General features: G+C 39.2%; 2 protein-coding genes across 2 annotated transcripts; one reads left to right on the top strand and one right to left on the bottom strand.

The window, feature by feature from the left end:
- Nucleotides 1-30,346: 30,346 nt before the first annotated feature.
- LOC104605966 (S-adenosyl-L-methionine-dependent methyltransferases superfamily protein) lies at nt 30,347-50,453 on the bottom strand. The gene is made up of 8 exons (XM_010270932.3): nt 50,150-50,453; nt 34,897-35,000; nt 34,595-34,735; nt 34,107-34,191; nt 31,985-32,178; nt 31,683-31,794; nt 30,979-31,086; nt 30,347-30,658 (listed from the first exon to the last, which is right to left on the bottom strand). The coding sequence occupies exons 1-8, from the start codon at nt 50,312-50,314 to the stop codon at nt 30,518-30,520; spliced, it is 1,050 nt and encodes a 349-aa protein (XP_010269234.1). The 5' UTR covers nt 50,315-50,453; the 3' UTR covers nt 30,347-30,517.
- A 140-nt stretch (nt 50,454-50,593) lies between these two features.
- Nucleotides 50,594-56,644, top strand: LOC104605964 (Pentatricopeptide repeat (PPR) superfamily protein). The gene is made up of 4 exons (XM_010270929.3): nt 50,594-53,100; nt 54,746-55,207; nt 55,344-55,397; nt 56,362-56,644. The coding sequence occupies exons 1-2, from the start codon at nt 50,594-50,596 to the stop codon at nt 54,870-54,872; spliced, it is 2,634 nt and encodes an 877-aa protein (XP_010269231.1). The 3' UTR covers nt 54,873-55,207; nt 55,344-55,397; nt 56,362-56,644.
- Nucleotides 56,645-72,089: the final 15,445 nt, after the last annotated feature.

Here is a 72,089-nt window from a genome sequence, read left to right as displayed (position 1 = left end):
CAGAAGGTGTTCTACCCAATTTGCGCAGATAAGTGTTTTTGGGAATTTGCTCCCAAAATTATGGGCGAATAATCTGAAATTAAATTTTATATAAATTTGATTTTTGTTTAGAATAGTTCTTTATGATTTTCTTGATTTATGGGCTGTTCGTACAAAAGGAGATCGAATTCTTGGTTTGCGCAGGGAACCTGCAAGATTTGCAGTTTCTTGATTTACTCATTACATTTGGTCTGTAAATAATTTTTTGTATTTTTAGTCTCAATGTATTAGGTATTCGATCTGATGTAATTATAATAGAAATTAGGTTTTCTATTTATTTATTTATTTTTTGGATCGAAGATGGCGCAAGGAAGGAGATTTCGCAGATGGGACATTCGCTACCTGTGATTTGCAGTTTGTGAAACTGCATTCTGTGATCTAACCTCTGTTTTGCAGGATGGATTGTACGAACAACCCTGGATTGACTGATTCTTGTTTTGTTTCATCAGTTCTTTAATTTCAGATTATTTTCTTGAATTAAAGATTAAACCCTAGACCCATTCGAACCAAGATTGGTTCAAATTGTTTGGACCGAATCTAGGGTTCAATCAAGGCTGAATATCAGTTCTATTTTTTTTAATGGGCCTAAGGATTGATAATTAGTTGGATATTTAATTCGGCCCAACCTGTAAGGCCTAGTTTTAAATTGTTAAAACTGCCAAAAGCCCACTTCAAAGGATAAAGCTATATGGGCCGAATTGGGTAACCCTAATTCAACCCATATACCTAGATGATATTAATTGTTAATATTATGGATTAAAATGGGCTTCAAATGGGTTTTTACAGATAATCAATTGATTGGATCAATTCCTCCCTGCATGTGATGTATGGATGTGTGATGTGCTACGTTCATGGGCCATAGGTACTTGGCCCATGCAGATTCGATAAGTGGCTCTTGCGCACACTATGGCTAAATGCACATCATTGCCATGGTGTCCCTCCTGGTCATTGGATGACCTCCCTCAGTGGTGGGCCCCACACCTCATCAAGAGGTTACGTGTAGAACCCTAGCCGATTTAGGCCCACCGAAATCTGACTTTATGAAAGTCAGTGGGAGCCACTTTGGTTTGACTTAGATCAAACTAGGGCGTAATTAACTGTTCCCTCCAGTTAATATGAGTGCATGTGATAGGGAGATTCATATGATGAACTCTCTAAAGGCCTTCCATCATTAGCATGAGGATGGGTCCTTCAGTAATGAGGAAACACACTAGAAAATGGGCTATCCATTTGCTGTTGGGCTTGTCTGAGTGTTTCATAAGATGATAGGGGCGTCATAGACCGATGTGGGAGGGGTTTCACCAGAAAATGGGAACTCTCTCATGGTACCTTGGCGTTCACGAATATGATGGGTAAGCACTTACTGGACAGAAAGGTTTACCTGAACCTTGTCTGACAGAGGCCAAAGGGAAAACTCATATGATGAGTGGATATGATCATTCACAGAAAGGTGGTGGGGTTATGCAGCTGAAACAGTTGGCTCCATGCACCCTATGTGATTTCCCACATTTTCAAAGACAACCCGTTGTCTTCGTCACTGAGAAAGGAGGGAAATCTCAGAGATGAATAAATGGAAATGGTACGTAGATTAAAATCCATATCTATGAAATGGACATGAATCAAATAAGGTTGTGGACTGATATTTTCTGTTTTATCAGAAAATGGCAAACGGACAATTTGCAAAGCTTCTTGACGACAATAAGCTTAAGGGCCCAAACTATGCCGACTGGTACCGTAACCTAATGCTGGTTTTAACATCTGAAAAATTGGACAAGGTAGTCAAGTCTCCTGCCCCGGAGCGTCCAGGTGATAGGGCCCCGTAGGAGAGAATTCCAAGATTGGGAAGATAAAAACTCCCTAGCCCGTTGCTATGTCGTTGCTTCTTTGGACAACTCAATACAGAGGCAGTTCGATCAGATCGAACTCGCTAAGGACATATTGGACAGTCTGAAAACAATGTACGAAGAGCAGAACCGTTCTACTCAGCAGAAGGTCTTGAAAATGTTCATGACCGCTCAGATGTCAAAGGGGCAGAAAGTTCACGACCATTGTCTTCGGATGATGGGATACATTAACGAGCTGGAAGCCCTTGGATCCGGGCTAGATCTTGGCACTCAAGTGGATGCCATTCTGAACTCCTTGCCCTCTTCTTTCAATGGGTTCATATTAAACTACAATATAAACAAGCTGAATGTCAGCGTCCAAGAGCTCAACAATATGTTGCAAAGGGCCGATGACTTACTTAAGAAGGATGAGCCTGTGGTGATGCTTGTTGAAGCTAACAAAACGGGCAAGAAAAAGAGGAAGGCAAAGAAGCCTCAAAAGAAGACTACCAAGCCCAAGAAGCAGAAGGACAGGACAGCAGATGCATGCCACTTCTGCAAACAAACCGGTCACTAGAAGAGGAACTGTCCTCAGTACCTGGAATCCAAGAAAGGTAATTTTGAATCTTGTGTCATAGAAACCAACTTATTGGTGGCTTCTGCGTCCTGGTGTATTGACTCCGGGGGGCTTCAACTCATGCGTGTAACTCACTATAGGGGTTCAAGGTAAGCAGAAGGCTGAATGATGGAGAAATGATACTCTACTTGGGGACTTCTGCAAGCGTTGCAGCTACGACAATAGACACCGTAGAATTAAAATTTAGAGAATGAAATATTGTACTTAAAGATTGTCTTTTTGTGCAAAATCTAAGAAGAATTTTGATTTCTGTCTCAAAACTGTGTGCGGATGGATATTTTGTCCTTTTTAGTAATACGATTAATATTAAAAGAAACAATAAATTCATCGCATATGGGGAACTGGAGAACGGTCTCTATGTTCTACATCATTCTCTAGAAACTAACATAGCCGAAACTACGTCGGCTGAAAACCCCAAGAAAAGATCACGTGATACAGTTAATCCCACGTGCCTGTGGCATTACCGACTTGGCCATATCGGTATTGACTGAATCACAAGACTGGTAAATGATGGTCCTTTAAATTTTCTAACTGTAAAAGATCTTCCCACTTGTGAGCCTTGCCTTTAGGGTAAGATGACAAAGAGGCCATTTAACGGTAAGCCTGAAAGATGTACAAGCACGCTTGACCTTATACATACTGATGTATGTGGTCCCCTGAGTGTTAGGACCCATAACCAACACGTGTATTTCATTACATTCACCGATGACTATTCTCGGTATGGTTACGTGTACCTAATGAGACATAAGTTTGAATCCTTTAAAAAGTTCAAAGAGTTCAGACAAGAGGTCGAGAAACAGTTAGGAAGAAAAATTAAGTCCCTTCGATCAGATCGAGGTGGCGAATATCTCTTTGACGAATTCAGGGACTACTTAAAGGTAAACGGGATAGTATCACAGTTAGCTCATCCTGCTATACCACAACTTAACGGTGTTTCAGAGATGAGGAATAGGACCCTATTAGATATGGTTTGGTCACTTCTCATCCATTCAGAGTTACCCACATCTTTTTGGGGATACGCATTAGAGACTGCGATATACGTGCTGAACCGGGTTCCAACCAAATCGGTTCCTAAAACTCCCTATGAGCTTTGGACCGGAAAGAAACCAAGTGTACGACACTTGAAGATTTGGGGTTGTCTGGATCACGTTAAAAGAACGAATCCGGACAAATTGGAATCCAAAACCAGCCGTTTCCTATTCGTAGGCTACCCAAAGGGATCAGTGGGCTACCTATTCTATGATCCAAGTGAGCAGAAGGTGTTCTGCAGTCGGAATGCACAATTCTTGGAAAATGACTACATCCTGGACAATCTTCGTTAGGAAATTGTTCTTGATGAGGAGAGCTCAGATGCAGTGGGAGGTGTCCCACAAGTTCCAGGTAGTGACCAACCTAGAAGATCTACCCAGGTGTCCAGGCCACCGGTCCGTTTTGGTTACGATCAGGATAGTTACCTGGTCGAAACCTTGACTAGTGAAGAGGATCCCGTAACTTATACGAAAGCTATGTTGGACATAGACTCCCTTAAATTGGTAGATGCCATGAGAGCTGAGATGGACTCAATGGAGACCAATGGAGTCTGGACTCTAGTGGATCCGCCCTCCGGGGTAAAAGCAATTGGTTGCAAATGGATCTACAAGAGGAAGAAGGGCCCCGATGGCAGGGTTGAGACCTACAAAGCTCGTATAGTGGCGAAAGGATACACTCAGAAAGAAGGCATCGATTATGAGGAAACCTTTTCGCCCGTGGCCATGCTTAAATCCATTAGGATCCTGCTAGCTGTAGCAGCTTACTATGACTATGAGATTTGGCAGATGGATGTCAAAACTGCGTTCCAAAATGGAGATCTTGCTGAAAATATCTATATGCAGCAACCGCAAGGTTTTGTAGCTGCGGGTCAGGAACACATGGTCTGTAAGTTGAATAGATCCATATATGGACTCAAGCAAGCTTCTAGAAGTTGGAACATCCGATTTGACTCTACAGTCAAAAAGTTTGACTTTGAGCAGAATTCGGATAAACCCTGTGTTTACAGGAAGACCAGTGGTGACAAGGTTACGTTTTTGGTTCTGTATGTAGATGACATTCTACTCATTGGGAATGATGTAGGAATGTTAACTACGATAAAAGTATGGCTATCACAGTAATTCTCCATGAAAGACCTTGGAGAAGCCTCTTATATACTAGGTCTTCGACTCTATAGAGATAGATCGAAGCGGATAATAGGATTATCCTAATCTGCTTATATTGACAAAACTCCAAGAAAGGAAATGTTCCTTTCAGGCATGGAGTCAATCTCTCCAAGAAGATGTCTCCAAAGACCTCTAAGGAGATCGAGAGGATGAGAGACGTTCCCTATGCCTCAGCCGTAGGGAGCATCATGTATTCCATGCTATGCACTCGTCCTGACATCGCCCAGACAGTGAGTGTAGTAAGCAGATTCCAGGCCAACCCAGGGCAGGAGCATTGGACTGTTGTGAAATGCATACTTAAGTACCTTCGAAGGACAAAAGAGTTTTGTCTAGTATTCGATGGTAGTTCACTACAGATCCAAGGGTATACAGATGTGGATTTCCAGTCGGATCCGGATGATAGAAAGTCTACATCTGGATATGATTTCACGATAGGATCGTGTGTGGTTTGCTGGAAAAGCAGCAAACAGGGGTCCACAGCAGACTCCACAACCGAGGCCGAGTGTAACAGACCCATTGACTAAGCCACTGACACAGAAAGTGTTCGAGAAACACGTGGAAAGTATGGGACTCCGGTTTATACCAGATTGGACCTAAGTGCAAGTGGGAGCTGTTAGACAGTTGTATGCCCTTAGCTTCAATCAGAAATATGTACATTATGAATTTATTGTAAATGAATAAAGTACACATTTGATTCATGTTCCTGTGGTGTGTTTCTGTGTAATACCCTTAAACTGAACACTTAATGAGACTTGTGTTAGTTTAGAATGTTCACAGCCATTGGGTAAGTCTGGGGAGATTTATCCTGCCAAGGCTGACACTAGTGTGCTGCCAACTGTTGGGGTGGTTGTCTCAGCTACCAGGGTGAGACCCGAAGCACATGCAGTGTAGGATTAATAGAACCTTTGAACCGGACCAGATTTCCAGTATTGCCTTGGACCTTGGAGATAGATGGGCAAAACTGGAAAGTTACACCAAACCCCTAGACTCGATTATGATACTACACTACATGTCGGATTGGGCTGTCTTTGATTTACCAATCAGTGAGATCCTTAGCGGGGGTCAAAACCTGGGTATGTTGGGACAGTCCGAGAATTCATCTGAGTGGGTGATCATAGTGATAGGATCAGCCCCTTTGTCGGACAAAGGTAATGATCGGGGATGCACTCTCTGATGGAAACCAAGACTGTCGGCAGCCGATTTCAACTGTTGAGATTTTGTTTTGCAAAATAAATTTATATATATATATATATATATGTTATGGTTTCAAAATGATTTGCAAAAGGTTTTAATTCCCGGGATCCATGTAAGCAGAGAGTGCAACACTGTTCCTTGTAGCCGATGGAGAGGTCCTCTCTTGTCGGGCAGTGTGTGATCATTATGGGCTGAGAAGTTAAGTGTAAGACCATTGAGGATAATACCTAATGGGCTAATCTTGCATCTGCCCACAGTCCCTGGGTGTTACAAGGTGGTTTCGCCTAGGGACCACTTAGGGTAAGTGTTGGGCCCATTAAGCCTATAAGATGGGTTTCAGGGGGTGCACTGTCCATAACAGTGTATTCGACCAGGCCTTGTAACAAAGGCTGGGCTGAACCCATGTGACTGATGTATAGATCAATGTTTGGGTCCCACGCCATACAAGGAAGCCCAACTGGGCAGCAGTTTGGAAGGCTAAGTGAGTACATAACCTTAAATGGGCCTTAAGCCCATTTCGAACTGGGCTGATTTGATCAGTCAATTAAAGGGGGCGAATTCTGAGATAGATCAGCTGATAGGGTTGGGCCTAGACCCTATCCACTTAGAGAGTCCAAGATCTAAATGAGTCTGCAAGCCTCCTAATTGGATTAGGAGATGGCTGATCTGATCTGCAGATAAAATAAGGGTTATCCCTTATCACTTAAAGCGACTTCTAATCCAAATATGATTTGGATCAACAACTCCTAATAGGATTAGGAGCTGATCCCTTTAAGATTATGAAAGGAGAAAGGGGCGGCAGCTATTATTGATTGATGTTCAATTCTCTTCAGAGCTGAAATCACAAGAAGAGAGAATTTTGCACCCTGCGAATACTCTCTTGCCGCCTCATTACTGCCGCCACCATTGCCTTCAGTTCGATCTCCAGTACTTTGGAGAAATCAAGATCTGATCTTGATACCAATCTTTTGGGAAAAGATTGATTGGAGTTGTACTCACAAGCCATCCAGTTGATTCTTGCGAAGGGTCAAGTTCTTTTGAAGAACATTGCTGATTCTGCTCCATCCTGCACTGCGCCATTTTCAGTGGGAGCAGTTTTTGGATCCTTCCTTGGGCGTGAACACCTCCATTGGGAGATACTAATTCTCCGTATCAGGTACATCATCCCTCCTACTCCTTTTGGTTCAGATCTGATTTGGTTCATGGTTCAAGATTGATCATTGAAAAATATGTTTTTTCTAAAATAGGGAATTCGATTCCCTGCAAAGATGGGAGAAATTTTTGAAATTCGCCCAATCCCTTCCGCAAGACTTAGGCGTCCATGTGATGAATATCCCATCCCTTCACTTCTTACAGGTGCTATATATATGGTCATATGTACTTGTGACAAACCATTCTAATCTACTTTCTCTAATTTTATCACCCATTGGAGTTATTCTTAGGTTCCTTGAAATGAATTCTTTTGTTTATAACACACTTGTAGACTAATTTTCTATTGACAAAGATGTATGACACAAAACCCTGTTAGAGTATCAATCCCCAGCACGATTTAATTAGTTGTATTGCTGTAGCATGAACCGATTCCTCAATGCACTTGTTAAGAAAACAATCAATTCTCTTTACAATATCTGTATGATACATAGCTATGGCGCATTATATACCAAGCAAATTAAATGAACCTCATTCAAAATCTGTGGGGCATTAAAAACTGAAGTTATTTTAGTTGTTGCAATTATAGTTTACGTGTTGAAAACTTGAAATACTCTGGCAGTGGTTGTCAGAATTGTTAAGGCCACTATGTCCGTCATTTAATCTCAAAAAGTGATCTATTACAAGTTAAAATAAGAAAAGAGTAAGCCAAAAGGGCAATAGTTCTAAACTTCAAATGAAATGCCCAAGACAAAGAAATAATTCATTAATCAAGTATTTTTAGATACAAATCACCGATTAACACTCTTAATGCCACTTATGTTGACATTCTTACTAACTAACCACATTTGATATACATAATTTGGCACGTGTAATATTCTCCCTCAAGTTAGAGCAAGAGGTGTAACAACGCCCAACTTGGGTAGAAGGGACTGAAGGTGATCCTATCCAACAGCTTTAGTAAAAATATCTGTAGGATGTAGTTTAGAAGAAAGATGGGCAGTACTAAAGGTGTTGGACTATAGATGCTCCGGGATACTCAATGTGCTTTGTGCGCTCGTGTAACACAGGCTTAGCAGCAATGTAGAGAATTGTTTTATTGTCCCAAAATAGACGCATAGGTTGAGGGTGAGCTAAGCCCAAGTCTGAGAAAAGTCGTTTCAGCCAGAGCAGCTCGTAGGTGGCTACAGCCATGGAGCGGTACTTTGCCTTTGCGGAAGATCGTACTACGGTGGTTTGCTTTTTTGTTTTCCATGACAAGGGAGAAGCACCAAGAGTCACAAAATACCTATAGGTAGATTTGTGAGTGGTTGTGCACCCAGCCCAATCAGAATCACTATAAGCTCGTATTGAAATATCACTCACTGTAGGTAGAAGAGTCCCATGATCTGGTGAAGATTTCAAGTAACGCAATACATGCATTGCTGCATTAAGGTGTTCTTGTCGTGGATCATTAAGAAATTGGCTGAGAACATGAATTGAATATGTAATCTCGGGGCGAGTGATTGTGAGGTAAACAAGACGACCTACGAGGCGTCTGTACTGTTCTGGATGGGCTATGGGAGGCCTAGCATCAGGTGTGAGATGGTGTTATTGTGTCATTGGAAATGAGGCTAGCTTGCAGCCTAGCATACTAGAAGTTTAAGAAATTTTAATGCCCAAGAAATAACGTAATGGGCCAAGGTCCTTTATAGGAAAACATGAACTGAGGTATTCCTTAAGAGCATGTATCTGTGTTGAGTTGTCACCAGCAATGAGCAAGTCATCCACATAAAACAAGAACAAGAAATCCACTAGTTCTTCATCAAGTGAAGAGGGTGCGATTAGCAACACTTTGAGTAAAACCGCGACAGCTAGTGCCTCAAACCAATTACGTGAGACTTGTTTGAGATCATAAATGGATTTGTTCAATCGACAAACTCATCTACCATTAGCAGGAAGAAGTTCATGTGGTAGCAACATGTAGACTTCCTCATGGAGGATGCCATGAAGAGAAGCACTATTGACATCCATTTGTTGCAAATCCCAATTGCGCACTGCTGCAAGAGCTAAGAGACATCTGATAGTCATAGGTTTGGCAACAGGGACAAATGTTTCAATGTAATTCACCCCTTCGGTTTGGGTGAACCCTTTTGCCACGAGATGGGCCTTGTATCGATCTATGTTACCATTGGTTTGTACTTGTTGCGATACACCCACTTACAGCCATAGCTTGATGCTACTAAGGAAGTTGCTGGGCTTGAAAATATGAAGCTGGTTCAGATGGTCCTTGAGTAACGAAATTGAGGGTAATGTAATTGCTGATAGGATAAAGTACGGTGGAGGCCCATGGTTCATTGGGAGGTAAGATAGGACAAATGGAATCCTCTAAATGAGCTGGAGGATGTCTTAACCGAATGGGTCATGTAGGTGGGTCAAGATTAGTGGATGCTGAATTCTTAGGTTGATGGGCCTAAGATAGTGAAGATTGTAGTTCAGCTGAGACTGTGGGCTGAAGCATGGGAGTAGGAATGCTAAGACTGTGGTCTGCTTCATCATCCAAAATAGGTAACGGGACTACAGTTGAAATGAGCTCAGATGATGACCTGATTTTGAAAGGAAATTGTGTTTCAAAGAATGCCACATCTCTTGAGACCAAAAATTGCTTGGTTTTCAAATTATATAACCTATACCCTTTCTACCCATGTGGGTACCCGATAAATATACATTGGTTGGCATGAGAAGCAAACTTGTCACGGCCTTACTGTGAAGTACTAGCATAACACAAGCAACTAAAAACCCGCAAGTGCTGATAGGAAGGCTTACCAAACAACATCCCATAATGTTTTACCATTTAAGATAGGAGCTGGCAAATAGTTAACTAATTATATAGTTGTCAAAATGCTTTCACCCCAAAAACTAATAGGCAAGCCAACTTGAAAGCGTAGAGAACAAGCCACTTCGAAGAGATGTCGGTGCTTGCATTCGACAACTCCGTTTTGTTGGGGAGTGTCAATGCAAGAGCACTGATGTATAATACCATGTTCTAACAAATAATGTTGCATAGGACCAAATGTAAACTCAGACCCATTATCTAAGTGTATGCATTTTACATTGTATGAAATTGGTTTTGAACCATGCCACAAAAGAAGACAAAGTACATATGAGCCTCGGATTTATGCTTTAATAGGTATATCCAAGTGGCTCGGGAATAGTCATCCACAAGACTAAGAAAGTATCTGGAACTAGTGTGGGACGGGGTACGATAGCCTCTCATATGTCACAATGTACAATTTCAAACAATTTTGTAGATCGTGTAGTACTGATGGGGAAAGGTGATCTTGTGTGCTTGGCACGAAAACAAGTGTCACAACAAACATTGCAAGGAACGTAAATGTTTCAATTTGAAATGAGAGACAATATATGATAAGAAGTATGACCTAAATGGGAGTGTCAAAGCTTGGGTGTGATGGTTGAGGTAGCATGTGAAGCAAATGATGGCTGAATGGGTTGAAAGTAGTAAAGCCCATCACACATAGTGCCCAGCCCAATTAGGGTCTTGGGGGTTAGGTCCTGAAATACACAAAAGGATGGAAAGAAATGCACAACACAATTTAAGGTGGCAGTAAGTTTGCTGATGGAGAGAAGATTGCATTTAGGGGGCGTTCTTTTTTTGTATTTTTTGTGGGAGAAAGTTGGTCAATGGGATTTTGGTTCCTATTGACCAAGAATCCTATGTTTTTTTTTTTTCAGTTTTATGTAGAGACCAGGGAAAGTTTATTTTCCTAGGTACCACTTACCCAAGAAAGTGATACCCATCTCCTAGATGTAAATAACTTTCCCACATAGAGGGAAAGCTGCCAACGCTTGAATAGGACAAAAATGCCCATTTTAATTAATAATGGATTTCTATGACTAAAATCGTCATTTCCTTATTTACCTGATGATATCGGGATCGATCTTTGGAGTCGTTAGAATTCTTGGAATTCCCTTTGGAAGAACTAGTGGCTACATGAAGTGCAGCTGCTTCAATAGCTGGTGCACGATGACTGGCAACAATTTGATGCTTTTCTTCTTGCAAGATCAAGGCATAAATCTTGGCCACACTTGATAAGGGATCCATTCCAAGGATGTTAGAATGGATCATGTTAAACCTTTCACCCAGCCCCATTAAAAATTGATAAGCACGTTCTTCTGCCTCTCGATAGCCATATCCTTTGCTGCACCACCACAAGAGAATGTCGGGATCATTGTGTAAACTAAGAGCTCATCCCACAGGCCCTTTAGTTTGGTATAGTAGATGGAAACTAAAAGGCCTTCTTGTTGCAGCAAAGCGATTTCACGCTTCAGGTGGAACACTCTTGGTGCGTTGCCTTGAGAAAAACGTTCTTCCAAGTCTCGCCAAATTTCTTGCACTGTGTCAATGTGTGCTATGCTATCGTGCATATCATGAGCTAGAGCATTGAATATCCATGATATAACTATAGAATTACATTTTTTCCATGCAAGCAGCTCTGAAATCAGATTTGACGATTGTTCCATCAATGAAACCCATCTTGTTCTTTGCACAAAGAGCGATCATTGCTCTCCTCCAAGTCTGATAATTGTCACCATTTATCAAACAAGAAACCAAAACAATTCCAGGGCTATCTGAGGGGTGAAGATAGTAAGGTGAGGAAGGATCGGTGAAGTTATCAATATTTTCTTTAGTAGAGATGATGAGTTGGTTAAGGACAGGTAACTAATTGTTGCTGGTAAAAAAAGCAGAGTACTGATCTTGAAGAAACAAGGTGCAGAAATTCAAGAAAATCTGAAAGAAAATTTGTTGTCGTTCTTGTGGACGAGATGTTTCTTAGATCAATCAATTGATTGGATTTGAGAATGCGAGTAACTGAACTGATTCACCAAAAAAAACAAGATTGTCGGAAAAATTAGAACATATGTTATCGGAGCTAAAAGACCAGTAGCTCTGATACCATCTAAATGAAATGCCCAAGACAAAGAAATAATTCTTTAACCAGGTATTTATAGATACGGGTCACCGACTAACACTCTCGATGCCACTTGTGTTTACATTGTAGCTAACTAACCACATTTGATATACATATATATATTTTGACATGTGTAATAATTGTTGAAGTAGTGAAAAATGATTCGAGGGCCCATAATTTAACTATCAAATATTACACTGAACATGGTGCAATGACAGAAATAGTTCCCGTGTAGCAGAACCGATCAGATTAGCTGAAAAGAATGGCTATGTAGCGGGCTATTGGACCAATTATAACAGTCTATGCAGCCAATCATTAATGCATGTGGGTCACAGCCACTCACTCTCTCCCTTGGCATTTATTACTGGTTCACAGCCACTCACTCTCTCCCTGGGGCATTGTCACTTGGCATTTATGGCTGATGAGGCTTAGTTCAGAATTGCATAAGAAGAAACAAAGTATAGGCAAAGATGCATGTTTAGATGGACGAAAGCAATAGATTATTGAAAATGTTGGTCTTCATAAAAAAGATTTATCTTGCAAAGTGCCAACTAACTGATTGGTTGGTAAGGTATCCTGTTAGTCGTACCGGAGAATTCAGATTCAATCCTGCCTATATTTGAATTAGGGGTTATGGGTTGGGGAATGGGTTACCCCGTTGTGTAGCCCTTAAAATGATAAAAAAAAAAGAAAAAGAAAATGTTGGTCTTCATGATCAATCTATCATTTTTCCATTAGTTTTTAAAATTCAGAATTTGTAAATCATTTGGATGTGGTTTAATTACTTAGAAGACTCTCTATTTGCTTATAATGAAGTTCTTTAAGGCTGTTCGAAGGTTCCTTGGAAATGCAAGTGGTTGATAGAAGATTGTCATCAGAAAGCCAGTCAACTATCAGGGCGGATTGTCTAGAACGGAAGGAAATTGGGGGGGGGGGGCAAACTGGTTAGCAAACATCGAGAGGAGTGCTCTCTTTAGGTTTACCCCGGGGCCTTAGTTCTATTGTTTTTTTCTTTTCTTTTTTTTTTTTATGCAATTGGCAGGGCTTGCCCTTGCTGGTATTGACTATCTTCCAAATTATCAAAAATAAAAAAAAAAAATCTTAATTTTAGTTTTATTCCTCTGAGGTTAAAAATATATTTCTTCAAACTGTGAAACCTGATGGTGCGCGACCTAACTATTCCTAGCTGGAGGATGATCTGGATTCTAGGTGGACGGCGAGCTGGATCGGTGGTCTGCAAAACAATCTATCAGAGAATCCGGGGCGGCTAACCCGGCGAGGTCGCTCCGATGCTTAAGTTAGTATGCTGTAAATGCGAGCTGAGTGTTTGAGAGCTTGAGTGCTAGAGAGTAGAGTAATCACGCGTACCTTTACCTTGAGGTTCCTATCTTTATATAATGGAGTAGTCGTGGGTCTCACGAAAGAGCTCCAGGATCTCCGGGGTGTGGAGATAGGGTTTGTTCCGCTTCCGAAGGAGTAGTACATAGATAAGGCTTTATCGTTTCACTTCTGATTCTGGCGGAGCCAGGATGAGTCCTCATCGTGATTTCGGAAAAGTCGGGATTTGTTAGCTCATCGTGATCTCGAGAGATTCGGGATCTATTAGCTCATCGTGATCTCGAATAACTTGGGATCCGTTGGAGAGACCTATGGAGTCGGTTACGACGCTTCGACTTGTTAGCCCCGAGCTAGAACTTTGATGCCTCAGTCTCGAACTGGACTGGATACCCGAGGTGCCTCTACACCGAGGCGGGTCTGAGCCGAGGTGGCTGGATACCCGAACTTCGAATGTTGCGAACTAGAATTGCCAGGCTGAGTTGTCATCCCTTGATTAGATCATGCCCACGTGTCCCCTTCTTGCTAGGTTGGGCCAATTGCCCCCCACTCCCCGAGCCAGGGGTCTCAACCCGGTGCGAGGAGTTCATGACGGTCCAGGTGGATTTGGCACGAGGTCTAGGCGGCTTGACGGGTGAATCGTTGGTCGGATCTGTTCGACCACCCGACTCAACCCAGGAATAACCCAAGTTGCGGCCGAGTTATGCGCGGACGTCACACCATTTTATAAACTCCGCGGACATCAAAACACGCACTAAATCGATTTCAACCTCGGGGCTCATGCAACCGGTTTCCCTAGGAGCCATTGGATCATGTTGATCTCGACCGTTGATCCCCAGATATACTGGCTATAAATAGGGGGCAAGGGGCTCATTTTCCTCACCACAAGTCCGCAAATCCGCAATCTTTGAGGTCACGTTCAAGTCTTTCGAGGTCGCTTTCCTTTCTTCAGTCTTCCTTTTGATGAGTCTTCCTTTGCTTTTTCTTTTCGATTCCGTGTCTTTTTAGTATGTCTACCTTTAGCTTTGGTAGTCTCTTAGATGGGAGCGGTGAATCCACTGGAGCCGAGGTGGGTACCTCAGCTCAGACCGTGGATCCTCATCCTACCAAGGAGGTTACTTTGGGCCAGGATGCGGTCCACGGTCCTCCCGAGGTGAACTCACCTCGGCGGGAGCGAGAGGCCTCAGGTAACCAGGCTTCCACCTCACATCGAGGTCGGCTTCTAGACAACTTCGGCCCGTCAACAATGATGGTGGACAGGCTCCTAACCCTAGTAGCTCGGTACAGACTTCCCAACGACTTTGTGTATAGCATTCCCTTAGGCAACTTTCCTTGGGATCACGGTCACGATGAGATCATGATCTTCGAGGAGCAGCTTGCAACTGGTCTTCGCCTTCCACTTCACCCTCTCAGTCGAGATCGTAAAATTTTTTAACATCACCATATATCAGTTACACCTGAACTCTATCTGCAATATCATAGGGACCATTTCAGTTTTCCATGATTACAATCTTTCCCTTGACCTCGACATTTTTTCTTCTATTATTTCCATAAAGAAGAATCCGTCTTGTGTTCTGCCCGAGCACAAGCGAACTTACTATCTGTCACCTCGCCTTGGTTTCAAACTTTTGCACGAGCTCCCTAACAAGGTCCTGGCCTGGTAGAGGTGCTATTTCGTCGTTTGCAACACTGAGGGTGGCCTTTACCAACTCATTAGAGGGCAGACATCTAGGACCTCGGTGTTAGATTGGACCTGAAGACAAGGAAGGCGCTTCGATCTTGGGCGGAGCTCGGCCTAAAGTTCAAAGACTTCGTAACCGAGGAGAAGCTTGTGTAGGCCGGTCTGAGTCCTGGTAGGTCACTGTTTGATGTACTTTCCCCATTAGTTTTACTTCGGTACTGTATTTAACAGCTCATTTTTTGTCACAGCTGTCATGGACATCCCCGCCAACGAACTCTTCGGGAGCATGAAGAAGGGGAAGAAGAAGAGAGCCACCAAGAAGGCTCGCGTTGAGCACCCACCAGCTGCCGTTCCTGAGCCCAAGCAACCATCAACTACCGATCAACCTTCTGTTATAGATCATCTGGTTGAAGAGGACTCGGGCAAGCCCTCCCCACCCCGCATGCTCGAGGAGGCTACGTCTTTGGAGCCCGTCCCGGTAGCTGCCGCTTCTTCGGGCAGCGACGACGCAATTCGGAGTATTTTGACTCCAAAATTTGGCCTTCTCAAGATCAATGGTGCGGTATTTGCTGAGGAGGTCGCTTGTTGGGCCGAGTTGCCAGTTGCTCAGCTCGGGGTCTGAGCAACTACTCACTACATGGTGGTAAGTTCTCAGACTTGTCTTTTCAAACTTTCTTTACTTGGATTTTTGCATACTGATGCTTGTTTTCTTCTCTTGGCAAGTGAATTCCACCATCCACGCCTTGGCTTATCAGTCCGAGGTGAACTTGAAGCGGGCCCTCGGAGCCGAGGAGTCTTCCCGGAAAGCCCACGCTGAACTAAACTTAGCTCGCAACGAAAATAAACAGCTGAAGAACGATGCGCGGGCTAAGAGGGAGTTACTTACTTTGTTAATGTCGGAGAAGAAGGAGCTCGAGGAGCGTGAGGCGGCATTGAAGAGGGAGGTGGAGAACCTCGAGGCCCATGTGAAGGAACGAACTGAGCTACTTCTTCAGGCGATGGAGGAGGCCAAGGTTAAGGCTGTCAAGGAGTACAAGTCCTCAACAGAGTTTCAAAAAGAGATGGTCGAGGTAGGGATGGCGAGTTACCGCAAAGAATTCAAATTTAGCAAGTGGTTAACCCGACGTGAATTCCCCAACTCGACCTTAGTGCCATAACCACTTCGAGAATCACGAAGGAGATGGCCGTCGAAGTTGCCCAAGATCCGGACTCCGAAGCAGAAAGTGACGGTTACCTGCTCGACGAAGATGAGACCGGTGTTGGCGAGAGCCGCATGGAGACAGATCCTCCCGCCGAAGCCTCCAGTAAGGATGAGGAGCCTCGAAGTGAATAGATGCTTATTTTCTTGGACCCCCTTCTGCAATACTCCGAGCTCGGTCTGATTTCTTTATAGCTAGGGCTGTGGAAAGCCTAACCATGACATTGAATATATTTTTATTATGATTTATCCAAGATTGTCATTTTCATATAGTCTATGAGTTATTATGCTTAATGCGATTAGGAGTGGCCATCTCTTAATTGATTGGGTTTATGTGAATGAATCAGGAGAGGAATTCATATAATGGACTGAATAATTCATAGTGTGAATTGAATTGTATATAGGGATATATATGCATGATTCATCTAAATGTATAAGTTTTTCTTTGAACTTAATGCATTTCTATCTTGAGAACTCTAGTCGAGGGATCGAGGGGTTACTTGATAGAAATAGATTTGATATATCATGGGAAAGAGAATTAAATAAATTTGGAAAAACTTCAGCTTATGGAAATGATAAATTATCTTGGTTAATCTCATCCATTAATATTCATTGGAATGGTTAGGCGGACCAACGGTTCTAGTGATTTCAATTAGTCGTTGCATATTCAGTTCTTGATTACCCTTGCTTTTATTTTCTTTCTCTATTTTTAATTTTCAGTAGTTCTTATTGTTGGATCTGAATTTCGGTTGTCCAAATAATTAAGGAAGACTGTAATTCTAATACTTATTTTGTTAAATCCTCGTGGGAACGATATTTTTATACTACTTGATAACTAGTGCACTTGCTAGGATTATAGTTTTAGCTATCAAGTTTTTGGCGCCACTGCCGGGGATTTAATCCTAAAATAATATTAGAACTTGTTAACCTTGGTTAATTTGGATTTTGCTCTTTATTTAAAGAGATGCTTAGGAAGTGTCCTCACCATGGAATACCAGTTTGGCATCAAATTCAAACTTTTTATAATGGTATTACTCCATCTAATCGCTCCATTATTGATGCAGCTGCAGGAGGCACAATCATGAGGAAAACTCCAAAAGAAGCCTATGATCTAGTGGAAGAAATGGTATCAAACACCAATGGAATAATGACCGAGCTGATCGAAGGGGAATGCATCATATAGATTCTTTTTCAGCTTTATCTGCTCAGCTTGCTAGTTTGAATAAAAAATTAGACAATCTTAGTGTTGCTTCAATAAATGTGTCATCTTATAATCCATGTGATCTTTATGGCCAAATGGGACATATAAATTCTGATTGTCCAATAGGTAATCCTTTTGCTTCACATGAAAGTGCTAATTTCGTTTCTCATGGTGGCAGGCCAAATTTCAACCCTTATTCGAATACATACAATCCAGGGTGGAGGAGTCATCTGAATTTTTCATGGAATAACAACCAACAACAAGCACCCATGAGATTTCAACAACAACCGCCCCCACAAGAAAAGAAGGGAAATTTAGAGGATTTGATTTCTAAGTTCATTAATACTGCTGAAGCAAAGTTCCAAGATCACGAAAAGAGATTCTTAAATCAAGAAGCAGCTATTAAGAACTTAGAAGTTCAAGTGGGGCAGATTGTGAGCATGCTGTTAGAAAGAAGAGAGGGACGATTGCCTAGCAATATAGAGAAGAACCCAAGGGAGCAAGTGAATGACATTGCCTTAAGAAGCGGAAAGACTATTGGCGAGATCAAGGATGATGATCAAAAAGTTGAGGTAACCAATTCTCAAATGGAGATCGAAGGGAGTACACCTAAACTGAATTTAGATGCTATTAAACTTCTTCTCCCCTACCCTAAAAGAGTTTTGAAAGCTAACTTGGATGAGGAAGTTAAGGAGGTTTTGAACTATTTGGAGGCCGGTCAAGAAGAGTTCAAGCCAAGACAAGAAAAATTTTTTGGACCGATCTCTACCAAGCAATTGCGACCTTCCATTGAAACACCTCCAGCTCACACAAAACTCCTCTAATCTATTGTGCAGGCCCCTATTCCAGATTTAAACCCACCCATGATGGATGAGAGGGGAAAACATCGGAAGTTGCAACTACAAAGCCTGGAGGATCCAGTTTATGATTAAAAACAGGGAAGCTTGTTTTTCTTTTTTTTCTCTTCTTGTTTTTATAGTTAAGTTATTTCCACCTTTTCTTTTTACCTTACATTGAAGACAATACGTAGACTAAGTGTGGGGGGGGGGGGGGGGGGGAGAGTATAGGATTTTATTTCAGTTAAAAAAAAATCAAAACCTCAACTCTTTTGAAATCAATTGAAACAATGTTCTAGGAAAATTCTTGTGAACCTAGTAATGAGGTACGATCAAGGAGTACATGACTTATCTGAAGCCATTTCCAATTAAGCTAGTCCTAAATTCAAGTTTAAGTAAATGGGGTAGTTGTTTTACCATTGCTACAATTGGTAGGATGGAGCATAAAATGCACATACCAACCAAATAATTCAATAGTAGGATGAAGCATAAAATGCACCTACTAGCCAGCAAATTCAACAGTAGGATGGAGCATAAAATGCACCTACTGGCCGAGTGATCCAAAAGTGAGACGAAGCATAAAATGCACTCAATCCCGATAAAAAGAAAAAAAAAGAGAAAATAAAAGAGAGGTTTTCCCTGATTTACTACCTAGTTTGCAGTAGCAAAAATTGGATTGACTGATGAATGAGTCGTGTATGATTTGGTTGTGTTAATTTAACGATTTGCAATAGTTAACCTAGAATATTTGTGGAGAAAGATGAAGGAGAGTTGAGTTTAAAAATTAGTAGGATAGTTTGTTCTTGCTTTATTTTTGCTTGAATTTTGTCTTGCCCGAGGACGGACAAAGTTTAAGTGTGGGGGGTTGATGTGAATAAAAATTATCATATTCTTATCTATGAATATTCAGTCTTTATACACTTAATTAACACTTAATTGGACTCATTACGCTGGTATTTTGATTCAGGGCAAGGAAAGAAGTCGTCAAAAGGAAGACAAGGCTATTCGGATGGTTTTTCACAGTTTCGGCACCGTTTAGTAATCTGGTCCTAACTCTTATATCCGGGCTCTGATTGGCTGATTCAAGATGCACTGGAAAGATAAGAGCGAAATCTAGAACTTTCATGTTTTGGGTTTTGACAGATTCGGCCTACACCGAAGTCAAAATCGGGCCCGACGTCAAAGCGGATCCGTAGTAAAGCCCATCTCACAACTGAAGCCCAATTCGCAGAAAAGCCTTGTAGCAGTCCAACTTATTAAAGCAGCCCACTCGAATTCAAGAATCCAGAGTCCTCTTAGATTCGAATTCTAAATGTAATTCTAGAAAGTTAAAGAAGAATGAGATCATTAGATAAGAGATAAGATAAGATAGGATAGGATCAGTGTAAAACTAACCTGGATTATCCATTCTTGAGATAACTCTAAGTAGTTGTAACAACCCCTTCCCAAAAACTATGTAAAGGGTGGGCGTACCAGCACCTGGTATCAATCAATTACTGAAGCTCTCTCTGAAGCAATCAAGAACACCATCAAGAAAGCTTCAAGAAAGAGATCAACAAAGGCAAGAAAGCTTCAAGAAGGAGGTGGCAGCAAGAAGAAGAGAGGATCTCAGCTCCAAGGGCGATATCATGAGTTCTTTATTTCCTCTTGTTTGTTTTATTTCCTTTATCATGAATTGATTTCTTTATAGCTAGGGCTATGGAAAGCCTAACCATGACAATGAATATATTTTTATTCTAATTTATCAAAGATTGTGATTTCCATATAGTCTATGAGTTATTATGCTTAATGCGATTAGGAGTGGCCATCTCTTAATTGATTGGGTTTATGTGAATGAATCGGGAGAGGAATTCATATAGTGGACCGAATAATTCATGGTGTGAATTGAATGGTATATAGGGATATATACACATGATTCATCTGAACGTCTAAGCTTTTCTTTGAACTTAATGCATTTCTATCTTAAGAACTCTAGTCGAGGGATCGAAGGGTTACTTGATAGAAGTAGATTTGATATATCTTGGGAAAGAATATTAAATAAAATTGGAGAAATTTCAGCTTATGGAAATGACAAATTATCTTGGTTAAACTCATCCATTAATATTCATTGGAATGGTTAGGCGGACCAATTGGATCCAAAATTCAGATCCAATTTGTCATTTCCATAATATGAAGTTTCTCCAATTTTATTTAATATTCTTTCCCAAGATATATCAAATCTACTTCTATCAAGTAACCCTTCGATCCCTCGACTAGAGTTCTCAAGAAAGATATGCATTAAGTTCAAAAAAAAAACTTATACATTCAGATGAATCATGTGTATATATCCCTATATACCATTCAATTCACACCATGAATTATTCGGTCCACTATATGAATTCCTCTCCCGATTAATCGCATTAAGCATAATAACTCATAGACTATATGGAAATCACAATCTTGGATAAATTAGAATAAAAATATATTCATTGTCATGGTTAGGCTTTCCACAGCCCTAGCTATAAAGAAATCAATTCATGATAAAGGAAATAAAACAAACAAGAGGAAATAAAGAACTCATGATGTCGCCCTTAGAGCTGAGATCCTCTCTTCTTCTTGCCGCCACCTCCTTCTTGAAGCTTTCTTGCCTTTGTTGATCTCTTTCTTGAAGCTTTCTTGATGGTGTTCTTGATTGCTTCAAAGAGAGCTTCAGTAATTGATTGATACCAGGTGCTGGTACGCCCACCCTTTACATAGTTTTTGGGGAGGGGCTGTTACAACTACTTGGAGTTATCTCAATAATGGATAATCCAGGTTAGTTTTACACTGATCCTATCCTATCCTATCTTATCTCTTATCTAATGATCTCAATCTCCTTTAACTTTTTAGAATTACATTTAGAATTCAAATCTAAGAGGACTCTGGATTCTTGAATTCGAGTGGGCTGCTTTAATAAGTTGGGTACTTGGGTTGCTACAAGGCTTTTCTGCGAATTGGGCTTCAGCTGTGAACTGGGCTTTACTACGGATCCACTTCGACTTTGGGCCCGATTTCGACTTCGGTTTAGGCCGAATCTGTCAAAACCCAAAACACAAAAGTTCTAGATTTCGCTCTTATCTTTCCAGTGCATCTTGAATTAGCCCAATCGAAGCCCGGATATGAGAGTTAGGCCTAGATTACTGAACCGTGCCGAAACTATGAAAAACCATCCGATTTGCCTTGTCTTCCTTCTGACGACTTCTTTCCTTGCCCTGAATCAAAATACCAGCTTAATGAGTTCAATTAAGTGTTAATTAAGTGTAGAAAGACTGAATATTCATAGATAAAAATATGATAATTTTTATTCACATCACGATCCATTGTAAATTTTTTTTTTGTACCCGAAATTCCATATCAATGAAATACAAGTGTTTTTGCAATCTTTGTATGCAAATTTTTTTTTCTAAGTGTAGATAACTCCCGAACTAGCAAACTAAACCAAATAGGAGTGAATTTTTTCTAAGTGTAGATTACCCCGAATTGTCGAGCTAACGAGCTGGACTCCAAGGAGGGATAGCTTCGTATCGTTGTATGCCGAGGTGGGCGGACACTGTAGGGTATATACCCGACCTGTCTACACACAGACTACTCGCTTAGTTGTTGGTTATCCCTTAGTGCCGAGCCAACGGGCCTGACTTCAAATGGGATTAACTTATTGTTATACACCGAGGTGGGCTAGATGTCGTAGGGTTTGTATCTGAACTGTCTCTGTCTTAGGCATTGAAACTGGTATCCCTATGCCAAAGAGGCAAATAGGACTTGTCTGCCTATGCCGAAGAGGCGACTAGGACTTGTCTGCCTATGCCGAAGAGGCAACTAGGACTTGTCGTAGTGCCGAGGTCTAATGTCAGCTCGGCACCATGGCCCTTACGCTTTTGGGAGTGACTTGCAGTCCTCTCTCCAGTTCGGTGATCCTTTTTGACCCGTTTAGTGGTCACAAGTAGTACCTGCTCATTTTGTCGATATTCCATGCTCGAGGTACCTGCTTCCCTTCCAAAGTCTCGAGCTCGTACATGTCTTCCCCGAACACCCATCTTACTCGGTACGAACCTTCCCAATTTGGTCTGAGCTTACCAACGCCAGGCTCAAGTACCATAACCTTCTGAAGAACTAGGTCACCGATGCGGAAGTGTCGTTTTCTGACCCGAGCGTTATAGTATTGAGCTACTCTTTGTTGGTAAGCTATAGTCCGAATGTAAGCAAGGTTTCATACCTCTTCTATTAGGTCTAGGTTGGTATGGAGCTCATCATCATTCATCTCCTTATCATAAGCCTCCAACCGTAGTGTGGGCACCTCGATTTCCGCTAGGATCACCGCTTATGTGTCATAAGTGAGGTTGAAAGTGGTTTCACCTGTGGCGGTCTTAATGGTAGTTTGATAAGCCCAAAAGACATTGGGTAGTTCGTCCACCCACAACCCCTTGGCTCGAGCTAAGCGAGCTTTCAGTCTATGAAGTATCGCTCTATTAGTGACTTCTATTTGCCCGTCCGCTTGGGGTGTGCCACCAAGGTGAAATTTTGTTGAATTCCCATTTCAGCACACTAGTTTTGAAACTTGATATCCTCAAACTGCTTCCCATTGTCGGAGATAAGTACCCGAGGTAGCTCGAAGCAACATACTATGTTTTTCTAGAAGAAATTATGTATGTTGCGGGCTGTGATCGTTACCAAAGATTCGGCTTCCACCCACTTCGTAAAGTAGTCTACTGCTACGACCAGGAACCTCCTCTATCATGTCTCTGGCGGGAAAGGGCTAAGGATGTTGATTGCCCACTGTGCGAAGGGCCATGGGCTAGTGAGGTATTTCAGATCAGCAACAGGTCTATGGTGAATGTTGGCATGCCTCTGACACCTGTCACACTTCTTAACGAGCTCGAGTGCATCTGTCTTCATCGTGGGCCAGTAATAGCCTTGTTGCAACGCTTTCTGTGTGAGAGCTCTGCCCCCCAAGTGTCTACCACACAAGCCTTCATGGGTGTCGCAGAGTACATGCTCGGCCTCTGAGGGTCGCAAGCAGCGCAGGTAGGGGAGCATGAAAGATCTTCTGTACAGCTGTCTGTATATAAGGACGTACTTAGTTGACTAGCGCACTACCCTTCGGGTTGCATTGCGTTCTGTAGGTAGGGTCCCATGAAGCAGATAACTTGCGAGTTGGTCGATCCAGCTCGGTTCCGCTTGTGATATAGGAGAGACCTCTTCTTTGCCCCCGAGAATGCTAGGTCGAGGTAAATCCCCAATGTACACGGTCCGGTCCGCATGGTGTTGCTGCTTGTACTGGCTAGTCGAGACAAGGCGTCGGCCCCAGTGTTCTCGAACCTTGGGATTTGTCTGATGAAGTTGGAGATGAAGCTGCGTAGGATCTCTCTGACTTTGGCCAAATAAGCTGCCGTAGTGGAGTCACGCGCTTCGTACTCCCTAGTAACTTGGTTGACCACTAGTTGCGAGTTGCTGCATATGACAAGGTGTTTTGCCTTCATTTTCCCGCGATAATGGACCCACCGGTAATCATGTTAATTACCCCGCGAATCGGTCTCTCTTTTGGCAACTGTCGTGGCGGTTGCTCGTTTTGCCTGCTGGCTTCTGGGGCATTCCTCTTATCTCCTTGTCGGTCTGCTTGCCGATATGTCTGTCTTCTTTCTTTGTTGAAGATGAAATTCTTCAAGTGTCCACATCGGATGAGTTCCTCGATCTCATCACGGAGGTTCCTGCAGTTCTCTGTACTATGCCCATGATCTCGATGAAAGTGGCAATACATGTTCGGGTTTCTTGCTGTTGGTCTCCTCTTAACCTGGGAGGCCATTTGACGAAAGGGGAATCCATAATGGCCATTAGGATCTCTCCTCTTTTAGCATTCAGGGGTGTGTAGTTCGTTCTCTCCACAGGAGGGGTCTTGGAGCGCTGACCTGATTGACGAGATCGTGAAGGGGACCGACTTCTGGAGTTGTTTCTTCCCCTAGTTGGTGACTTGCTTTTCTTCTTCTTCTGTCCACCACTGCTCATTCCTTCACTTTCTCTCTTCCTCTTCTTTGAGGGTGAGTTTTTGACCTTCTGATTGATCTCCTCCTCGGTGCCAATGAACTGGTTTGCGAGCTTTAGGAACTCAGTAATGTCCTTCAGTTTGTTTGCTACAACATGCCATTTGAACTCCTTGTGGGTAATTCCCTTCTTGGCTGCAGTGAGCCTCACTGCCGGGTCGAGATCCGGTATCTGCAGGCAGGTGTCATTGAAGCGTTTGATGTAGCTCCTAATCGATTCTCCTTCCCTCTGAACCACATTGAGAAGGCTTCCCTGGGACTTTGGACTTTGCTGGTGATGAAATGTGCAGTGAACAAGTCAGCAAACTGTGACCAGCTTTTGATCAATCTCGGCGCGAGGTTCCAATACCAGGTTCGAACTACCCCTTTAAAGGTAGTAGAGAAGGCTACACACATGCAAGACTCATCAGCCCCAACTAGGTGCATCTAGGACTGGAAAGAGTCCACATGGTCATTAGGATCGAAGGATCCGTCGTACTTGTCTAATGGGGGCATCTTGAAGTCTTTTGGCATCGGGGCCGCTAAGAGCTCGAGAGACGGGGGAGACGACCTGCAAAGTAGTGGAGGACCGGCCTTTGTAGCCACCGAACTCGCTTCTTCCTTCCCTTTGGTTTGCCCTTCTCGTTGGCTTGGCTTTGCTAGCAGGCTGTTCTTCCTTCCCTTTGGTGCTACTGACTTCAGTTCGATCTAGTAATACGGCTCTGTTGCAAGGCAGATCCTGGTTTCTCAAGGGATTCTGAGGCTGACTATCACGGGGGATGGAGAGGTCCTGTCTCGAGTTCGCACCCCGAACTCCGAACTGGTTATCTACTCGCGAGCCATCATTCTCTTGCTGTGAGTGTCGAGGCGGATTCAATTGACTATCCCCGGACCTATTCCTGAGACTTCCTTGTGAGGCCGGTGGAGTGTGTTGATCGTCTCTCCTCCCTCGGGGTGAGACCTGACTCCTGAGAGGAATCAGTGCTTGTAAGGTCTCTTCGCCCCGATGGGGGGATCGGTTGATGTTCTGGTTAACTCCGAGGCGATTCAAGTTCTGACCATGATGGGGCCCTAGGTGCCGAGGTGGAACCGATTGCTGGTTTGGCTGTCGTGGAGGGAACTAGTGTTGATATTGCTGGTAGAGGTAATAATGTTGGTACTATTGAAACTGCTAGACCTGCTACATCTGGATCTGAATGGCCCGGACGCACTGAACGAGGTTGTGAAACTGGGACTCCCCACTCCGGGAGGAACCACGGAGGGCTCAAAGAAAGTTACGCCTACCACCGGGGGAAGCGGGGCGCTCACTTGTGCGGTGCTCGGTAGTGCAGTTAATGATGGGACTGTAGACGCTGTGAGCGGAATGGTGAACTGTACAATGAACACCGTAGGAGCTTGGGGAAAGGTTGGCTACTGGGCTTGCCCCCGGTGGTGTTCATCTCGGCGCTTTTCCCAATGTGGCTGGAGGATGCCATTGAAGTTGAAGTTGCAAAGAGGTAGGAATGACCTTTCGATCGTTTTCCCACAGACAGCGCCAATTGATGGTGCGCAATCTGACTACTCCTAGCTGGAGGATGATCCAGACTCCAAGTGGATGGTGAGCTAGATCGGTGGTCTGCAAAACAATCTATCGGAGAACCCGGGGTGACTAACCCGGCGAGGTCACTCCGATGCTTAAGTTAGTATGCTGTAAATGCAAGCTGAGTGCTAGAGAGTAGAGTAATCACGCGTACCTTTGCCATGAGGTTCTTGTATTTATATACTGGAGTAGACATGGGTCTCACGAAAGAGCTCCGGGATCTCCGGGGTGTGGAGATAGGGTTCAATCCGCTTTCGAAGGAGCAGTACATAGATAAGGCTTTATCGTTTCACTTCCGATTCTGGCGGAGCCGGGATGAGTCCTCATCGTGATCTCAAGTAACTTGGGATCCATTGGAGAGACCTCTGGAGTCGGTTACGATGCTTCGGCTTGTTAGCCCCGAGCTGAAACTTCGATTCCTCAGTCCCAAACTGGATTGGATACCCGAGGTGCCTCTACACCGAGGCGGGTCTAAGCCAAGGTGGCTGGACACCCAAACTGCAAATGTTGCAAACTAGGCTTGCCCGGCTGAGCTATCATCCCTTGATTAGATCGTGCCCACGTGTCCCCTTCTTGCTAGGTCGGGCCAAATCACCCTTCATCAAAACCCAAACCTCAATTCATGGCTGATTGCCCCTCCTCTTCTATTGTCTCTTTTTCTCTTCTTCTTCTTCTTCTTCTTCTTTATATAATATCTGCAACCATAGTTTTCCTATAAAATTTCAGGCCAATTAGTAGTCTTAGACAAAGTACCAATACTGCCCAAAATGCATTCAACCTCCTCTTCCCTTCTAAATTCCTCTACATTAAACCAACGGTTGAAGAATGTGATGGGCCATGGCACGTTTCGAGGTTTGGGGACCAAAGAGAGACTAGGTCCAAAGTACATGATACTAATATGCAATTTTCCCTAATTATAATTGTTATTAATAACTTATAAGATGTAACCAAAGAATAAGAATAAACCTAGCTAGGACTCTATCTTAATCCAATTTTTTTTTTTTTTTTTGTAACTTCAAATTTAAAACTTAAACTCTCAACTATTGTAATCTTATCTCAATGTAATCTATCTATATCTATCTATCTATCTAAAGAATTTGAGGCAAAAGGAGCTAGGGGTGTATCTTGGGTTGGGTGGGCCTAACTCGAGCCCAATCCAGTTCAACCCAAGCTTTTGCACAAGTTAGGCTTAGGTTTCGAACTTCAAGCTGGGTTTTGGCCAAAAAACTTAAGGCTAACCTAAACTCAAGTTGGTTTTGGGTTGAGGCCTTGGGTAGCTTAAGATTAAGAATGGAAATGGGGTGGGGCACCCCCTCCCCATCCCCGATCCATAGCCAAAATCCCTTGCCCCATCCCCAATGGCGGGGAGGGGCACCTCCTCCTTATCGGAGGTGGGGAATCCCCGAATTTTCCCTGCCCCGAGACGACACCTAAAAATACATCATATTTGGGGTATTTTGGAAATTATATTATAGGAATTTAGAGATATTTTAAACATTAAATTACGGAAATTTAGGGGTATTTTAAACATTAAATTATTGGATCCTAAAGGTTTTAGGAATTTGGGGAAAATTTATAGACATTTTAGAAATGAATGTTAAACCTAGGCATATTTTAATAATCTACCACCAGGTTCAGGGAATTATATGCAAAACCCGTCCTCGCCCTGTCCCCAATTCGGGGCAAAATTATTTTCCTTGTCCTTGCCCCATCCCCGTTTAAGATAAGAGAAAACCTGCCTAATTTGGGGTAGGACCCCAGTTTTACGGGGAAAGTTGCCATCCCTACTTAAGCTCGTCCTAACCCAATTTGAACCTGTGCCAACATTTTATGATATACATATATACATATTATCAATATGTTCTACATAGAAATTGGGCTATAAAGCTCAATATGCCCAAGCCCAAGTCCAACCCAAGATGTTAGGTTCAGTTCGGGTTGGGCCTAAGTTGGTAAACTTGGGCTTGGGTTAGTAAATTATTAGTCATTACTGTTATTAGTAATTATTGAAAATACCACTAATTTTTCTCTTACCAACCTAGGCCTAACCCAAACTTTAACCCAACATCTTGAGCTAGGCTTGGGATTGGACGTGTTGAGCTTTGTAGCTCAATTTCTAGGTATAATATATTGATAATATGTAGATATATATATTACAAAATGTTGGGCGAGCTCAAATTAGTTGAATTGGGCTCGGGCTAGCCAAGCCTAACTTATACAAAATCTTTGGTTGAGTTGGGTTGGGCTCAGGTTAGGCTTACTCAAGCATGTCACCATGCCTCTCCTTGCTCCAAACCCCCTTCCTAATTTCCTATTTTTTTGAATTTCTTATTTTTTAATTCCACATAATTAATATTTCAATAAGTAAATATCTTAAATAAAAAACATTAAAAATAGATAAATAATTATATAACAAAATATTTAATATTACGTAATAACATTAAAATAAATAAAATTCAAATAATGAAAACTTTTAAATATTTTACATATTATTTAATAAAATATTTAACATTACTAAATTTTAAATAGTTAAAATAATGAAATATGTAATAAATTTAAAAAATTTCTTAAAAGTAGAAAAATAATTATAATAGATTTCATAATATTCATATTAATAATAATTTAATATTTTACAAAATTAATAAAAGATTATGCAATAATAGTACTAAATATAATTTTATGGATTATTAAATTCAATAAATAATTAATATTTAAAAAATTTAGATAACAATATTATTTAAATAACTAAATAATACTGTAAATAACTAATTTCACTTATATCAATTAATAATTATAGAAAATAAATTTCAAAAAATTAATATTTATTAGTAATAATTTTACAATAATAGTGTATATTCGTTATATATATATATATACTAAAATTAATATTTATTGTATTTTTATGAATAATTTATTTTATTTTTGTAATTATCGTATTTTTATTATATATCTATTGTATTTTCATTATAATTTTTTTCAATAATTGTGTATTTTGATATAATTTTTTAATAATTATTGGAGATTAAACTATTGTTATTTATAGATTAGACTATTAGATTAGCTAAAATTAGGAGTGTTCAAGGATCGGTTGCAGGTTGTTTCGAAAACCAAATCGACCTGGTCAAGTTGGGAGTTTGTCACCCGAAACCGACTGACCATTAGTGAAAACCCACCAATTTGTATCGGTTTGGTTTTTTTGTTCAAAAGATTAAAAATTAAAAATTTAATAAATTATAGTCGTAATTTTAAAAAACAAATTAAAAAAAATTAAATTTATGATATAAAATATTTTAGGCTAAGAAATATAAGAATTTTTCCACTTTTTCATATTAAAAAATTATATTTAAAATATAAAATGTTAAGATATATCTATGGTTGAGTCGGTTCAGTTTTGGTCGATTTACAAATGGCCAAACTAAAACTGACCTAACTTGATCGGGTTGGAAAATTGTTGAACAAAAACTGATCAGAAATACTAAAAAACCAATCAACTTGGACCAAGTTCGATCAGATTAGCTATTAAAAAGTTAAAATATAAAATAATTATATACTCTTATGTATGTCTATTGTTTAGGTTAACAAAACCCGTGCATCGCACAGACCCCACTAGTTAGATATATAGACTCAATAGAAATCAAATACGAGTATACGACAAGTCTTTCGATTGAAACATGGCTCGTATCAATAATCCATGTATAAAGAATTAGATATCAAGCATATCGCCTTATTTCCACAGCGATGTGGTTTCTCCGAAATAGAAGACAGGGACCTGGGGCCAATCAAATCAGTCTCCCTTAAGCTCGAAAGTCAACAATTTTATAGAAAAATCGAGGTTCCTAAAAGCCATTCAACTAGAAATGATTTCTTGCGATACCATGGTGAATTCAGAAAATATCAAGACTCCTCAAGCTGTCCTACTGCAGTCATTTCTTTAACCGACTGTGGTTTAGTGTTTTTATGCAACTCTTCAAGCATTTCACCTGCTGGACTCCTTTTTTTGGCAATGGTTAATCAGCTGCAGAGAGTGCTTTAAATGCAGAAAATTCTACACAGAAGACCAACGCAAAGAGAGCTTTAGTAGCCAAGGGCGCACAGAGGAAGAGCCAATAAGCACGGCAAGCCATCATACAGTCAAGTACATATTTTAAAAAATAGTCGAGAATTTTTGTCTTCAAATTTTTTCTATCAATCTTAAGGGTTAAATGCTTTAAAAAGAAATGTTTTAAGTAGTTTAGTGGTATATTTAAAGTAATTAGCCCTTTGGATGTTTCTGTTATTATATAATTTGCACTTAGTCTATCTGCATCTATGAGATAAAAAGATGAAGTGACCATTATTGACATTTGACAAGAAGGCGGAAATGGGCCATGGAGAGCTGGCTCCTTTGTGCCCTTTGTTGCCCATCTCTGCTTTTAATGTAAAAAATCAAATCTCCCATTATCAATAAGAAAAAGGAATGATGTTTGATATAGTCAAAATATTGCACCAACCTGTACCTTAAATTAATCATCAATTAGTAAAATTTTACAGAAATTAATTTTTGATATCCTAGTTAATATTTGATACACATGAAATACAAACATTGCTACATACAAAGGTCCATTCCTCGTAACAATGTTGAGGCAGAGAGTAGAGAAGGAAACCAAAATAATTAGGTTGGTTTAGTTGCAGACATCATGATAAAAGGTCCATTCCTCGTACATGTAAATCCAACAAGCCCGCATGCCTTGCAAAGATCTTCCAGTTCACGTTCAGATAGAAAGATGTGGCTACTTGAGATTTGCCCTATATACTACAAGGAGAAGTAAATTATCTACCGTAAGTCCATAAGCCAAAGGTGAGTATTGGTTTCCATGGATATCACTATCTACCTGGAGAAGATTTGCCTTGTATACTTTTGAGTACAGGGTGGGCCAAAGGCCACCATCCTTGTTTTTCTTTTGGAAGGTAATTAATGGGTCAGGATCAATATTAGGGATGTCAAGCATTCCTAATTGATAGCCATGCTATAGGCTCTGCATCATGTGTCATTCATTTTCCTGACTCTACCCAACAATCATGAACTACCAGCATAATAATGCCATGGGGAGCTAAAAGCTATAATGACAATACCTGGCGCAATATCCTTGACACTGGAAGGGCACCAACAATACCATCAACGATGTAAGTCGTAGCTACAAATACACCTCCAGGTCGTAGAACTCTACTTATTTCTGCTACCTACAAAGCAAGGGAAATTTCATGCATCAATTTCCAAGAGGCGTTTCCATTGCTTTTATAATATTTATTAAAATCCTAAAACTTGACTGGGACATAAAAAATTAATTTCAACCATTCATCTAATGTAAATTAAATTATGGAAATGACTGGGAACAAAACTGCACGCCCAGATTCAGAAAAAGGTTTCGGTCAAAGCATCTGAATCATTAGAACTAAGGGATCACACAAAAAGAATGTATAATATATAACCTTTTATTTTTAGAAATATCAATTGGATATTTCTTTTATGATGCATCACTATTTCAGCCTACATTTACTAGCAAAAAGTAACCTTTCCTTACTATATGCAAAGTCCATACAATAAGATTCTTCACAATGTAAACCGATTAGATTTCTTAGCAGCAAACAAATTACAAAATCATTATTAATAGAAATCTGATTATTCAATAGTAACAGTACAAAAACAAAAATTTTATCTGATAAAGGCATGTGGTACCGTCTACTGATCAGTGTTTGTCAAGTTGATGATAATGTACTAAGCAAGCGGAAGCTTCTAGGTGCCCTAGGTGACACTGTAGATATAAAAAAACACTTACAGCTGCAGATGGTGAGGGCCAACAGTGCAATGCAGCACCGGCATGCACAGCATCAATTGAGCTTGAAACAAAAGGAAGTCTGGAGATATCGGCTCTGACCAATATTAAATTCCTGGAGGAAAACATTATAAGTTATCACACCAAATAGAACTTAAGAGGCACAATTTGAACAAAATAAAAAGAATTCCTATTCTAAAATTTACATTGGAAATCTTTCTTGAAAACAAATGTGACCAAGGACATCTAAATGCTTGTACACCACTATTCTCAAATAAGATCAGCTTAAAAGCTAAATATATTACTCTTTTGGGAAGCTTTTCTCCTGATTAATAAAATCATAGCACTGCTTCAGCATGTTCTCTGAGAAGTCCAGAGCAACAACAGAGGAAAATAAGCCACTTTTGGCAAACAGTCTTGAGAATAACCCACTCCCACAACTGGCATCAACAATTTTTCCACCTAACACGGGCTTCAGATAATCTTTAGCCATTTCAAACTGCAGTACCAAATTATAGTCAACAGATTACGTGCAAAAACAGTGGAAAAGCAATGGCTAGTTTTGTGTAAAAACACCGGCTTCCAAGAGAAATAACAGATGAATTGAGGCATTATATTTCATAAAAATAGAATAAATAAGCAGTTAAAGTTCATCAATATGCTTTTCAGAAATGGTTTCATAGTGAATCCGCCTTAGAAATGTTTCAACTTATTCTGAACATTCAAATATTCTGGATATTCATGATAGTTAACATTTTACCTTTCATTACAGGGGGATGCATATGAAGTAGAACATCGAAAGCATCAGAGATATACCCCCAAAATATCGTTGACATTGCACCAATATTAATACATCTGACTGGAACCCTTTCCTAAGATAGAATCCATGTTAGGTTTATTTATTTATTTATTGTTGTAATTTGTGGTTCCATTGCTTCCATAGAAAGAGTAGGCAACCTAACTATGATCCATTTTAATAAATACAACTAACACTTAAGTGCAATTATGTATTCTTTACAAGAGAACTATAATGCATAAACCTTTACATTTATATTAACAAAGGCAGATACATGCCTATAATAATTAGCAAAGTTATTGACACTTTTATGTACATATTTGAGTTGAGAATATTATGATATATATAAAACCATATACATCTACATAAAAATATGTATATCAGATATATGTGAATGAGCCCGTGACAGCATTTGATAGGGGACCTCTGGATTAGTCATGTCTATAGTAATGCAACACTGTATCAGCTACGGGATGAAATGGAGAATGCCAGATATGATAATATGCATGTCTACTGCATACCAGTATTTAGCATGTCTGGATCATCTCAGAGGAACCACATACTAAGGTGATATGAGATGGATACGATAATGTAGATCTGAATATGATTTGAGACAGATATGGGTGACAACCAGACACTGGTCCAAATATATAGATCCACCTCATTAAGCACAACTTAGATACAGATCTGAAACCCATGAGAGGTCTTTCTATTTGGAGCTAGACCCAGTTCAGAATAAAGCCACTCCAGATATGACCCATTTCATGCACCACTACATCCTACCATGTTTTTCATATTTCCTTGGAATAATGACCATCAGTATTTTTTTTTTCCAAATGAAAATGGTGGAATAAAAGGTTCTACATTTTCCATGCGCTGTAAGAGCTACTGGACTGGGCTGGGCTACTACCATCTAAATGAAATTTACCACATGTGAACTTATTGGGCTGTGTAGAAAACCATCCAACTAAATAAGGTGGACGTCAGTATGTGGTTCCTTTAAAAAAATAACTGGGCCCCAAAAACTGGCTTTGAAAAACAATGTCTTTTTAACTTGCAAACATGAAAAAACTTTTTGCAACTTTATTGTTTTAAAATGAAAACCAGAAAAAGGTGTTTACCAACTATGGTTTTTCAAAACTCAAAACTTGAATGGATTATGATTCTGTATTTTTCATGGCATGTATATAAAAATTATGTATAACAGTAGATACCAAATAAACAGCTCCTTCTTGGAGGTGGCTCCGGACACCTGGGAGGAGGTTTCTGGTGTCAATGGCATCACAGAAACAAAGCCAATAAGCATTTATATTCCAAAAGATGAATGTTTGGATTTCTTTTCAGTTTTTGCAAGAAGAAAATAAAAGCACTAGTATTCGGTCTAAGAATATGCTGAATAACAAGCCATGTTGACCTCATAAAGCCCAACTCAGTTTTTCAAAACTATTCCAGTTTCTCAAAACCAGAGAAGTCTTTCCATTTACAAAACCTGAAGTGAGCATTTGTGGGTGCAAACCTGGTTTTGTTTTGAGAACCAAAAAGGAAAAAAAAATGGCACTTGCAACAAAAATGGATAATATTATCTCATATCCTTTTAGTCAAAGAATACTTCAGAAAAAAAATCATATTACCTCTTTGTCCGGGCCTGGAAAACCACCAAAGAAAGAAAAGCTTTGACGCCATCCCCTCTCATAAAGAAATGATACCAGTGGAGTCCTGTTCTAGTGAATAATATGTAGGTGTTATAAGGAAGATATAAGTTTAAAAGATATGCTTTCTGCTTTTCATTTGAAGAAAATCTTCATCTCATATTTGAAATCAAGGCCCAGATCAGCAGTTAGAGCTACCAAATTGAATGGTATAGACATCTATGACAATATATATCAATCAACATTCAGTTTTGATAATTTTGAAATTCAAGAAGTTTACCTTTTTTGGTTAATTAGTTCCTGTATTGTAGATTACATAATCACAAATTGGAAGTGAAGCAACAATTTATCCAGAGCATGAATTTAAGTGTAAACTCTATATTATACCAAAACCATTAGTTAATGACTAAACCACACACCAAAATTATGTGGTTAATTTATGATATCAACTTATGAAGTGATCCTCAAACCTGAAAAGTTCTGTTGAAGGAGGTGTAGATTCACCATACTCCTTGGCACCACTAGCTGCTGTCAAGTCAAGATATTGTTTGTTATTGAAATAAGTTTTTGTGCAAGTTCGGCATTGGAACCTAGACCCAGGTGTGAATTTCCTGTTGAGAAATCATCCAATACAAACACAAAACAATATAAGAAAATTATCAGTATGCTACTCAGTTGATGAAAAGGGAAACAATAAAAAGTTCTACTGCCATTAAAAAGATAGATGATGCAAGAATATGTCAACACATTTGCATTCACCATAAGAACTTACACTGGTAAACCTGGATCCCCATTCCATGTCAATGGATCATAACAAATGGGACAAGCAAATATGTCCTTGCTGGTGCTGGATTCCATTCTATCTACAATAACATCCTAAAGGAAGCAGTAGCATGTGAAGAAGTAACGAATAATAAGTATAGAATGACAGAAGGACAATATAGATAACTTCATGAAAGGAAACAATGTATGAATTCTGGAAAAACATTGGTGGGAAATTACATCAACTTTGGCAGTAAATTACACATGAATGTGTATAACCAATTTTGAGAAAAACCCCAAAAAATAGTCCAGGAAAAGCAACCATCCTTGACAAATCCAATTTAACCAATCAAACCATCTTCATGTGAATTTCTATGAACTTCTCTTATTATCTATAGAGCAACAAATTAGTAGTTCTTTCATAAAGCCAGGTTGCAACCGGGATTCAAAAGCAATCCAGCATAAGCATTAGAAGGTAACAGAGGCAGCTATGAGCTATATGATATGTGGAACAATTCTCCGAATAGGTTTCTATCATGTCAGACACTTGTTGACATAATGTTTTAAAAATTGTAATTGTATCGTCAATCGTAGAGAAAGTTAAACTGAATTGAATCGTGAATTGTATTGTAAATTGTAAGATTGTTTCTATTTTTTACAAACTTGTCAAACATTTAAATATAGATATGCTAAAAGGCTAAACATACAAGGAAAGTGATTTACCCTATTTTTATCCATATCTACAATATATGTACCTAAAACAATAGAATTTACCACTTGTACAATAAATCCTAAGATGATACAATCAAGCTTGACTTAAAAGTCAAATAATCCACATACAATGGCTCTTTAACCTATATATGATGGAAAATAAACTCAATGTCTTGTTTTAAATACTGTAAATAAATCATTTTCCAATATAGGCTCTAAAACAAATCTCCCTTGACAAAACAAAATATAAACAAAAAACTGACAAAGTAGAGAATTAATTCTTAATTGAATTTATTTGAATTGTATTGAATTGCAAGAATCATATAAGTTGTAAGATTTATGGATCAAATCAAAGGATTCAAAAAAAAAATTGTAAGATCAAATTGCAACCCTTGGGATTCATGATTCAAATTATGAATCATATTGTAAATTGTAAGATTTTGACAACATTGGTTAACACAACACCCTTCACAAGACATTGGATTCACAGCTGATTACATGTGGATGTGTTTACATTTATTTGTCTATAATGCACATAAAGATGTACCAATATGCAATTTATATGCCAACCCACTAATATTTATTTTTTTTATCCTTCAATATGGTAAAACAAAAAATTACTCAAGCATTTAGAAATATATGTATGCATACTTCCCTATAAATATTTGCATGCCTACTTAGCCTATGTGTATATATGTATATGAATAGCCATGTCCATATTTCTAGATTTTTGGGGGTTTCCTGTCAGAAAACTCATATCTGTGTATTTTTTTGGCAGAGGAAGGGTTAAGGATCAAAAAAAAGTACAACTATAAGGAATTTGGCCCATTCCCTTTTTATAAAAAAATGGACCCAATTGGAATGCAACTCCACAGCATTTTAGCCCTTTTACTACCTCTAATCTTTGGCCATGTGAGGAAAATCTGAGAAGTAGAACCAGGCTGATAATATCTCACTCCAAACAAAGCTAAGAACAGCTTCCAAATAAAACCAGCCACTTTACAAAGAATGAAAAGGTGGCCCAATATTCCTCTTGTTCTTTGCATGAGTAACAAATACTAGATAAGCTGAGCCTTGGCTCTTAAGGTGATCAGCAGTTAGCACACTGTCCATCACAATAAGCCAAGCCAGAGGTTCCACCTTCGGGGGCACAGGATTGACCCAAATGCCTCCTAACTGATCAAACTCCAATTGACTCCAATGTAGGGATTAATAAAAATATTTGACAAAGAATTTAATGGTGGAATACTCCTTCCACCACAGCTCATCTCTCAAATGATCTGACACCGTAACTCTTTATAGCTTTTCCAGAAAATCAATACATTCCTCCATCTCTCCTTCAGAGGTCTCCTAAACTTTGGACACCAGACCAACTAATCCCATGCCTTTCATTACACTGACTGATGGTGATTCCATGATCAGATAAAGCCTTGGGGCACACCACATTCAGATTACCCACCCCACTACACACAGCTTCCCAAAACCTTATCATCTTTCCATCTCCCAACAAGAACCTGGTATGGTTTTTAAACTTTTGATTAAAATTCACAATACCTTTCCATACACACACCCCATAAGATGACCTAACCTCCCTCAATTCCCGACCAAACCTCACAACCCCATACTTCCCCACCATCACTCTCCTCCAGAATGAATGTCTCTCCTTCTCCAACCCAAACCTCCACAACTAGTTCCCAAGGAGCGCCTTATTAAAATATCTTATTCTCCTAATCCCCAAACACCCTCCCTCCTTCAATCTGTACACCTTATCCTATTGAGAATGGCTAGACAGGGGTGTTTTTGGTTTTTTTCTCCTTTCTTATACTCTCTCAGTATTTGGGCACCCATATAGGGGCCTTCTTGTAATTATAATTTTCTCAGATTATAATGTATTCTTTTGAGGGTGTGAACAGTGAAACACACACACACACCTCTCGATAGCTCTCTTCTTCCCTTCTTCTCTTCTCTTCTCTTCTTCCTCTCTCTTGAAACCCTAGTTTCTGCAACTTGGTATCAGAGCGGGTAGAGCATTTGGGAGTTGTTCTCTGCTGATCTACCCAGAGGCGAACTGCTGATGTCAGACCGCCGCCGGATGACATCAGTAGTCTGTACAGGTGCTGGCGGCAGTCTATGAAACCAGCACAATTTGATTTGCCCTGATTTTAGAAAAATTTTGGTATGACTCTTGTCATCATATGAAGCTTCTATGATTTTTGGTGGATTTTTTAAGGAAAAAATCGCAAAAATTCTAGATCTAATGTTGAGCCATGTACAACAAGTTTAATGATATTTTTCTGCTGTAAAACCTAGACCATTCAGGTCGTTTTTCAATTTAGCATTGACGGGAAGTGGTCTTGTATTTTCTGAGCACTGTGTGATTTTTGGGAGATTTTTTTCTCCTTCTATTTTGCTGCCAACCTAGTTTTTTCGGGCTTCCTTTGGTTCTTAACCGTGTGGTAACCTAGTTTTTGGGTCTAGAACCTTGGTTAAAGTGTTGGGGGTCCTTTTTGGTTGGTGAAAAGGTGTCTTGTTAGAATATGGAATCATCTAAGGATTTTCAGATGGTTCCCGGCGTGCTCCCGGGAATTGCAGATATTTCCAGTGGTATGATAACTACTGTTAAACTGGATGGAACTAATTTTTTAGAGTGGTTTCAGTTTGCTAAACTTACCATTACTGGGAGGGGTAAACTGGGATTCATCACAGGAAGGGAAGTGAAGCCGAGTCCTGAAGACTCGAAATTTGCAAGGTGGGAACAGGACAACTCCCTTGTTATGTCATGGTTGATTTGCTCAATGCAACCACATATTGCTCGAAATTACATGTTTCTTCCATCTGCCAAGGATATCTAGGATAGGGTGGTTGCTACTTATTCCCAAGTTAACAGTACTGCTAGAGTGTATCAGCTTCGGAGGGAAGCTTGCAGTATGCGTCAAGGGGAGAGATTTGTTGCTATGTATTTCTCTTCTCTACAGTCTATCTAGGAAGAAATGGATCACTTGAAATCTCTAGTTTGGAAGGACCCTGAAGATGGTGAATAGTATCGGAAGTACATAGAGGAGAATAGAGTCTTTGATTTTTTGGCAGGCTTAAACCCAGAGTTTGATTTCACCAGGCAACACATTCTTAGTGCAGGCGTTGTCTCTCTTGCTACTACTTACTCTCTTGCACAAGGGGAAGAAAGTCGAAGAACCGCCATGATGCAATCCTTTGTGATTGATCATTCTGCCTTTATGTCATCACGACCCAAGCAAAATACTAGCAAACATCCCATTGTAGAGAAGGTCGATGATGTTATTTGTGAGTACTGCAAGAAGCCAAGACACACTAAAGAAAGGTGCTGGAAGCTCAATCCTCATCTAAAGCCGGAGAAGTACAAAATCGGGAAGAAGGGCGATGCTCACATGGCTACAGTTGGTAATGATGCTCAGCCCTCGAATGTGCTTAACTCCTCTGATTGGTGTAACATGCCTGCATCTTCCATGAATGAGTTCAGGGATCTTTCAAAGTACTCAGCTGCATTGTCCGACCGAAATTGCTTAATCTTCTTCTCAAATTGTGTTTCAATCATCTTGCAAAAAATCATGGTTACCCGTGGAACTTCATCACGTCCTTTTAATAGATAAATACAAGTGCACCGAGAATAATGGTCAATAAAACTGATAAAGTAACGGAAGCCATCAATGGAAACAATGGGTGAAGGTCCCCAAACATCAGAATGGACCAAATCAAAAGGAACTCGAATTTCATTACTAGAAATTGGATACATTGTTTGACATTGTTTTGACATTTGACATACATCACAAATTAAACTTTGACTTGGAATTCCCTTACATAATTCTGGAAACAACATTGCTAAAGACGGGAAAGACACATGACCTAGCCTAGCATGCCATAGGTGCAACTTAGCTATTGATTCCAAACTTTCCAGACTAGTAGTAGCAGAAGCTTGTAAGGCTGAGTTGATGTTTGCATCAAAATAGTAGAGGCCCCCATACTCATGACCACTCCCAATCATTCTCCTCGTCAATTTGTCCTGGAAAACACAATGAGAAGGAAAAAAAGTTATACTGCTGTTCAAATTTTTTGTAAGCTTTGAAACAGACAACAAATTTGAGGTAAGACTAGGAACATGTAGGACTTATTTGAGTGAGAGATCCTTGCTAAGGTCAACCACCCCCTTTCCAGAGATGGTGGAGAGACCCATCAGCCACTCTCATCTTATCCTGGCCAGACAACAAATGATATGAAGAAAATAAGGAGGACATATGTGTCATATGATCAATGGCTCTGGAATCAATCACCCAAGAAGTAGAATTAATGGAACTAGTCGCACTAAATGCAGAGGCTGTACCTGATTTGGCAAGAGAGGTGGAAGCTAAAGGATTGTTCTTCAGACGGGCTAATGCCTAGCTGAGAACCTCTACCTCACTAGCTGTGAAGCCCAAAGTACTTGGTCCAGAGGAGTTGGCAGCCTGCCCTGTGGAGGAAGAGGACACTGTTAGAGTACTCAGTGAGTTGTCACCACTGTTGTTGGTGGCAAGATTCCCACTTGTTGTGTGACCCTTATGTTGCCTTTTTTTCCTTTCTCAAAGCAGCTGGCTTCAGATGAGGAAACAAGACCCAACATTTCTCCTTTGTATGTTTCTCACCACCACAATGAGTACACTTGAGGGACTTCTTGTCTAAATATCTATTTCCCTTAGTGGAGACTAGGGCTGAATGTTCTCCAGATAGTCCAGTTGACTGTGTCTGGAAGTCAACTTGCATCTCTCTTCTCCTGACTTCTTCATTCCTAACCAGGTAATAGACATGGTGAAGCTCCAGTAATTCATCTCTCCCTAGAATTTGTGACCTTATACCCTCATATACTGGGTCTAGGCCAGCCAGAAACTTGAAGGCTCTGCTCTCTTCAATTTGCTTATCATGTCTCTCCTTGTCCCTGGCATTTTCCCAATCTCTTCTGTCATAGGTCTTAGACACCTTTTCCCAAATCTTGGCTGTTGTAGGAAAATGATGAACAGTCCTGGCAACCCGAGGAGTCATAGAGGCAAGCAGCCAGGACATAACTGTGGCATTCTCCTTGCGCCACACAGCATAATCTGCACTGCCAACATCAGGTTCCTTCTTGCTCCCATCTAGGTAACCAGTGAGGTCACGGGAAGTAATAAACAGCATTGCAGAAACGGACCACTCCCTGAAGTTGTATTTGTCCAGTAGTACACTTGTAATCTATAGGCTGTGCAGATTAGGGTTTTCTAGATTTGAAGACCTTGCCGCAGGTCTGTCATTCCTAGAAGAAACATCTCCGGATATTGAAGACATCTTGACTGCAGCCTCTGTGTGGATGGCACTAATTTAAGACTAGCTGAAGTAGTTCTGAAAGTTCTGAACAAGTTCTGATGCAGGTTCTGATTGGCCGAAGTAATCTCAGCAGGCCCTGGCAGCTCGCAACACAGTTCCAGACTTGCCGAGACTATCACAGTTCTGAAAGTTGTTAAGTTACAGCAGCAAAAGGTGTTCTGGGCTGGTAACCAACCTGTGCTATGCAAACTCCACTTGAACTTCGAGTACTGCAACTGTAAAGGGAGTTCCCCTCCTCACGGACAACACTAGGACTGCTGAAATCAGTCCTCAACTAGGTCTGTCCTATACAGACCTCTTCTTAGCAGCCGAATAGCTGCTAACTACTAGAAACTAGTAGGACTCCAGCTTCAGGGTCTTACCTCCCTTGCGCCCTACAACCAAGGGAAACCCTAGGTCGAACCTTGTGTTGTTCTCCTGAAACCCTAGGGTTTCACAGCAGCAACCCAGATAAAAAAAAAAAGAAGAAAGACAGCAAGAAAGAGGAGATGGCATCAGCTGTAACCAGGAAGGTGCTCAATGCTCTGATACCATGAAAGCTGAACCACTGCAGTCGATATAGTAGAAAAGAGGAGAAGAAGAAGAGATGATGGAATATCGAACTGTACTAGCCAGTCGACCAAGCTATTATTTATGTTTGAATATAGTACAAGATACAAGAAAGTACTGGAATGCCCCTGATTAGTGATGGGACACCCAGTTAACTTAAAACACTAAACAGGCTTAGGCCCATTAACACAAGCCCAGTTACAGGATAACTTAAACTTAAGTATGGGCTAATAAGAACTCTTATCAGCCGAACACTCGTACAAAGAGACATCATTCTAACATTCTAACAATAGGGCTGTTCATAAATTAGCTCCTAAGTTCTATGGGCCTTTCAAGGTTTTGCAGCGAATTGGTGAGGTTGCATATAAGCTGGAACTTCCAGAGCACAGTAGGATTCATGATGTTTTCCACATTTCCTTGCTCAAGCAGTTTAAGGGTGTTCCTCCTACCAGTGTTCCCTCCTTACCACCTTTGAAGGAGGGCAAAATCATTCCCCAACCTCAGTCTATTGTTCGTTCCAGAATTAATCGAGGTGTTGTTGAAGTTCTGGTGGAATAGGCCAGCTTACCAATGGCTGAAGCTACCTGGATTCCTTTGACTGTGTTTCAAGACACCTATCCTGAATTCGAGCTTGAGGACAAGCTCTTAGTCCAGGAGGGGAGTAATGTTGTGGATGCTTTTATTGGAAAGAAGTACATCCGCAAACAGCAGCAGTAATGGGCATTAAATTCAATGTTCCTATCTTATCTCTTAGCTAAATTTTAAGATTTCCATTTTAAATATTTTTCTATTAATTAGGCAGTAGCATTATTATTTCCTATTTAAAGATAAATGTTTGTTAGGTAGTTTTCCTAAAGAAGGACTCTTACCTTCTTGTAATTCCAATTTAAAGGAGCAGATGATATTCAATAAGATTATCGATATTTTCAGTCAAGAAAGAGCAGAGGAGAGTTGGTGATCTCTTTAACAAATCACCATTAAGGCTCTAAAGATAGGTTCCTCGAGAAAAGGGAGAAACAAGGGAAATCAAGAAGTCTTTCCCGTTAACCGACCTGTGACGAGATCCTATTCGTAGGCCCTTAACACAGATAGGGGAGCAGACGAGGGAAATTCAAACTATTGCCATAAATTTTTACAAATCTCTGTTTTTGGAGCCTTGGAAGATCCCAACCTCTGCCAGAAGGGATACAATTTAAAACTTTAAATGAAGCTTAAAAAGAAGATTTAGAAAAACCTTTTTCGGAAGAAGAAATTTGGGAAGCGATTAAAAAGATGGATGCGGATAAATCCCCGGGACTTGATGGATTAACAAATCTGTTTTATAAGAAATGCTGGAATATTATCAAGGTTGATATATTAAAGGCTTTTCAAGAGTTTCATGATTCTGCTTCTTTGGTGAGAAGTTTAAATGCCACTTTCATTACTTCGATACCAAAGGTGGAAGGGGCATTAAGCCTTAAAGATTTCAGACCAATAAGCATGCTGAATAGTTTCTACAAGCTTCTTACAAAAGTGCTGGCCGAAAGATTAAGGAAGAATCTAGGAAGTGTAATTTCCGAAAACCAGTGTGCTTTAATTGGGAGAAGACAAATCTTGGACAGTGCTTTAATTACCAATGAAGTGGTTGATTCAAGAATGAGGGCAGGAAAACCAGGAATTCTATGTAAGGTGAATCTTGAAAAAGCCTATGATCATGTTAATTGGAGATGCCTAAACTTCATTCTTGAGAAAATGAACTTCAGCCAAAAATGGAGAAACTGGATGAAGGTATGTTTTTCTTCACCAAAATTTTATGTTATAATTAATGGAAATTCATCTGGTTTCTTCAAAAGTTCAAGAGGCATTCTCCAAACAAACCCCTTGTCACCTCTTCTTTTCCTTTGCGTGATGCAAGTCTTAACCCAATTCATCAACCGGACAGGATAGGCTGGTCCTTGGGAGGGCTTTGAATTTAAGCCATGGGGTGAAAGGGTCAATGTGCTCCACTTTTCTGATCACACATTGTGTTTCATTTCGCTTATTTTGCTCAATTAGAAACACTAGTGGGAATTTTTTCTTGGTTTGAAGTGGTAACAGGGCTAAAGTTGAACTTGGGAAAATCTTCTCTGATTCCGGTGGGCAGAATTGAGGACATAGCTATGTGGGCAGATACTCTGGGTTGTAAAGTGAACAAGCTCCCAACTACCTATCTTAGCCTTCCGTTGGGTGCAAAGTGTTCTTATACAGAAATTTGGGAGCTGGTGTTGGAAAGACTTGAGAGGAAACTCACTTCCTGGAAGGCAAAAATACCTTTCAAACCTGCCAACTTATCAATAGCAAAGAGAATTGAGAAATTACAATAAGATTTTTTATGGAAAGGGTGGGAAGATGAAGAAAAGATCCACATGATTGCATGGGATCAGATCTGTACTCCATAGAATTCAGGTGGTTTGGGACTGAGAAGAATCAAAACTTTCAACACAGCCTTATTGGGAAAGTGGATCTGGAGATTTGGAGTGGAAGAAAACAACTGGTGGAGGAATCTCATCACATCCAAATATGGTCTTCAACCGAGGGGATAGACAACTGCTATCAACTTGCCTTCATATGGATGCTTGATATGGAAAGCTATATTGAAAACTCTTCCTAGTGTCCTAAAAGGGGTGGGTTTCAAGTTAGGAGATGGAGGATGAATCCGCTTCTGGAAGGACAAATGGCTTGATGATGTACCTTTGGAAGAGAAATTTCCTATGCTTTTCTCAGTGGCTGAGGATAAAGAGGCAATGGTTGCTGACTCTTTCGAGTTAGTCCTAGGTAAAGTGGTGAGAAGCCTAAATTCCGAAGAGACTTCCAAGACTGGAAAGTGGACGAAGTTGTGAACTTGCTAAGCAGCTTAAATAAATTTTCTTTCCAGCTCCATTCAGAAGACCAATGGATCTGGAATTGGACTGCTGATGGAAAGTTCTTAGGTTAGATCTTTTGCTGATGGTCTGACTATTAGAAGGGCAGCTGATTTCCCCTGTAAACAGATCTGGAGCCCTCATTCTCCCTCCAAAATCAACTTCTTGATGTGCGCCTCAGCACTAGGGAAATGCCTAACAAGAAGCAACCTGGCAAGAAGAGGTTTCAGCTTAGATGACCTAAGTTGTGGAATCCGTGGTCTTGAAGAGGAACCCATTGAACATATCTGTATTCATTGCAAGTTCGCCTGGACTATCTACTCTCATTTCTTTGATCCTGTTGGTGTTTGTTGGTTAATGCCAGGTACAGTGAAGGATATGTTTCATTGCTCGTACCTTCCAAGCCTCTCAAAAAAAAAAAAGGAAAATACATTTGGAGAGCCATACCAGCAGCAGTAATCAGCACTATATGGTCTGAGAGGAATGCCAGAGTTTTCAGAAAAGAGAAGAAAAAACCTGAGGTGTTAATCCGGTGTATTGTGGCCAGACTTGCTTCTTGGCTTTCTATCATCCCCGAGTTTTGTAATCAGAACTTATTTGTGATGCTTAGCTCAGCTAGTTTGTGGGAGCTATGATCATATCCTTTGGGGGTGAACTGGCCTGTGGTTTCCCCCATTCTTGTATGATTATCTTTACTTTATAAATAAAATTTACCTTACCTCTTTTCAAAAAAAAAAAAAAAAAAAAAACTTCTTGGAACACCCTCTCCCACCCACACTCTCCCAAAGAAAATCCCTTTTTGGCTGTGTTTGGTCGCAATGCAAACGCAAATATGTACACTGCATATTTACCCTCTTTTCAGTTCATGAATGCAAACATGGTTCAGATTTTAAACCGTTTTTGCACTCATCTTGTTTGTTTGAAATCGGTGCTAAGTGTGGGCCCCATCATTAAATGCTCCAACTACCTTATGCTCCAATGCCTTAACTTTGGTTAAAAAGTTGATTATCAAAAGAATACAACATTGTATCCAAAAAATAGGTACAGTAATGCTCTCTTTTCAGAGTACAAAAATGTCAGAAAATACATTTTTGATCTGATAATCATTACATTTTTACATGTCAAACAAACGCTTGCAAACATGAATCACAGTACATAAATACCCTGGTTTGGCATTTGTATTGCAAACAAACGGAGCCTTTGTAATTTGTCACCCTCTTTGCAACTTCTACTGGCACTTTTAACATAGAAAGATAGTAAGTTGGCAAGCTTGACTACAAACTTCTTATGAGAGTGATTCTCCCTCCCAAAGATAGATACCTTGCTTTCTATCCATCCAATCTTTTTTCAATCCTTTCAATGACTGGTTTCCATATAATAGAGGAAAGGATTCCACCAGCATACCCAGATAGGAAAAAGGTAGCTCCCCAATTCTGCACACAAAAGCAACTCCAATCGGCATACTCTTTGAGAGATTCACTTTCAGACCTTTCAGAGGCTCAAAGTTAACTAAAACAGCTCTTAAATTCAGGGGTTGCTTCACTGAGGCGTCCAAGAAAATAAGGGTGTTGCCTGCATATTGAAGATGTCAAATGCGAGGACATCCTGTCCCAGTTGAGAAACCTTCTATCAAACCCGGCTGAACGCTTTTAGTCCATAGTAGATTTAATACTTGCATTACTAATACAAATAGAAGGGGAGAGATTGGATCTCCTTGCCTTAATCCCTTATGGGCTCTGAAAATTTCTGAGAAAACCCCATTCAAAAGGATAGAAAAAGAAACCGAAGACAGACATGCAAACACCCAATTCCTCTACTTCTCCCCAAAGCCCATTAGCTTCTGAGTCTCCTTCAGAAAACCCCACTCCACATGATCATACGCCTTCTCTATGTCAATAATCTTGCTTGCCACCTGCACCCCATCTAAAATCTGTCTCCCTTCCACAAATGCCATTTGGGAAGGCAATTGTAAGATGTGTATTGCAATATGCTTTGGATACACATGGATATGATGGAATGATCAGGATAGACATGAATATATTAGGGAAACTCATATGAATCCCATAAATGCATCTAAAACACTAAATTTAAGGCTCAAATACCTATAAATAAGGTATAAACACATCAGAAAAACACATTTTAATTGTTTATGTGAAGCACAAAATACCAGGATACAAATAGGAAATGTTGGAAAATGGAAGAATTAATATACGCATGTGTACCTCAGGAAATCAATATAAATTTTAATAATATTAAGGGGACATTCGCCAATATGTATGTTTTTGTTTTTCAAAACAAAAGCAATTTTGGTTATTGCACCTATGCCATGTGTCAGTCACATTGCCACCATTGTGTTCTTCTTCTTTTCTCTTTGTTTTTATTTTAATTTACTTTTAATTGTTATCAATCAAAACAAATAGTGAAAAGATAAAAATAGAGTTAAGCAGTATCTTGGTTGATATTGTACATTTCTTTCTTTTTTTTCTTTTAGAATACCTGACCTAACTAAATAAAACATTTAAAAAATCTTAAATATACAATATTATCACCATTGAAGATGCATGCCAACTCTACAGAAAAATCAAAAGGATAAACTGCATTATTAACTGATATGCAGAACGAAGCAAGAGAATAAGTTACTCCATTGGCCCCTGTCCAAGTATGTAAGATTTCCTTCGGAGGGAATAGCAATAGAGAATTTGCAATAGATAACAGAATTCATCTATCTATTCTTTGCTAAATCCCATACTTCTTGATGTAGGATACAACAAGAGCTGCATCTTTAGCCAGTATTTCTAAAATATTTAGCCTACGGGAAAAAGGAGAACCTCCTCAATGGAAAACAGCTTATAATGAACTCCCCATGGAAAGTCTATTTTAGATGCAGAGCTCATGATTGGGACCAATCATAATATCTAACCATACAGTAGTAATAAGACATAGGAAGCCAGAGTTTATTAACATAGGAAGCTGTTGGATAGCCAAAAGTAGATTGATTCCGGTGGGTAAAGTGGAGAATCTTGAAGAGCTCACAGAGATTTTACCTGGTCAGATTGGATACTTGCCTATCTCCTATCTTGGCCTTCCTCTTGGAGCTAAATGCACCTCTGCGGTGATGTGGGATCCAGTGGTTGAGAGAGTGGATTGACCAATCCCAGAGTTGATTGGGACCAATCATGATTGCGTTCGTACCAGGTAGGCAGCTGTTGGATAGTGTGTCGGTGGCAAATGAGTTGATTGACTCAAGAATAAGAGAAGGTAAACCAGGGCTGATTTGTAAGCTGGATTTGGAAAAGGCATATGATCATGTAAACTGGAAGTGTTTGGATTTGGTGCTAGAGAAAATGAAGTTCGGACAGAAGTGGAGAAATTGGATTAAGGTGTGTATTTCCTCTCCAAAATTCTCAGTTTTGCTTAATGGGCAATCCATGGGATTCTTTAAAAGTTCAAGAGGATTAAGACAAGGGGATCCCCTCTCCCCTCTTCTGTTTATATACATAATGGAAGTTCTAACTCTATTTGTGCAGACAGTGGGGGTCAAGGGTCTATGGAAGGGTTTTGATGTCTCTCCGGGTGGGGAAAGTGTTCAGATGCTACAGTTCGCCGATGATACTCTGTGTTTCATTGATGCAGATGTTGATCAGCTGAAGATTCTCTTGGGGGTGCTTAGTTGGTTTGAAGTGGTTTCGGGACTGAGAGTAAATTGGACCAAAATTAGATTGATTCCAGTGGGTAAAGTGGAGAATCTTGAAGAGCTCACGGAGATTTTACCTGGTCAGATTAGATACTTGCCTATCTCCTATCTTGGCCTTCCTCTTGGAGCTAAATGCACCTCTGCGGTGGTGTGGGATCCAGTGGTTGAGAGAGTGGAGAGTAAGCTTATGTCTTGGAAATCCAAGTACCAGTCGCTGGGGAGCAGAATCACATTACTAAAAAGCTTGCTTTCTAATCCTCCGGCCTACTTTCTATCTCTTTCCCAATTCCAGTCAAAGTTGCCCAAAGAATTGAGAAAATCCAAAGAGATTTTCTTTGGAGGGGCTGGGAGGAGGACAAGAAATGTCATCTGGTTAACTGGGACCAGGTATGTTGCCCTAAGGAGAAAGGGGGGCTGGGGATCAGGAAGCTTAAGTTGCTTAATAAAGCTCTCTTGGGAAAATGGATTTGGAGATTTGAGAAAGAAAAAGACAGATGGTGGAGGAAATTAATTGCAGAAAAATATGAGACTGACAGTGGGAACTGGGTAACCACTAATCAATTGAATTCTTTAGGTTGCTCACTGTGAAAAAAAAGTCATGGAAGTTCCACCTTGGATGAGTAGTGGTCTAACTCCAAAAGTGGGGAATGGGAATAGGTTGCATTTCTGGAGGGATACTTGATGTGAAAGTACACCCCTGGCTGAAGTATTCCTTCAATTGTTTCAGATTGTGGAAAATCAGAATGGATTGGTAGCTAGTCAATTTGAAGTGAGTGGGGGCACTATTATTTGGAGTCCTTTTAGAAGGTCATTTCAGGGCTGTGAAATTGGGAAAGTTGCAGATCTCTTGGGGCTGCTTCACAGGCAGTCCATTGACTTGTCGTCTGAGGACTCTTGGATCTGGAAGTTTAGTGTGGATGGTAATTCCTCGGTTAGCTCTTCTGCGGAGGTGCTAAATGAAGCTGTGCATCCTAAAATTCCAGTGGTGAAAATTTGGAACCATTCTATGCCTTCTAAAGTGAATGCTTTGGTTTGGGCTGCATCTCTCAACAGATGCCTTACGAAAGACTCCCTGGTTAGAACGGGTGTTCAGATTCAGGACCAGCTGCGTGTTCTTTGTGGAGATATGGAGGAGGATGGCAGGCACCTATTCATTCACTGTTCGGTTACAGCTGCAATATGGAATCACTTTTTATGCTGCAATGGTGTATGCCTGATTCAGTTCTGGACATGATATGGAGTTGGGAACTGAAGGGTGGTTCAAAATTGGCGAAGTGCATTTGGAGTGTCATGCCTGCAGCCATCTTATGCACAGTCTGGACGGAAAGAAACAGAAGGATCTTTCAAAATAAGGCCGCTAGAATAGATTGCTCGATTGCCTTTGCATTTGGAAAGATAGTTTCCTGGGTGGCGGCGGCGAAGGAAATTCAGGCTTCTGTCCTTTGTTCTCAGCTGAGATCTAGGATTTTTCTTGAGTTATGATGTATTGTAGGTGTTAAAGTGAGTTTTGTTGGCTCTTTGTCTTAGGGGCCTGGGTTGTAATCTGCCACCTTTGGCTATTTGAATAAAATTTTGCATTATCTTTTTCAAAAAAAAAAAAAAAAAAAGACATAGTAAGCCAGAAGCAGGATCTGGTGAGGAATTGAAGAGCCCAGAGTAGTAAGAAAGCTTAAGTCTGATATAGTTCTCCTGAATGACAGAAGGCAGTACGAAGTTGGACCATTTCATTTATAGTTAGAACTGTATCTGCCTTCTGCTTTGTTTCTGTGACCCTGAAGATGGGCTCACTACGAAGAAACCAGTGATCAACTAGACAACTATATTGATCAGCATGTCAAAGGTCATTTGTAATAGGGTAATTAAAAAGAGGCTTCTGTTGCAAACTCCGGTTACGCTTGAGACAATCGAAGGAAGCAACTATGATCTAATTCACATGTTTCACCCAGTTGGAGTCAAGATTTAAAGTAGGAAGTTTCCAGGTGTTTTAGAGCGTTCCACTATGAAATATCCATAAAAGAAGGAAAAGTAAATCTATAAATAAGAGAGGAGGTTAGATAGAAGAGTACAGGCTTTATTTCAAAGTCGATGCTGGTGGCAGTTGAAGAAGCTCGAATTGTCGCCGCGAAAGGAATCCGGACAGTTGTTTTTACCGGTTTGAGAAAACAATGTCTTGAATCACCGATCTGTCTCGGAAGAAAAACGGTTGAGACTCTGCTGATAATTGCCTCCATCTCTCTCTCTCTCTCTCTCGTTTTGTGTTTGGTTCTGTTTATCTATGTATTATACTTATGTATCTGCGTGTCAGTTTTAAATTCAAGCTATTCTCCGGCCATGAAATTCCATCTTCGGTCTTGAGCAGAAAAGAAAAAAGAAATTCCGTATGCGGCGATAGTTGCAGCCACGTGTGGATTCCAATCCGACGGTTTGAAATATAAATGGCCCAGTAAAGGACCTCATATGCTTTAAAAACCAGATCGCTCCTCTGCCGGGAAACAATTTTCAAGTGTTACATGGCCGAAGTGGCCACTCTCGCAAATACCGTTGTCAAGAAGACTAGAAGCAATCCCTCCTTGACATGGCAATTCTTCAAGTACCATCTTTCCTCTCCTGCCACTTTCAAATCCTGTCTTCAGTCCATTTCCGCCATTGCGCAAACTCTTGTTCGCGCCAAAATGCTACCTGAAATCGACCAACTCCACCAACTCCTCCTCCTTCAGCCCCCTGAAACTTCCCGCCTCTCTCTTACTACTCTCGCTCAAATCTCAGCGAAATTGGGGCTACTCGATAAGGCCCTCTCTCAGTTTCAATCTCTTCGAAGTCAATTCCCCACTGAACCTCCTCCTGTTCGTCTATACAATGTGCTTCTTGAGTCCTCCCTTCGAGACAATCGGCTAGAACTTGTTTCTGAGCTATACAAAGACATGCTTATTGCCGGAGTTTCACCAGAGACTTATACCTTTAATATCTTGATATCTGCTCTTTGTGATTCAGGTCGTTTGGAAGATGCCCAAAAATTGTTTGACAAAATGCATGAGAAGGGGTGCAAGCCGAACGGGTTCAGCTTTGGGATTTTGATTCATGGGTATTGCAGAGCTGGCATTAGTTCTCGGGGCCTGGAGCTTTTGGATGAGATGAGGAGAGTTGGATGTTCTGCTAACACAGTAATTTACAACACTTTGATCTCTAGTTTCTGCAAGGAGGGCAGGATTGAAGAAGCTGAGAGATTGGTTGAGAGGATGAGAGCAGATGGGCTCTTTCCCAATGTTGTTACCTTCAATGCCAGGATTTCAGCTCTTTGTGGTTTAGGGAAGATCCTAGAAGCTTCTAAAATTTTTAGAGATATGCAGGATGATGAATTGGGGTTGCCTAAGCCTAACCATATCACATGCAACATAATGCTAAGAGGCTTTTTCCAGGGAGGGATGTTGGATAAGGCTGACCTTTTGATCGAGTCTATGAATAAAGATGGTTTTATGAAGTTGGAGAGTTATAATATATGGTTGATGGGTTTGGTGACGAATGGTAAGCTACTGAGGGCACGATTGGTGCTTACGGAGATGGTTGACAAGGGCATAACTCCAAATATTTACTCATACAACATATTGATTGATGGGTTGTGCAAGAGTGGGATGATCTTGGATGCAAGAATGGTGTTGGGTTTGATGATTAGTAATGGTATTTCACCAGATACTGTAACATATAGTATCTTGCTCCATGGATATTGCAGTAAAGGGAAGGTTTTAGATGCCAATAAAATTCTCCATGAAATGATGAGGAATGGGTGTTATCCAAACACTTTTACTTGCAATATTTTGTTGCAAAGTCTATGGAAAGAAGGGAAAACCTCCGAAGCTGAGAAATTGTTACAGAAGATGAATGAGAGAGGGTATGTTTTAGATATCGTGACCTGTAATATAGTAATTGATGGTCTCTGCAGAAGTGGGATGTTGGATAAGGCCATTGAGATTGTGGATGAGATGTGGGTTCATGGAAGTGCTGCCCTTGGCGTACTTGGAAACTCATTTATTGGGCTAGTAGATAATAATAATAATAAAAGGAAGAAATGCTTGCCTGATTTGATCACATACTCAACTATAATTGATGGGCTATGCAAGGCTGGAAGGATGCATGAAGCTAAAAATAAGTTCATCGAGATGGTGGGGAAAAAGGTGGAGCCTGATTCAATTATTTATGATACCTTTATACATGGTTTCTGTAAACATGGAAAACTCTCATCAGCATTCCGGGTTCTGAGAGACATGGAGAAAAAGGGTTGCAAGAAGAGTACTCGAACATACAACCCATTGATCTGGGCTCTGGGTAGTAAACATCAAGTAGATGAAATGTATAAATTGATGAACGAGATGAGAGAAAGTGGGGTTTCTCCTGATGTCTTCACCTATAATAGTATTATTAGTTCTCTCTGTGAAGTAGGGAGGACACAAGATGCTACATCTCTCTTAGATGAAATGTTGCAGAAGAGTATATTTCCTAATGTTTCTTCTTTCAAGTTGTTAATCAAAGCCTTCTGCAAGGCTTGTGATTTTGGAGCAGCACAGGAGGTTTTTGAATTTTCTGTAAGTATATTTGGCCACAAGGAAGCACTATATGACATAATGTTCAATGAGTTACTTGTTAGAGAGAAAGTTTCAGAAGCTAAGGAACTACTTGAAGCTGCAATAGATAGAGGTTTTGATTTGGGGGGATTTTCCTATACATCTCTAGTTGAAAGGCTATGCAAAGAAGAAAAGTTAGAAGGAGCTCATGATATCCTTAGTAGGATGATTGACAAGGGATATCAGTTTAATCCTGCATCATTTATGCCAGTAATTGATGAGTTAGGTAAAAGGGGAAAGAAACATGAGGCTGATGAACTTGCAGAGAAGATGATGGAAATGGCTTCAGAAGGAAGAGTCACAAATAAGCCTTATCACAAGCGATGTTACAAGAAAAAATTGAAACATAGTGAATTAGAAAAAGTGTGTGGTGAAAGTGATTGGAAGAATCTATTGCACAGGTATTCTATTCTTTTCAATCTTTGTTTATTTATTTGGTCTAACATCTCTTTATGTTTACCCGCCAAACTCCGTTGTTTTAGATGCTTTTCTTTCATACCTCGTTATTCATTTTTGTAGCTCCTTTGTGAAAAGATGAAATGTACCTTATTTACAATAACAAAATTTAGTACAGGGGGTTAAGTGCTTCTAGGCATTTAACCAGTCATGTTTCCCCTTAAAAAAATGGTGTGCCCAGATCACTGCCTTTTTTATTTTTGAGAAAGAAAAGTTTCACCATTTCCTTTAAAATTACAGCATGCACAATGCACATTATTTTTAGCACATGAGCCTCTAGAAATTGATGGGATGGGAATGGGGACATAGCTATAGACAAATATTCAATCTATAAAATAATTAAAACTTATAAGCAAAGAGTAAATAAATAAAGGGTTCGACTATGATGCTGGAAAGACATGATACCGGAATAACTTATAATCAATCAAGTGGCATCATCATAGTGCTAACCAATCAGGTGGGTTTTCATCAAAATTCACAGGAGGTTTTGATTGGTTTCATGTCTTTCTGGCATCATAGATTTTTCAAAATGGAGGAAACTTTGCCTTATTGAGGAAGGCAAAGAGGGAAGCTGATGGAAGAAAATGAGAAGAATGCTTACCTTTCTAGTCTAGAATCTTGTATATACTATGTATCCTAATCCTACATGGAAATTTTTGAGGAAGAAGAAGAATGAATAAAATCTTCAATCAATATGAGGACGGGGACATAGGCATATATAAATATTCAATCCATAAACTATTTAAAAATTAAAAGCAAGGAGTTAGTAAATAAAGAAAATTTTGAAATGAACCTTCGCCTTATTGTTGAAGGAAAGGAGAGAAGCTGGTGGAAGCAAATGAGAAGCATGTCTTGCCTTTTTATTATACAAACTTGGACATACTATGTATCCTATAAGTAAACTTTTGAGGAAAAAAAGGAAAAAAGAATGAAATCAGGGAATGGGAGCAAGAAAAAAATAAAAAACAATTAACAAAACCTCTATGCATGTGTGTCATATATTTGTTTATTTTATTGTTATGTTCCAGCATGTATGATGCAAATGCTTGGCACATGTTAAAACGCAAAATTCAAAGTCTTAGAATCTTAGCAAGTACTTTGACACCTTGTAGCATCTGTGCTAATTTGTTTTCAGTAACGTAAATTTGGAGTGAAGATGCCAACTATAACAGTTAGTAATATGTGGGACTTATTACCATAGACCTGGGATGTAGTCTCCCTTACACCTTTCCCATGCTTGCCACATATATCTGTCTCTACTTGAAGTCTGCCTTAACCACCCTCTTGCCTTTTGGGGGGAAAAAGCCTTGGAGCATCATCAGCATGATGTGAGGATGTCATACAAGATGCCAGATGTTAGTACAGGATCCAACTATCCATGTTTTGTGTCAGGTACCTATTGTTATGCCAGTATTACCTAGTGCTGTGAATAAACTGGAAATTTGGCTCCCACCCTTTTCACCTACCAAGTGGATGGTTATGATGTTTGTTAAGCATTCGTTATATGTTATCTATTGGATAATTTGATTCTGTATGGTACAATTAGGATGTCTGTTCTACTTTCTTATCTAATGACCCTTTCATTTGCAGAGATGATGGGAGCAGAATAGCAATAAAAGTTCTTAAACGGGTGCAAAAAGGCTGGGGTCAAGGCAGTATATTAAGTGTGCAACCCCAAAAAAGTGATTTTCTTGACTACTGGGAAGGCACTGGGTAGTTTTCTGTTTTGTGGGGTAAATGCCAATGTTTAGATTATAGAAAGGAACTAGCAGGAGACAAAGAATGAGACCATGGGAAGAATGGAAGACTAATAATTTGCTTTGTTCATAACTTGCATTAACATGCCAGTGACAAATGGCTGGCTAATGACTGACTGCACTCATCAATCTCTGATTTGAAGCTGAACTGGTGAAGGCATCTCTTGTCTGCCATCATCTTTTTCAAATACTCGTGACTGGTTTTTCTGATCATTTGACCTGAGGCAGGGTTTTCTTGCATTGTTATTCATGGAAATTGCTCTGTCATTGGACCCTATGTCAGTGCAGCATGAAGGTATGTCACTATGTCCAAGCTACTAAGGCTTACATTTTTCCATCATTACCTGACTCTTTTTATGGTAAGTTCTGCTCAATTGTATGTATTTATGTACTCTGTGTTTTATCTTAATGGGGTTCTCAATGTTTTTCAGCCAAGTTGGAGGTCATCATCTTGCTCATCCGGAGAAAGGATGTGAATCAATAGGGTAACATTTGACTTGACATCTTTCTTCTTAAGAAATTTCAGTTCTCCCCTCTAAGCAAAACCTTGAGAAACAAAAAACCAAAACATTATGCATAAAACACATCAAACCTAGATAGCCATTGGATATAGGACATCCAAAACTATAGTCTCTGGGTGCCTACTACATCTGGAGAAAGGATGTGAATCAATAGGGTAATGTTTGACTCGACATCTTTCTTCTTAAGAAATTTCAATTCTCCCTCCAAGCAAAACCTTAAGAAACAAAAGACCAAAACAATATGCATAAAACACATCAAACCTAGATAGCCATTGGATATAGGACATCCAAAACTATAGTCTCTGGATGCCTACTACATTAGTGAAGTTTATACAATCAAAATACCACTGCAAAGTTAAAACATGTTTCAAGAAGAGCGGAATGACTTGCCACAAGAGGGAGTTTTTTTGATCCAATGAAGTTTGAGCAACCTCTTCCACTACTAGTTTAATGTTCAGCCTGACCACCCACCTAAGGCCATATTAACAACCCAGAGTTATGCCTCCTCAACACTGCTGGTATTTGATAATTGATCATTTGTCCCTCCACTGAATTTGAAGAAAAATTACCACTCCTGGGGTAATTTCCAATTGAAACATCACTGATAGGGTAGGAAGGGTGCATCAAAATTCAATTTGCTGAAGCTCTGTTGGGATGGCTTCCATATCAGTGGTCTGTCCAAAGTTGTACTTGCTGATTCGGGCTGCATGGGAATTATTTTGCCCTGGTAGTCTTCTTGGTGTCTTTGTCAAGGGAAGTCCATAACCTACCAACAACTTGATTAGGCTATGCTTCATTTTATAATGCCGCTTTGATAGACCAGGTTAATAAGCTTGGAAATGGCCCAGTATAGGAGTCCACCCAGAACATGCCAATCTGTATATACGGAGTTTTATACAACTAAACACTCTGTTCCATTGGTGCACAGTTTTCCGTCTGTTGTGAGCTGTTTTCTACTGTATGGATCGCTCGGAGTTCTAAAGCAGCAGAGACTGAGAAGTGAAGAACGTGATTTGGATAATCCCTTGGATTCAGTTTGGACTGCCATCTCAGCTGTCATGATCAAGTACCATAGAATCAGCACCTGAAGATTGTATATTTGTATTTATAATTTTGTCCAAAGAGAAAAACGTAGCAACTTGGTTAATTGCAGAAATATCAAAAGTTTTTACATGGAAAATTATCTAGTCAAATGGGATTTTTGTTTATTACATTGCAGAATTAAGTCAATTTATCTCATCAAACTGAATTAAGTGCATTAGGAAGGTAGCCTTTCAGAATTCATGCTCCTGATGTTGGCAAGTCTGGCGGTATGGGGAGGATGATGCAATTGTTGGTGATAACCTATTGGGTCAAGGCCTGGTTATGGTATTCCCAGACGGCCAGACGTGGATCCTTTTTATATCTCTGCATTCTGAGTTTTGCCAGGTCCCTTTTCGTGTTTAGATATGGTATGTGGTTCTTGACCCAACCAATTAAGCTTTTACGATAAAATCGGATAGTTGGAATTTGACAATTTCTTACAGAAAAACACTAAAACCTAAAATGTTTTTAAAGATTTACACGATTTACTTTTATATGCATACACCATGGTTTCCAAGCTATCGTTGACTCAGATGGTTGGACCATTTGGCTCAGAAACCATTCAGGCAACCGGTTCCGTTTCAACCTCAACCTGTTCTTTGGCCAAAAACCGTAGATTTGGTCAGTGACCTGCTGACCCAGGCAGTCAAACAACAGTTTTTGGCTATTTTTATTTTAATTATGTTTTACATTTTTAAGTTTTTAAATTGGACTGGGCCATTCATTTGAATCAGATGGTCGAACTGCTGATCCGGAAACCGGTGGCCAAAGGGGCTTTCGTTCCGGGTTGGTGTTTAAAAACATTGGCAAAGCATGCCAACCGGTTCAAGAGTTGGGCCCAATTCTTAATGGGTTTTAACGCAATACCAGAATGACAAGTACGGTCCAAGATTCTGAGGGAGAAGGGCAACAGGGGCTGAGATTATCAAATGAATGTCTTGGATTTAAAATTCCTAAGCTGAGCTCACGGTCCCCCTTTAATGCTTTTGGGTAAGAACGCTAGCATGGTGATGGTGCCCTTGCAAAGCATTACAAAATACATTACACAATTACACTTGTAAATCCAAGTTTAGATCTCATCTGAAGAGCTTTTCCCTTTGTTTAATCACAATTCCCAAATCAATCAGACCTTATTTATTTTCCCTAGTCAAACAGAAAACTCCACCCATTGGATTCTAAGACTTCCCAATATATAATCTAGGACAAGATGTGCTGGGGCTGGGATCAAAGCCAGAGCTAGCTCCAGAGGATGAGATTCTCAAGATTTTGAGGCCCTCCATGTGCCTAGCTGGTTGTACGAATACAGAGGCCTCTGCGGAGTTTTGTTGAACTAAGCCCCACTGCATCATGTAGAACAGAATAGATTATTAAGTAGTTGATTTTGTAGTGGGTCTAATCCCAAGCCTTACTATAAATTAATTAATTAGAGAAAAAAAAATAAGCATTAATTAGGCCATTGTCCTCAGATATTATATGATAACCCAAAGAACCTTGTCAGGGCTTCGGTCTCTACCCCACCCCAATGATGTCCTATCAAGTATCAACTAGAAAGTATACCCATTTTTGTCCCTTCTCCAACTCATTTTCTTTGATTCTTCATTGGATACTGATATAGGCTATGGAATCTGAAGCCTGAAGCCTATAAAAAGAGAGGAATCCTGCCCCTACTCCCCAGTAGCAACACCCTAGAGATCATCACTTACATGTCATGAAACAAAACAAAAACACAACACCAACCCCTTTTATTTACCACTTGCTACACATGAACATGCTTGGTTGCAAGAATAAGGGATTGGTTATTGTAGTTTGCGGTTTATTTCACCTAAAAGGTTTAGGAGTGCTTAAAAATAAGTGTTTATTTAGGTTATTAAGCACTTATTGATATTTGGGATATAAGCCCGAAACAAGCGCTTATTTTAAAAATAAAGGCTTATTTTTTAAGTTTAAATTTCCAATTTTCTTTAAGTGCTTATACAATAAGCATTTATTCAATTTTTTCTTTCAAAATTATCCCTAATTAAATTTTAAAATACCACTTATAAAATTATGCCTAGTTGAATTAAGTACTTTCATAAAAATGCTTTCATAGAAGTACTTTTGTTCATAAAAGTGCTTTCATATAAGTGCTTTTATAAAAGTTCTTTCATATAAGTGTTTTCATAAAAGTACTGTTATAAAATTGTTTTCATAAAAGTATTTTCATAAGGGTATATTTTAAAATTTTAAAAGAAAATGGAGGACAATAGTCACAAATGCTTATTTAAGTACTTATTGGAGAAAAAGACTACCAAACGTGCCAAATACAAATAAATGCTTATTCAAATAAGTACTTGTTTTTAAGCACTTATTCAATAACTACTTATTTTTAAACACTTATTCACTAACTACTTATTTTTAACTTAAACACCGCCAAACATAGCCTTAGTTCGAGTAAGAATTCAGTTGAGTGGACAAAAGGATCAGAATTGCCGTTTGTGGACAGAGCACTACTATACCCTTAGATTGCGTGTTCTCCACATATGCCAGACTCTTAGATTGTTCAGCACATAATATAAAAACCATCAAAAAATCTGGCCCAGAAAATGAGTTCCGGTTTTCTCTCTCGATGGCTCAAGGGCCAATTTTGGGTAAAATGAAAAACCCCTCCACAACCATGAATTAAATATCAGCTTTGATGAATCTAGAGACAAGAATGGTAGGGCCAAAGAGGTTTATTGGAAGAAATCAGTAGGGAAATGTTAAGCAAGTGAAGTGAAAAGCACTCACCTCTATTGACAAACAAACCAGGCTGCACTGCAGATTGGATATTAAAAAGAAAAAGCCAAATCTATCCATGCTGCTTGTACTCTGGGTCTGGGTAAATTTTGTCCCCATTAGTTTTTTTTTTCAAGGCAATATCCCCATTAGATATTACATGTAAAATCCTGTGAGACGAGACAGAAGTTGCATGGACAGATCGGTTTTCATTTTTGAATTTGGATGATATCAGTTTGGCTATCGGTCCATTTATAACCATTCAGAAACTGTTCATAAATTATAAATAATTTTGTCTTAGAGATACTGTCAAATACAAATGCACATACATATTTATTAATAAAACAAAAATACGCCTATATTAATTTGTAATTTGGGCTTAAGATAAATGTGTTCTAGCCTTCAGAGTTTTGTTGAGCACCGACAGAGAAGAACCATTATTTATCATTTCCCATGCAACTAACAAAAAGCAAAAAGACACCAAGGTAGATGATGGTTCTTTTATCTTCTGGGGTTGATTTGGCCATGTTCCATTTTATATAAATAAATTCCTGCAAACAGACACCATGTCATCCCGGTGAGAATAACAAAAAGAACATTAACTAATAAAAACAAAATTAATTTGCCAGGGGAATTCTAGTAATTTTATTAATTATGAATAGTTTAGTACGGCTACGTCTGGTGGTAAAAGTGCAAATGCTGAATTGAAGTGGATTCTTAAATAAGGTTTTTAAAATCGAATCAGACAATGAATCATTTAGGGTCCGTTCCTGGTTTGAACGGTTCAACCGTTTGAATCAAATGGATAGTCTATTTTGACAAAAGAAATAAAAAATAAAACAGCCAAAAACCACTAGACAGTTTGAACGATTTATTAACTAAATCAATGATTTTTTACCAAAATGGCAATTCTAAGGTAAAATGGAACCGATCAAGTGATCAATCCCCGGTTTTTCTGGTCCGATCTGATTTTGAAAAAGAACCATACTCTTAAAAAATGCAGCCTTAATGGCCTGTAGATGCAGGTGCTCAAAATTTTCTACTAAAATAGAAAACATGCGTGAATATTCATCTTAATTTAGTGGAGAGATAAAGCGGGTCTCTATTTATAGCTAGAGATTAGAGGAAATTATATCCCGTTTTTTTCAGTATTTATGATCGAAAAGAGAAATTTGCTCTCTCATTGCTCCCGTTCCATTTTGGTGATGTTGTACTTATTCCAGTATATTTTTAACTAATATTTCTTCTGTCACTATCCTCCCTCAGTTACAACTTACAAGGGATCACAATCTATAATTTTGTATTAACAATTTGTTCTCAGTCTATGTTCATGTCAAAGTCAAACAGAAACAGCGACCTAAATTTCAATTATTGATATTTTCATGGGAAAATATCTTAAAGTATTCCTAAGCTTTAGGATATTGATTTACTCTACTCCTATGATTCAGCTTCGAAGGATTATAAATAAAAATATGTAGAGTGTAAAACTTTACATTTTGTATTATTTTTTTTGTATTTGTATTTGTATTCCTTCCAAACTGATCCTATTGTTTAAAAATTGTCTTAAAGTATTTCTACATTTTATGACAATTGACTAAATCCTCTCCTGTCATTAGCATCCATTAGGGTTCATCACAATTCATCCACATGTGACACTATGTATAAAATTTTTTAAATCCCAATATTACTCTTTTGTAATTGATTTTGAGTTCCAATATTACTGTTAAAAACCTGGAATGCCATTAATAGATCATTCCAAAGCTTGGTTTTAGCATTTGTTGACGCCATCAATCTATTTTCTGTGATTTTTTAGCATTTATGGACTTTGTTTACAAGTTTGAATTGTATTTCTAATTTCAAATGCCATGTTTATCACTTAGCATTGCTGACAATAAAAGTGAATAGTAAAAGTGGAAGAAATGATCATCGGGACTGTGGAGCAGGAGGTTTGGTGCATGCATTTCCATTAACAATAAGTTTATTCAAATGTTTCATTTTGAAATTTTAAAGAAAAATGATGGGAAAAATAATCTTTCCCATCTTTTCCATTAACGAGTGCTAACGACAGGGAAGGGTTTAGTCAATTGTTAGAAAATTTGTGGATATTTTAAGGCAATTTTTAAACAACATGATATAGTACGGGATTCGAACCAATCGAGTAAACATTTACAAAGTTGGATTTTGAAGACCTATCTTAGTACGTATAAGGGGAGGATGATGCAGTACAGAAGGAAGCTAATAAGTTCTATGCAAGTTGGGACCACTACATGACACATAAGAAGCAGAGATGATGTCGCCCACCCAACTTAGTAAATATTTGTCGAAATAGCATCATCACAGAATTTCTATATTAGTTCGCATTTACCAAATTAGCATCAATGTCTATCTTAGTACATAATTACCAAGTTAGCATTACAATAGGATTTTCAAATTTGTATTCAATTAGGACTTTCTTTTTTGAAGAGATTTAATAGGATTATAATGAGTGTTTTATTAGATTAGGAAACTTCCTTGTATGAGGCATAAGGGTGTAAAGAAGTATATATAAAGAGTAGTTAGGGCAAAGCTAGGGGAGTTTTTTGTTGATTTTTTCTTAAGTGTTCAATGAATAGTTGTTCTTTCTATTTATTTTTGGCTCGGGTTCTTATCTTTAAAGCTTCTTTGAACGTGATTTGTTTTCCAAACTACTCCATTTGGTATCGAAGCACAAATTTGATCCTTCTTTGGATGATGGCCTCTAAGAAAAAACAAGTGGCTCACATCATGGATTAAGAACTCAACAACAAAACACAAGAAGAGGTGGCAGAGTTGAGAAGACGCAAGTGCCTCCACTCATTCCTTTTTATCATCAAGGCAAACAACCAAATCAGATGTATAGTTACAAATGGTGACCAAAACGATGGGAAACGGGTCTCAAGATTGAGATCCCAAAGTTTCATTGAGGTTCTTTCACTTGTTCTTTATCATCATTAAGGCAAGCAACCAAGGTGGTTGTAGTTGCTGTTGGTGATCAGAAGTAGTGCGAAACAAATCTCCATATTGACATCCTAAAGTTTCATAGAGGCATAAATCCAAACAAATTCAAATCTAATGGCTTTGTTGATTGCTTTAATATTGTCGATGATTGTAACGAAAATCTTGCATGGTCATTCTCCTTTAGAATATCTATCAAAGAGAAACTTGTTGATTGAAACAAACCTCCAATTTTTTATGAAGAACCAATTGCTAAGGAAGAATATTCCATCATTCATAGTGAATTTCAAAATGATAAAGACAATATCAATCATCTTGTGGGTTATGATCACCACATTGTTTTCATGCATGTCTATGAAGATCCGTATTGATAAATAATTTTGTAATGTTCAAAATAGTTATTAAAGGAAAAATCATCTTATGTGAAGTGCAAGCGATATATTTCAAACTATAAGATATATGGTGAAAATATTTCAGTTAGTATTGAAGGTTTACATTACCAATTATCTATCAAAGGGTTAGAAACGAAGAAACATAGTAGAAATGCAGTAGCATATGCTAGCGTTCTCTAAGATGGTAGCATAAATCCAAGGTCGGATTCTCTCCAACCTAAGGAGGAAGATGTAGTATGGGATTCAGACCAATTCAATAAACATTTACAAAGTTGGTTTTCGAATACCCATCTTAATATGTATAGGGAGAGGATGATGTAGTACAAAAGGAAGCTAATAAGTTTTATGTAAGTTGGAACCATTACAAGACATGTAAGAAGCAAAGGTGACGCCACCCACCCAACTCAGTAAATATTTACCGAGATAGCATCATCGCAGAATTTCTATCTTCGTTCGCGTTTACCAAGCTAGCATCAATTTCTATCTTAGTGGATAGCTTAATAAGCACAAACTTAGATAAAAATGCTGTGATGATGCTATCTCGAAAAATATTTAGTAAGTTGGGTGGGTAGCGTCATCTTTGCTTCCTACATGTCTTGTAGTGGTCCTAACTTGCATAAAACTTATTAGTTTCATTCTGTACTATATCATCCCCCCCCCCCCCCTATACGTATTAAAATGGGTCTTTAAAAACCAACTTTGTAAAATTCAAACTCAAATTATAAGATTCAATTAATTTTATTTTTAGGATTTAGGGGATGGTCGGGTTTTCTATGTTGTTGTATTAAAATTTAGTGTTAAATAATGTCATCCCCTTTTATAGCTTCTTAGAGGGGTAAGGCTTCTACATCCTCTTCATAGCAATTTTTTATTAGTTAAAACCTTAAGATGTTAGCCCTCGATCGGTATGGAAATTTGGGGATGAAAAAAGTGACATTTTCAATCATATATTTCGCATTACGCTAAGAAGAATAGAAAATGGACATGTTGAACAACTATTAAATGACAAGATTTAAGATGACAAAAAAGATATCAAATCTTGCATTTGTTGCTCTTAACAAAAATTTCGTGTAGATTAGTGGCTTTACCCTAATCAATGCTAGTACCGAACTAAGTAGAGCCCATATCCCGTCACCACAAATCAGGCCAGAAGCTACAAATGGACCAAAAGCTTCTGCACTTTCCTTGTCTGTCTTCTACCACACATCCAATATCAAGCTACTGACACACATATAATTGGCAAAGTAAAAGCCTAAAACCCCAATATCAGAACCCCTCAACTCCTAGTAGCGACATATTACGGTAGACAAGAGCATAAGGCGGGATATTTTGAGCTGAGAACCCCAATATCAAAAACCCCCAACTCCTAGTAGCGACATATTACGATAGACAAGCGCATATAGGGCGGGATATTCTGAGCTAAGAACCCCTACTATCAAGAAAGGCCTTATAGAATAGCCAAAAGACACAAGGGGATATAACACAGCCCATGGAAGTCCCAACCACTTGGCTCACGAATATGGAACGAGGGGAAGTTAGAATTAGGTACCCTGTCTTGAAATCCTGCATTAGGTCGAAGGCCTTAGAGATAATGTTCATTATGACACCATAAGCTACGAGACCTGCAATAACCCCACCATTAACAGTCCTAGCCCCTGCTTCAGTGATGAAGATGGCAAGCTTTCCATAAGTTGAAGGTAGAGACCAATCACTAAGTCTGAATTTGTATTCAATTAAGACTTTCTTTTTTTGAAGAGATTTAGTAGGATTATAATAAGGAGTGTTTTATTAGATTAGGAAACTTCTTTGTAGGAGGCATAAAGGTGTAAAGAAGTCTATATAAAGAGTAGTTAGGGCAAAGCTAGGGAAGTTTTTGTTGATTTTTTCTTAAGTGTTCAATGAAGTGTTGTTCTTCCTGTTTATTTTGGCTTGGCTTCTTTTCTTTAAAGCTTCTTTGAACATGATTTGTTTTCCGAACTGCACCATAATATGAATAGGGTATGCCTATTTCCTAAAACTTATGATTAATATAAAAGATTTGCCCTAATTAAATTCGAATCAAAGCTTAACAATATTTCACTGTTGATGTCAAGCAAATCCAAACTCTGGCCTAGGAAGAAGAAGCTTCATTTTGGAATCTATGTTGATATTAGTTCTCCAAAATCTCTCAAGAAACTTAAAAACTTCTAATGGTTTGTTTTGATATCACCACTAAACTAGTTGGTTGGTGTTGGGATCTAATCTTGCCTGAATCAGAGTTAAGGGGGCTGGTTTATGGGTGGTTTTGGAGCCCCCCCACCGAAGGGTTATGTAGCCTTTAAATGTCAATAAGAGGAAAGGGTTTTCATTCAAATTTTGCTCAAAATTGTCCCTCCCTCCTATTTGGGTTGTGTTTGGTTGTAGTGCATTTTATTTGTGTTAATATATATGCATGAGAGTGCAAATGAAAAGAATGCAAATTATGGTTTAATTTTGTTTTGGGTTTTACTTTATTCTACTTCAGGGCTTATTTTATTTCATTTGTACTGCAACCAAACAAAAGAAGGTAAATTTTGCAACAAAAATAAATCAAATTTTGCACCCACATCATTTGCACTACCACAATTTTATATCAGTACAAATAAATTTGCACTGCAACCAAATGCAACGGTTTTGATCTTGGATTGGACCTTTTTGTAGTCGTATCCATAGGATATGGATCATAGCGCACTAAATGTCCAAGTAGGGTTTAAATGGAACTTATTCCTATACAATTTGGGATATGGGATCATGGGACTCAACTCTCAAAAGGTAATTACTAATTAATACAGCCTTAATTGCAAAATACGAAGAATTATTCCATCCAATGTAGAAGGGAATCGTCATAGCGAAAAGTCCTCAATGAGGCCATAACCACAAATAGAGCTATAAAATGGGTCATATTAGCCCACGGGCCATCCCGGGCCATACTTCTCTCCCCTAGGATATTTTGGAAGGTCAGCCCAGCACAGCCCACAGCCCGAGTCTGCGTAGAGTCATGCCATGCCATGAGTCGGTCTAGCCTGTGGGCCAAACCTTAGGCAAAGTTGGGCCATGGATCAGGCCAAAAATTTTAAAAAATTGAAAAAAAAAAACTTAACTTTTTTATTTTATATGAATTTTGATGTATATAATTGTTTATATATACAATAATTAAATAAAATAGTATAATAAAATTAAAAACAATTATTTCTTTTATTAATATATTATATGCTACATATTACTATATAATTATAATTATATAATATAGTATATATATATATATATGGGTTGAGCTGCAGGCTGGGCTATGCTAGCACACGGGCCGCAGATGGCACGGCCCATGAACCATCAAGCTAGGCGAAGCCAAGCCAGATCAAAACCATGTAAAGGCGCCCAATTTACCCCTCTAAGTCCACAAACCATAGAATGGATGACTTCTAACTACAATTCCATGCCCATCAAATAAACAATTAAATACCAAGTCACCTCATGATACATTGATACCAAAATGAAAAGACAACTTCTATTTAAATACAAATTATAGTGAATAAATTAACTAAGAAAATTCATGTAATCTTATTCTAACTTTAACAGTCCACTTGCATTGACTACTCACTACCATATTTTGCTTCAAAAGAAACATAATACATATATCATCGACCACTCATTTGTTTGAGGAGAATGACATTTCGTCTTGTGCTTTGATGCCACATGTTTCATTGTCAAAACAATCGATTTTTAGAATTTTGTTTTACGCACTTTTAATTCATAGAAATCACTTATTTTTTAAACCACAATAAATTTAATATCCAAACCAGATATTGTCACTGAATTGAACTTGTATCTTTACTGCGTTCTCTAATTAGATGATCCTCACTATTCTCAGCCACGTATTTGGAATATCTTTATTTGTATGTTTTCATTCATGGGAATATGTTTTCAATACACGGTTGTGAAGTGTTGTGAGGACAATCCAGATTCTTTAAAGATAGTGCAAAGAGGTACTCAAAGAGTGGTTTCCCAAAGTCCCTTACCTCGAGCGGGGAGTAGTTATTTGTAGTTGGGCATCCGTGTTTCAAATGGATAGGGATTCCGGGGTTGTCAAGATGAGGGCATCCATTGAGGTCTTCAGGAGGTTTCCTCTTCCCCAATAGAGTTCGCTTCCTTGTCAGTGCGGGATACTCCTTCTTAGTTGTGCTCTTCCGTTACGAATGGTGTTGGTGTTGCCTGAGAGGGGGGCAGCCGCGGAGATAGCCACGTGGCATCCTTGGCTATCTCAACCATCACCCGAACACCCCTCCCCCAGTTCTGAAGTCAATAAGTGTAGTGCTCGGCCACGGTTGGGCATGGAATAGTTCTGCGATCCTCGGCTAAGGAACTTTAGTTTCTTCTAGTTGACTGGTCCGAGGTAAAACCGATTTGCTAGGTGGACCAGCTGGTTCAACGCTCATGTCGTTTCTGTTATGGATCAGCAGACGCATCATTTTGTCTTCTCGAGGTCACGCACATGCGAAGTGTGGCATCGAATCGACGTTGTTGATTTTAGTTGATCTGGACCATTGGTTTCCCCAATAAAAGGCAAGGTGGTGAACCATTTTACTTTGCCCTTTTGAGTGAGCAATCATAGGAGCTTGGCGAGTGTTAGTCCTCGACTGGTGTTTCAAGTGTTCTACGGTGTAGGGCCTGTTTGGCGCATCTTTTTGAGAATATCTACTTGTAGCTCTAACAATCAAAAGACGCATTGAGCTTTTGACATAAGATCTGGGTAGCCTGAAGACCGTTTGGCAAACACACATCTTTCTGTGCATTATTTTGTGTCTTTCGACGTGAGATCAAAACACGGAAGACACGAGAAGATTCATTTGGAGCTTCTTGAAATCAGCCCAAAATTGGCTTCCCATGTCTTTTCAGTGCCCTATCTTTTGGCAAAAAGATCTTCCATATGCCAAATGGGAATAGACCAATTTTTTGTCTTCCCGGCTTGTAAGCAACCGAAAGACCGCATGGAAAGATGTGCCAAATGGGGCCATAGTTTCTCGATAAGATGTCTTCATCTTCCTCCTCCTCTTCTTGTTCTTCCTCTTCATCTAGAAGCACATCTGCTAGTGAGTCCGAGCCAGGGTTTCACCCTGAAGCCACCGCACTTGAGGCCTGCGAGTCCGACACCCGTGAGGCTGAGGTCGATGGGCCTCAAGGTGAGGCTTTCGCGATGGTGGAGGCTGAGGTCGAGGAGACCGATGAGGCCGAAGTGGACATTGTGTCAGAAGAGGGGCTCGATAGTCCTGTGCGGTACGACAGCCGGTCGGGAGAGATGCCATGGCATCAGTGAGAAGGCTACCTTAGCTCGGTCGAGAGAGATTTGTGTCTACGAGCGCAGCTTGATAGCCAAGCTAAGGTTTCCTTTGAGCGAGGGTATCGCAACAGTGCTGAGGTGGTACCTCGTCTAGCCAACGTGGACATCACCCTATTGATGTCCACATACTTCCTACACCAAAAGAAGCACTAGAAGGGCTATTTATACTTATCAGCTCGACAGCACAGTATGGTGCTCGTCAGAGCCCCCTCCTCGGTGAAACACTGGAAGGAGGGGTTCTTCGTGCGATGTCTAGGGGGCTGACCATTCCTTGCCAAGCTATCAATCCCGAGGACTAAGGTGAGGGCGCCGACCGAGACTGAGCTATCTAGGGAAGAATTAGCAGCCATCAGGAGGATAGTGAGAGTAGATGTACAAGAATGCACGTCATTTTCCAACAGATATCCATCAATTAAGGATTCTAGTTTTTCATCATTTGTTTATATCTTGGAGAAAAAGCTCAACAATTTTCTCTTCCTCTACGAGCGGCAAGTCTCCTCCTCTACAACTCTCTCTCTCTCTTCTCTCAACCAGAACCCTAATTTGATGGCAATCGTATCAGTTTGAAAAAAGATCGATTGTTGGAGGAAGAGAAGTCATCATCTGAGTTAGGGTTTTTTCTTGGATTGCCTCCATTCAAATGTTTTTTGAGGGAAGAGGTTCATTGGAATCTGGAATCAATAGAATTAAGGTGTGTGTGCAATGGGTATATTGTTATTGTTTGCTAGATATCTAAATGACAAGTATCCTTATATATGATGAGAGGCATTTTGCCCAACAGTGGTTTTTCTACAAATCTTTGTAATTTCCCTACTAGCTATTTATATTGTTTGTAATTTCTATTATATTTCTTCACTCTCTATGTTTTTCTATGATTCTTGATATCATTATCGAATTTCTATTCTTTTTTTTCTACAATTTCTAGTTTTTCTTTGTTTTTATAATTTCACTATTTTTCTTCATTTTCTATGTTTTTCTATAATTTTTCAATTTCATTTTTTTTGTAATTTTTTGTTTTTTATATTTTTTTTTTGTAATTTTTGTTATTATTCTATGTATTTCTTTGGTTTTTTGTAATTTACACAATTTTCTTTATTTTTTGGGTTGTTTTTGTAATTTATGTTATTTTTCCGTGTATTCCTTTGGTTTTTTTTGTAATTTATATTATTTCTCTCCATTCTCTGGGTTTTTTCGCAATTTATGTTATTTTTCCGTGCATTTCTTTGGTTTTTTTGTAATTTATGTTATTTTTCTTCATTTCTAGGTTTTTTTCATAATTTATGTTATTTTCCATGTATTTCTTTGTTTATTTTGTAATTTATGTTATTTTTCTTCATTTTCTAGGTTATTTTTGTAATTTATGTTGTTTTTCTGTGTATTTCTATGCTTTTTTTGTAATTTATGTGATTTCTCTTCATTTTTTGTTTTTCCTTTTGTAATTGATGTTATTTTTCCATGTATTTCTTTGGTTTTTTGTACTTTATGTTATTTTTCTTCATTTTCTAGGTTATTTTATAAATTTTTACAATATTTATTTTTCTATAATTAATGTTATTTTTTGCATTTTCTAGAATTTGTCTGTCTCATTTACTGAATGAAAAATTAATGGGTTGGGTTAGGTTGGGTTATGGTGGGTTTGGGTTGTACCCTACCCATTTAATTTTTCATAAATGGGTCATTAATGGGTTGACGGGTCTGATGGGTTGGGTTGAAGCTCAGCCCAAACCCAATCCACCCAAACCCGCCCAATTGCCACCCCTAGTCAGGGAGGATTGGATATTTAGAAGATTTCAAGAACCTCCATTGAAAGGCCTCACCTCAAAAGGGACTGCATGATACTTGGGTTCATATGGTTCCCAATCAGAAGTAGAATCAGAATTAGAATCAAAATCCCTTGAATTGGAATCAGAATGGTCTATTCTCATAATCTGTTTGGTTCAAACAAGAATCAGAATTAGAATTGGAATAAGCGAGAATGAGATTCCATTCCCAAGGGAGGGGGAGGGATTCCATTCTAGTAGGAATGGGAATGGGATTGCAATTCTGTCAAGCCAAACAGTTGGAATCAAAATGACCCATTCCAATTCCGATTCTAGATGCCTATATCCATGAACCAAAAGGACCCATATATAATAGAATATGAAGGGAATAGATAATTCATTACCAAGGAATTTGTTAAATTTGTTGATTTGAAAGGTTATTTCATCTTTTTCCAATTCAAGGGATGCTTGATATCATTGTCATCTTCTTAAACAAGGGTCATGCCTTGGAATTCCGTACATAACATAATTTAGGTTTTATACATGTTTTATATTGTTATTTGGTGCCAGGTGCCTTTAGGCACCACATAGGGAAAAAGATGAAAACATTGTTTCTATTACAAGAAAAACCCATTTGAGAGGATTTTTGGGATGCGGCTTTTAGTGTTCCAAGCTAGGCCCCACATGGGAATACCAGAAACTGTGTTTGGTGAAAATCTGGAAATTCAATCATCATGTTCTAGATGCAAGAAATGCGACTGAAATAGAAAGTTATGACTGAATCAATGCACCTTACCTCCAACTTAGAACACCCCACCACCACCACCACCACAAAATGGGCTCACAATGTTGCTTGGAACGGCTTAAAAAGATTCAAACAAATAAGAAAAAGTGGAGGGAGTAAAATGTCTACATGACATAAACACATTGAATGACTCTTAATCATTTAGCCTATGAAAATAATCAAAATATCTGGGACCTAGGAACATGTGGTAAGAGTCTATACTTAGTATGAATTAATTAATCTAATTTCTTTTTAATTTCATGGGACTACACAATAGGGATAGCCCATCCCCCTCTCTTTAACCTTCCAACCTAGTGGCAACGAGATTTGATCCTAAATCTCTGCTACGAAAGTTAGAGATCCCACCAATTGAATCACTATTGATAAATTTATCACAAAAATTTCTTTCTACACTCAATTGATATTGTACAATCAAGTAACATTTTACATATCAATTTTATTTAACAGGCTTTTTTAGCAAAAATAGGAAGCAACTTCATTACGATTGGATATACGTTTGTAGGTCCATATTTTACGACCGATTGGTCTTTACATATATATATATGCTAATATACAAGCAGCTTGACTGTGATTTTCATTTACATGTTACAGAGACAGAACTTTTCAGAAGACTCATGATTTTTCTCTAGTAAAGCTGCTCAGCACATTCTACCAGCTTGTTTCTTCCTTGTAGGAGATCCATTAGTTTCTTAGGCTGCATTTAGAAGCGACGTAAATCAAGAATCGATGTAAATTAAATTTATATTGATTCGGTTTTGCAGGTGTTTGGAAGGAATGTGTAATTATGATCGATGTAAAATTCTACTCCAATTTAGATTTGTTGGCATTTAGATGGAGTAGAGTTTTACATTATGAATCGATGTAAAACCTCATCAAATATAAAGTTTTACATTGATAATCAATGTAAATACTACATCAATTTTATCGATGTAAAACTTTACACTTTTTATCACGGTTTTCAAAATGTAGCGATCACCTATTATACGATTCAGTATAAAACGTCGTTAATGTATTTTTACACTGATGATGTTTTACACCGGATCTAAACGAAGCCTTAAAATTACTATATACTGTAAATTGTTGTAGCACAAAACAGGAAACTGCTTCTAAACCAACAAGGAGAGCCTTCAGTTTGGCATCATAGTTGGACACTACCCAACAAGATTTCCCTTGAGCAATGGTTTTACCTCTAAAGCATTAGATGATGAAAGCTCGTCCTGTATAACCTGTGATAGGGTCAAAGCAGCCATCAATCTGTAATCTTTGAGCACTAGTAAACAGGGTCTAAGTAGGCAAAGATGTTATTATTGGTGGGTGATCAAATTGAAGAAAGTTAATTACCGTATTTCTTAGTCAAGAACTTGTAGTGAAGAAAGCAAATGTTTTGAAAAACTAACTATTCTTAAAAGCACATCCGGCCCTTGTAGAAGAGATAGAGTTGAGTTTCTTTATTTGCTACTTCTTTTAGATAATGTAGCCAACCTGATATTTTTGTGTGGAAAGGCTACCACATCACCCTATCAAGGTTGAAACCCA

This window comes from Nelumbo nucifera, chromosome 1 (genome assembly GCF_055504915.1).
Source record: "Nelumbo nucifera cultivar China Antique chromosome 1, China Antique-T2T, whole genome shotgun sequence".
Taxonomy (NCBI): Eukaryota; Viridiplantae; Streptophyta; class Magnoliopsida; order Proteales; family Nelumbonaceae; genus Nelumbo; species Nelumbo nucifera.
Note: the sequence above shows the minus strand (reverse complement) of the source record. Positions and strands in the feature narration are given on the sequence as shown.

Bases quoted from the DNA above. Each gene is read 5' to 3' on its own strand.
- LOC104605966 (XM_010270932.3), bottom strand. From the start codon at position 50,314: ATGGAGGCAATTATCAGCAGAGTCTCAACCGTTTTTCTTCCGAGACAG. The intron at 34,192-34,594 runs GTTTGAGGATCA...TCACTAGAACAG, and splicing joins CCTTCAACAGAACTTTTCAG to GACTCCACTGGTATCATTTC. The intron at 31,087-31,682 runs GTAAGTGTTTTT...CTTGCTTTGTAG, and splicing joins GGCCCTCACCATCTGCAGCT to GTAGCAGAAATAAGTAGAGT.
- LOC104605964 (XM_010270929.3), top strand. From the start codon at position 50,594: ATGGCCGAAGTGGCCACTCTCGCAAATACCGTTGTCAAGAAGACTAGA. The intron at 53,101-54,745 runs GTATTCTATTCT...TTTCATTTGCAG, and splicing joins TGGAAGAATCTATTGCACAG to AGATGATGGGAGCAGAATAG.